The sequence below is a fragment of the Dendrobates tinctorius genome, unplaced genomic scaffold, assembly GCF_039654945.1.
Source record: "Dendrobates tinctorius isolate UK_male_01 unplaced genomic scaffold, ASM3965494v1 ptg000019l, whole genome shotgun sequence".
In the NCBI taxonomy this organism is placed as follows: Eukaryota; Metazoa; Chordata; class Amphibia; order Anura; family Dendrobatidae; genus Dendrobates; species Dendrobates tinctorius.
This window is the reverse complement of record NW_027361687.1, coordinates 13754791-13826879: the sequence shown is the minus strand read 5'-3', so window position 1 is coordinate 13826879 and position 72089 is coordinate 13754791.

The following is a 72089-nucleotide window of genomic DNA, read 5'->3' as shown; positions in this document are numbered from 1 at the left end:
ATAATCATTTGATGATGTCATAATCATTTGTTGTCATAATCATTGGATGATGTCATAATCATTTTGTTGATGTCATAATGATTTGATGATGTCATAATCATTTGATGTCATAATCATTGGGTGATGTCATAATCATTTTGTTGATGTCATAATCATTTGATGATGTCATAATCATTTGATGTCATAATCATTGGATGATGTCATAATCATTTTGTTGATGTCATAATCATTTGATTATGTCATAATCATTTTGTTGATGTCATAATCATTTGATGATGTCATAATCATTAGATGATGTCATAATCATTTTGTTGATGTCATAATCATTTGATGTCATAATCATTGGATGATGTCATAATCATTTTGTTGATGTCATAATCATTTGATGATGTCATAATCATTAGATGATGTCATAATCATTTTGTTGATGTCATAATCATTTTGTTGATGTCATATTGATTTGATGATGTCATAATCATTTGATGTCATAATCATTGGATGATGTCATAATCATTTTGTTGATGTCATAATCATTTGATGATGTCAATCATTTTGTTGATGTCATAATCATTTTGTTGATGTCATAATCATTTGATGATGTCATAATCATTGGATGATGTCATAATCATTGGATGATGTCATAATAATTTTGTTGATGTCATAATCATTTGATGATGCCATAATCATTTTGTTGATGTCATAATCATTGGATGATGTCATAATCATTTTGTTGATGTCATAATCATTTGATGATGTCATAATCATTGGATGATGTCATATTCATTTTGTTGATGTCATAATCATTTGATGATGTCATAATCATTAGATGATGTCATAATCATTTGATGTCATAATCATTTTGTTGATGTCATGATCATTTGATGATGTCATAATCATTAGATGATGTCATAATCATTTGATGTCATAATCATTGGATGATGTCATAACCATTTTGTTGATGTCATAAACATTTGATGATGTCATAATCATTGGATGATGTCATAATCATTTTGTTGATGTCATAATCATTTTGTTGATGTCATAATCATTTGATGTCATAATCATTGGATGATGTCATAATCATTTTGTTGATGTCATAATCATTTGATGATGTCATAATCATTTGATGTCATAATCATTGGATGATGTCATAATCATGTTGTTGATGTCATAATCATTAGATGATGTCATAATCATTAGATGATGTCATGATCATTTTGTTGATGTCATAATCATTTGATGATGTCATAATCATTTTGTTGATGTCATAATCATTGGATGATGTCATAATCATTTTGTTGATGTCATAATCATTTGATGATGCCATAATCATTTTGTTGATGGCATAATCATTTGATGATGTCATAATCATTTGATGTCATAATCATTGGATGATGTCATAATCATTTTGTTGATGTCATAATCATTTGATGATGTCATAATCATTTGATGTCATAATCTTTGGATGATGTCATAATCATTTGATGATGTCATAATCATTTTGTTGATGTCATAATGATTTGATGATGTCATAATCATTGGATGATGTCATAATCATTGGATGATGTCATAATCATTTTGTTGATGTCATAATCATTTGATGATGCCATAATCATTTTGTTGATGTCATAATCATTTTATGATGTCATAATCATTTTGTTGATGTCATAATGATTTGATGATGTCATAATCATTGGATGATGTCATCATCATTGGATGATGTCATCATCATTTTGTTGATGTCATAATCATTTGATGATGTCATAATCATTTGTTGTCATAATCATTGGATGATGTCATAATCATTTTGTTGATGTCATAATGATTTGATGATGTCATAATCATTTGATGTCATAATCATTGGGTGATGTCATAATCATTTTGTTGATGTCATAATCATTTGATGATGTCATAATCATTTGATGTCATAATCATTGGATGATGTCATAATCATTTTGTTGATGTCATAATCATTTGATTATGTCATAATCATTTTGTTGATGTCATAATCATTTGATGATGTCATAATCATTAGATGATGTCATAATCATTTTGTTGATGTCATAATCATTTGATGTCATAATCATTGGATGATGTCATAATCATTTTGTTGATGTCATAATCATTTGATGATGTCATAATCATTAGATGATGTCATAATCATTTTGTTGATGTCATAATCATTTTGTTGATGTCATATTGATTTGATGATGTCATAATCATTTGATGTCATAATCATTGGATGATGTCATAATCATTTTGTTGATGTCATAATCATTTGATGATGTCAATCATTTTGTTGATGTCATAATCATTTTGTTGATGTCATAATCATTTGATGATGTCATAATCATTTTGTTGATGTCATAATGATTTGATGATGTCATAATCATTGGATGATGTCATAATCATTGGATGATGTCATAATCATTTTGTTGATGTCATAATCATTTGATGATGCCATAATCATTTTGTTGATGTCATAATCATTTTATGATGTCATAATCATTTTGTTGATGTCATAATGATTTGATGATGTCATAATCATTGGATGATGTCATCATCATTGGATGATGTCATCATCATTTTGTTGATGTCATAATCATTTGATGATGTCATAATCATTTGTTGTCATAATCATTGGATGATGTCATAATCATTTTGTTGATGTCATAATGATTTGATGATGTCATAATCATTTGATGTCATAATCATTGGGTGATGTCATAATCATTTTGTTGATGTCATAATCATTTGATGATGTCATAATCATTTGATTTCATAATCATTGGATGATGTCATAATCATTTTGTTGATGTCATAATCATTTGATGTCATAATCATTGGATGATGTCATAATCATTTTGTTGATGTCATAATCATTTGATGATGCCATAATCATTTTGTTGATGGCATAATCATTTGATGATGTCATAATCATTTGATGTCATAATCATTGGATGATGTCATAATCATTTTGTTGATGTCATAATCATTTTGTTGATGTCATAATCATTTGATGTCATAATCATTGGATGATGTCATAATCATTTTGTTGATGTCATAATCATTTGATGATGTCATAATCATTTGATGTCATAATCATTGGATGATGTCATAATCATTTTGTTGATGTCATAATCATTAGATGATGTCATAATCATTAGATGATATCATAATCATTTTGTTGATGTCATAATCATTTGATGATGTCATAATCATTTTGTTGATGTCATAATCATTGGATGATGTCATAATCATTTTGTTGATGTCATAATCATTTGATGATGCCATAATCATTTTGTTGATGGCATAATCATTTGATGATGTCATAATCATTTGATGTCATAATCATTGGATGATGTCATAATCATTTTGTTGATGTCATAATCATTTGATGATGTCATAATCATTTGATGTCATAATCTTTGGATGATGTCATAATCATTTGATGATGTCATAATCATTTTGTTGATGTCATAATGATTTGATGATGTCATAATCATTGGATGATGTCATAATCATTGGATGATGTCATAATCATTTTGTTGATGTCATAATCATTTGATGATGCCATAATCATTTTGTTGATGTCATAATCATTTTATGATGTCATAATCATTTTGTTGATGTCATAATGATTTGATGATGTCATAATCATTGGATGATGTCATAATCATTGGATGATGTCATCATCATTTTGTTGATGTCATAATCATTTGATGATGTCATAATCATTTGTTGTCATAATCATTGGATGATGTCAAAATAATTTTGTTGATGTCATAATCATTTGATGATGTCATAATCATTAGATGATGACATAATTATTTTGTTGATGTCATAATCATTTTGTTGATGTCATAATGATTTTGATGATGTCATAATCATTTGATGTCATAATCATTGGGTGATGTCATAATCATTTTGTTGATGTCATAATCATTTGATGATGTCATAATCATTTGATGTCATAATCATGGGATGATGTCATAATCATTTTGTTGATGTCATAATCATTTGATGTCATGATTATGACATCAAATGATTATGACATCATCAAAATGATTATGACATCATCAAATGATTATGACATCAACAAAATGTTTATGACATCATCCAATGATTATGACATCAAATGATTATGACATCATCAAATGATTATGACATCAACAAAATGATTATGACATCATCTAATGATTATGACATCATCAAATGATTATGACATCAACAAAATGATTATGACATCATCTAATGATTATGACATCATCAAATGATTATGACATCAACAAAATGATTATGACATCATCTAATGATTATGACATCATCAAATGATTATGACATCAACAAAATGATTATGACATCATCCAATGATTATGACATCAAATGATTATGACATCATCAAATGATTATGACTTCAACAAAATGATTATGACATCATCTAATGATTATGACATCAACAAAATGATTATGACATCATCTAATGATTATTAGATGATGTCATAATCATTTATTTGATGTCATAATCATTAGATGATGTCATAATCATTTTGTTGAAGTCATAATCATTTGATGATGTCATAATCATTTGATGTCATAATCATTGGATGATGTCATAATCATTTTGTTGATGTCATAATCATTTGATGATGTCATAATCATTAGATGATGTCATAATCATTTTGTTGATGTCATAATCATTTGATAATGTCATAATCATTAGATGATGTCATAATCATTTTGTTGATGTCATAATCATTTGATGATGTCATAATCATTAGATGATGTCATAATCATTTTGTTGATGTCATAATCATTTGATGATGTCATAATCATTTGATGTCATAATCATTGGATGATGTCATAAACATTTTGTTGATGTCATAATCATTTGATGATGTCATAATCATTTTGTTGATGTCATAATCATTTGATGAGGTCATAATCATTAGATGATGTCATAATCATTTTGTTGATGTCATAATCATTTGATGATGTCATAATCATTTTGTTGATGTCATAATCATTTGATGATGTCATAATCATTTGATGTCATAATCATGGGATGATGTCATAATCATTTTGTTGATGTCATAATCATTTGATGATGTCATAATCATTAGATGATGTCATAATCATTTTGTTGATGTCATAATCATTTGATGATGTCATAATCATTAGATGATGTCATAATCATTTTGTTGATGTCATAATCATTTGATGATGTCATAATCATTAGATGATGTCATAATCATTTTGTTGATGTCATAATCATTTGATGATGTCATAATCATTTGATGTCATAATCATTGGATGATGTCATAAACATTTTGTTGATGTCATAATCATTTGATTATGTCATAATCATTTTGTTGATGTCATAATCATTTGATGATGTCATAATCATTAGATGATGTCATAATCATTTTGTTGATGTCATAATCATTTGATGTCATAATCATTGGATGATGTCATAATCATTTTGTTGATGTCATAATCATTTGATGATGTCATAATCATTAGATGATGTCATAATCATTTTGTTGATGTCATAATCATTTTGTTGATGTCATATTGATTTGATGATGTCATAATCATTTGATGTCATAATCATTGGATGATGTCATAATCATTTTGTTGATGTCATAATCATTTGATGATGTCAATCATTTTGTTGATGTCATAATCATTTTGTTGATGTCATAATCATTTGATGATGTCATAATCATTGGATGATGTCATAATCATTGGATGATGTCATAATAATTTTGTTGATGTCATAATCATTTGATGATGCCATAATCATTTTGTTGATGTCATAATCATTGGATGATGTCATAATCATTTTGTTGATGTCATAATCATTTGATGATGTCATAATCATTGGATGATGTCATATTCATTTTGTTGATGTCATAATCATTTGATGATGTCATAATCATTAGATGATGTCATAATCATTTGATGTCATAATCATTTTGTTGATGTCATGATCATTTGATGATGTCATAATCATTAGATGATGTCATAATCATTTGATGTCATAATCATTGGATGATGTCATAACCATTTTGTTGATGTCATAAACATTTGATGATGTCATAATCATTGGATGATGTCATAATCATTTTGTTGATGTCATAATCATTTTGTTGATGTCATAATCATTTGATGTCATAATCATTGGATGATGTCATAATCATTTTGTTGATGTCATAATCATTTGATGATGTCATAATCATTTGATGTCATAATCATTGGATGATGTCATAATCATGTTGTTGATGTCATAATCATTAGATGATGTCATAATCATTAGATGATGTCATGATCATTTTGTTGATGTCATAATCATTTGATGATGTCATAATCATTTTGTTGATGTCATAATCATTGGATGATGTCATAATCATTTTGTTGATGTCATAATCATTTGATGATGCCATAATCATTTTGTTGATGGCATAATCATTTGATGATGTCATAATCATTTGATGTCATAATCATTGGATGATGTCATAATCATTTTGTTGATGTCATAATCATTTGATGATGTCATAATCATTTGATGTCATAATCTTTGGATGATGTCATAATCATTTGATGATGTCATAATCATTTTGTTGATGTCATAATGATTTGATGATGTCATAATCATTGGATGATGTCATAATCATTGGATGATGTCATAATCATTTTGTTGATGTCATAATCATTTGATGATGCCATAATCATTTTGTTGATGTCATAATCATTTTATGATGTCATAATCATTTTGTTGATGTCATAATGATTTGATGATGTCATAATCATTGGATGATGTCATCATCATTGGATGATGTCATCATCATTTTGTTGATGTCATAATCATTTGATGATGTCATAATCATTTGTTGTCATAATCATTGGATGATGTCATAATCATTTTGTTGATGTCATAATGATTTGATGATGTCATAATCATTTGATGTCATAATCATTGGGTGATGTCATAATCATTTTGTTGATGTCATAATCATTTGATGATGTCATAATCATTTGATGTCATAATCATTGGATGATGTCATAATCATTTTGTTGATGTCATAATCATTTGATTATGTCATAATCATTTTGTTGATGTCATAATCATTTGATGATGTCATAATCATTAGATGATGTCATAATCATTTTGTTGATGTCATAATCATTTGATGTCATAATCATTGGATGATGTCATAATCATTTTGTTGATGTCATAATCATTTGATGATGTCATAATCATTAGATGATGTCATAATCATTTTGTTGATGTCATAATCATTTTGTTGATGTCATATTGATTTGATGATGTCATAATCATTTGATGTCATAATCATTGGATGATGTCATAATCATTTTGTTGATGTCATAATCATTTGATGATGTCAATCATTTTGTTGATGTCATAATCATTTTGTTGATGTCATAATCATTTGATGATGTCATAATCATTTTGTTGATGTCATAATGATTTGATGATGTCATAATCATTGGATGATGTCATAATCATTGGATGATGTCATAATCATTTTGTTGATGTCATAATCATTTGATGATGCCATAATCATTTTGTTGATGTCATAATCATTTTATGATGTCATAATCATTTTGTTGATGTCATAATGATTTGATGATGTCATAATCATTGGATGATGTCATCATCATTGGATGATGTCATCATCATTTTGTTGATGTCATAATCATTTGATGATGTCATAATCATTTGTTGTCATAATCATTGGATGATGTCATAATCATTTTGTTGATGTCATAATGATTTGATGATGTCATAATCATTTGATGTCATAATCATTGGGTGATGTCATAATCATTTTGTTGATGTCATAATCATTTGATGATGTCATAATCATTTGATGTCATAATCATTGGATGATGTCATAATCATTTTGTTGATGTCATAATCATTTGATTATGTCATAATCATTTTGTTGATGTCATAATCATTTGATGATGTCATAATCATTAGATGATGTCATAATCATTTTGTTGATGTCATAATCATTTGATGTCATAATCATTGGATGATGTCATAATCATTTTGTTGATGTCATAATCATTTGATGATGTCATAATCATTAGATGATGTCATAATCATTTTGTTGATGTCATAATCATTTTGTTGATGTCATATTGATTTGATGATGTCATAATCATTTGATGTCATAATCATTGGATGATGTCATAATCATTTTGTTGATGTCATAATCATTTGATGATGTCAATCATTTTGTTGATGTCATAATCATTTTGTTGATGTCATAATCATTTGATGATGTCATAATCATTGGATGATGTCATAATCATTGGATGATGTCATAATAATTTTGTTGATGTCATAATCATTTGATGATGCCATAATCATTTTGTTGATGTCATAATCATTGGATGATGTCATAATCATTTTGTTGATGTCATAATCATTTGATGATGTCATAATCATTGGATGATGTCATATTCATTTTGTTGATGTCATAATCATTTGATGATGTCATAATCATTAGATGATGTCATAATCATTTGATGTCATAATCATTTTGTTGATGTCATGATCATTTGATGATGTCATAATCATTAGATGATGTCATAATCATTTGATGTCATAATCATTGGATGATGTCATAACCATTTTGTTGATGTCATAAACATTTGATGATGTCATAATCATTGGATGATGTCATAATCATTTTGTTGATGTCATAATCATTTTGTTGATGTCATAATCATTTGATGTCATAATCATTGGATGATGTCATAATCATTTTGTTGATGTCATAATCATTTTGTTGATGTCATAATCATTTGATGTCATAATCATTGGATGATGTCATAATCATTTTGTTGATGTCATAATCATTTGATGATGTCATAATCATTTGATGTCATAATCATTAGATGATGTCATAATCATTAGATGATGTCATGATCATTTTGTTGATGTCATAATCATTTGATGATGTCATAATCATTTTGTTGAAGTCATAATCATTGGATGATGTCATAATCATTTTGTTGATGTCATAATCATTTGATGATGCCATAATCATTTTGTTGATGGCATAATCATTTGATGATGTCATAATCATTTGATGTCATAATCATTGGATGATGTCATAATCATTTTGTTGATGTCATAATCATTTGATGATGTCATAATCATTTGATGTCATAATCTTTGGATGATGTCATAATCATTTGATGATGTCATAATCATTTTGTTGATGTCATAATGATTTGATGATGTCATAATCATTGGATGATGTCATAATCATTTTGTTGATGTCATAATCATTTGATGATGCCATAATCATTTTGTTGATGTCATAATCATTTTATGATGTCATAATCATTTTGTTGATGTCATAATGATTTGATGATGTCATAATCATTGGATGATGTCATCATCATTGGATGATGTCATCATCATTTTGTTGATGTCATAATCATTTGATGATGTCATAATCATTTTGTTGATGTCATAATAATTTGATGATGTCATAATCATTGGGTGATGTCATAATCATTTTGTTGATGTCATAATCATTTGATGATGTCATAATCATTTGATGTCATAATCATTGGATGATGTCATAATCATTTTGTTGATGTCATAATCATTTGATGTCATAATCATTAGATGATGTCATAATCATTTTGTTGATGTCATAATCATTAGATGATGTCATAATCATTTTGTTGATGTCATAATCATTTGATGATGTCATAATCATTTGATGTCATAATCAATGGATGATGTCATAATCATTTTGTTGATGTCATAATCATTTGATGATGTCATAATCATTAGATGATGTCATAATCATTTTGTTGATGTCATAATCATTTGATGATGTCATAATCATTAGATGATGTCATAATCATTTTGTTGATGTCATAATCATTTGATGATGTCATAATCATTAGATGATGTCTTAATCATTTTGTTGATGTCATAATCATTAGATGATGTCATAATCATTTTGTTGATGACATAATCATTTGATGATGTCATAATCATTTGATGTCATAATCATTGGATGATGTCATAAACATTTTGTTGATGTCATAATCATTTGATGATGTCATAATCATTAGATGATGTCATAATCATTTTGTTGATGTCATAATCATTTGATGATGTCATAATCATTAGATGATGTCATAATCATTTTGTTGATGTCATAATCATTTGATGATGTCATAATCATTTGATGTCATAATCATTGGATGATGTCATAAACATTTTGTTGATGTCATAATCATTTGATTATGTCATAATCATTTTGTTGATGTCATAATCATTTGATGATGTCATAATCATTAGATGATGTCATAATCATTTTGTTGATGTCTTAATCATTTGATGATGTCATAATCATTTTGTTGATGTCATAATCATTTGATGATGTCATAATCATTTGATGTCATAATCATTGGATGATGTCATAATCATTGGATGATGTCATAATCATTTTGTTGATGTCATAATCATTTGATGATGTCATAATCATTAGATGATGTCATAATCATTTTGTTGATGTCATAATCATTTTGTTGATGTCATAATCATTTGATGATGCTATAATCATTTTGTTGATGTCATAATCATTTTATGATGTCATAATCATTTTGTTGATGTCATAATCATTTTGTTGATGTCATAATGATTTGATGATGTCATAATCATTTGATGTCATAATCATTGGATGATGTCATAATCATTTTGTTGATGTCATAATCATTTGATGATGTCATAATGATTTTGTTGATGTCATAATCATTTGATGATGACATAATCATTTTGTTGATGTCATAATCATTTTATGATGTCATAATCACTTTGTTGATGTCATAATCATTTTGTTGATGTCATAATGATTTGATGATGTCATAATCATTTGATGTCATAATCATTGGATGATGTCATAATCATTTGATGATGTCATAATCATTAGATGATGTCATAATCATTTTGTTGATGTCATAATCATTTTGTTGATGTCATATTGATTTGATGATGTCATAATCATTTGATGTCATAATCATTGGATGATGCCATAATCATTTTGTTGATGTCATAATCATTTGATGATGTCAATCATTTTGTTGATGTCATAATCATTTTGTTGATGTCATAATGATTTGATGATGTCATAATCATTGGATGATGTCATAATCATTGGATGATGTCATAATCATTTTGTTGATGTCATAATCATTTGATGATGTCAAAATCATTGGATGATGTCATATTCATTTTGTTGATGTCATAATCATTTGATGATGTCATAATCATTAGATGATGTCATAATCATTTGATGTCATAATCATTTTGTTGATGTCATGATCATTTGATGATGTCATAATCATTAGATGATGTCATAATCATTTGATGTCATAATCATTGGATGATGTCATAACCATTTGGTTGATGTCATAAACATGTGATGATGTCATAATCATTGGATGATGTCATAATCATTTTGTTGATGTCATAATCATTTGATGATGTCATAATCATTTGATGTCATAATCATTGGATGATGTCATAATCATTTTGTTGATGTCATAATCATTTGATGATGTCATAATCATTTGATGTCATAATCATTGGATGATGTCATAATCATTTTGTTGATGTCATAATCATTAGATGATGTCATAATCATTAGATGATGTCATAATCATTTTGTTGATGTCATAATCATTTGATGATGTCATAATCATTTGATGTCATAATCATTGGATGATGTCATAATCATTTTGTTGATGTCATAATCATTTGATGATGTCATAATCATTTGATGTCATAATCTTTGGATGATGTCATAATCATTTGATGATGTCATAATCATTTTGTTGATGTCATAATCATTTGATGATGTCATAATCATTTTGTTGATGTCATAATCATTTGATGATGTCATAATCATTTTGTTGATGTCATAATCATTTTGTTGATGTCATAATGATTTGATGATGTTATAATCATTGGATGATGTCATAATCATTTTGTTGATGTCATAATCATTTGATGATGTCATAATCTTTAGATGATGTCATAATCATTTTGTTGATGTCATAATCATTTGATGATGTCATAATCATTAGATGATGTCATAATCATTTTGTTGATGTCATAATCATTTGATGTCATAATCATCGGATGATGTCATAATCATTTTGTTGATGTCATAATCATTTGATAATGTCATAATCATTTGATGATGCCATAATCATTTTGTTAATGGCATAATCATTTGATGATGTCATAATCATTTGATGTCATAATCATTGGATGATGTCATAAACATTTTGTTGATGTCATAATCATTTGATGATGTCATAATCATTTGATGTCATAATCATTTGATGATGTCATAATCATTTTGTTGATGTCATAATCATTTTGTTGATGTGATAATGATTTGATGATGTCATAATCATTGGATGATGTCATAATCATTTTGTTGATGTCATAATCATTTGATGATGTCATAATGATTTGATGATGTCATAATCATTGGATGATGTCATAATCATTTTGTTGATGTCATAATGATTTGATGATGTCATAATCATTGGATGATGTCATAATCATTGGATGATGTCATAATCATTTTGTTGATGTCATAATCATTTGATGATGCCATAATCATTTTGTTGATGTCATAATCATTTTATGATGTCATAATCATTTTGTTGATGTCATAATGATTTGATGATGTCATAATCATTTGATGTCATAATCATTGGGTGATGTCATAATCATTTTGTTGATGTCATAATCATTTGATGATGCCATAATCATTTTGTTGATGTCATAATCATTTGATGATGCCATAATCATTTTGTTGATGGCATAATCATTTGATGATGTCATAATCATTTGATGTCATAATCATTGGATGATATCATAATCATTTTGTTGATGTCATAATCATTTGATGATGTCATAATCATTTTGTTGATGTCATAATCATTTTGTTGATGTCATAATGATTTGTTGATGTCATAATCATTGGATGATGTCATAATCATTGGATGATGTCATAATCATTTTGTTGATGTCATAATCATTTGATGATGTCATAATCATTTGATGTCATAATCATTGGATGATGTCATAATCATTTTTTTGATGTCATAATCATTTGATGATGTCATAATCATTGGATGATGCCATAATCATTTTGTTGATGTCATAATCATTTTATGATGTCATAATCATTTTGTTGATGTCATAATGATTTGATGATGTCATAATCATTGGATGATGTCATAATCATTTTGTTGATGTCATAATCATTTGATGATGTCATAATCATTTGATGTCATAATCAATGGATGATGTCATAATCATTTTGTTGATGTCATAATCATTTGATGATGTCATAATCATTTGATGTCATAATCATTGGGTGATGTCATAATCATTTTGTTGATGTCATAATGATTTGATGATGTCATAATCATTGGATGATGTCATAATCATTGGATGATGTCATAATCATTTTGTTGATGTCATAATCATTTGATGATGCCATAATCATTTTGTTGATGTCATAATCATTTTATGATGTCATAATCATTTTGTTGATGTCATAATGATTTGATGATGTCATAATCATTTGATGTCATAATCATTGGGTGATGTCATAATCATTTTGTTGATGTCATAATCATTTGATGATGCCATAATCATTTTGTTGATGTCATAATCATTTGATGATGCCATAATCATTTTGTTGATGGCATAATCATTTGATGATGTCATAATCATTTGATGTCATAATCATTGGATGATATCATAATCATTTTGTTGATGTCATAATCATTTGATGATGTCATAATCATTTTGTTGATGTCATAATCATTTTGTTGATGTCATAATGATTTGTTGATGTCATAATCATTGGATGATGTCATAATCATTGGATGATGTCATAATCATTTTGTTGATGTCATAATCATTTGATGATGTCATAATCATTTGATGTCATAATCATTGGATGATGTCATAATCATTTTTTTGATGTCATAATCATTTGATGATGTCATAATCATTGGATGATGCCATAATCATTTTGTTGATGTCATAATCATTTTATGATGTCATAATCATTTTGTTGATGTCATAATGATTTGATGATGTCATAATCATTGGATGATGTCATAATCATTTTGTTGATGTCATAATCATTTGATGATGTCATAATCATTTGATGTCATAATCAATGGATGATGTCATAATCATTTTGTTGATGTCATAATCATTTGATGATGTCATAATCATTAGATGATGTCATAATCATTTTGTTGATGTCATAATCATTTGATGATGTCATAATCATTAGATGATGTCATAATCATTTTGTTGATGTCATAATCATTTGATGATGTCATAATCATTAGATGATGTCTTAATCATTTTGTTGATGTCATAATCATTAGATGATGTCATAATCATTTTGTTGATGTCATAATCATTTGATGATGTCATAATCATTTGATGTCATAATCATTGGATGATGTCATAAACATTTTGTTGATGTCATAATCATTTGATGATGTCATAATCATTAGATGATGTCATAATCATTTTGTTGATGTCATAATCATTTGATGATGTCATAATCATTAGATGATGTCATAATCATTTTGTTGATGTCATAATCATTTGGTGATGTCATAATCATTTGATGTCATAATCATTGGATGATGTCATGAACATTTTGTTGATGTCATAATCATTTGATTATGTCATAATCATTTTGTTGATGTCATAATCATTTGATGATGTCATAATCATTAGATGATGTCATAATCATTTTGTTGATGTCTTAATCATTTGATGATGTCATAATCATTTTGTTGATGTCATAATCATTTGATGATGTCATAATCATTTGATGTCATAATCATTGGATGATGTCATAATCATTGGATGATGTCATAATCATTTTGTTGATGTCATAATCATTTGATGATGTCATAATCATTAGATGATGTCATAATCATTTTGTTGATGTCATAATCATTTTGTTGATGTCATAATCATTTGATGATGCTATAATCATTTTGTTGATGTCATAATCATTTTATGATGTCATAATCATTTTGTTGATGTCATAATGATTTGATGATGTCATAATCATTTGATGTCATAATCATTGGATGATGTCATAATCATTTTGTTGATGTCATAATCATTTGATGATGTCATAATGATTTTGTTGATGTCATAATCATTTGATGATGACATAATCATTTTGTTGATGTCATAATCATTTTATGATGTCATAATCATTTTGTTGATGTCATAATCATTTTGTTGATGTCATAATGATTTGATGATGTCATAATCATTTGATGTCATAATCATTGGATGATGTCATAATCATTTGATGATGTCATAATCATTAGATGATGTCATAATCATTTTGTTGATGTCATAATCATTTTGTTGATGTCATATTGATTTGATGATGTCATAATCATTTGATGTCATAATCATTGGATGATGCCATAATCATTTTGTTGATGTCATAATCATTTGATGATGTCAATCATTTTGTTGATGTCATAATCATTTTGTTGATGTCATAATGATTTGATGATGTCATAATCATTGGATGATGTCATAATCATTGGATGATGTCATAATCATTTTGTTGATGTCATAATCATTTGATGATGTCAAAATCATTGGATGATGTCATATTCATTTTGTTGATGTCATAATCATTTGATGATGTCATAATCATTAGATGATGTCATAATCATTTGATGTCATAATCATTTTGTTGATGTCATGATCATTTGATGATGTCATAATCATTAGATGATGTCATAATCATTTGATGTCATAATCATTGGATGATGTCATAACCATTTGGTTGATGTCATAAACATGTGATGATGTCATAATCATTGGATGATGTCATAATCATTTTGTTGATGTCATAATCATTTGATGATGTCATAATCATTTGATGTCATAATCATTGGATGATGTCATAATCATTTTGTTGATGTCATAATCATTTGATGATGTCATAATCATTTGATGTCATAATCATTGGATGATGTCATAATCATTTTGTTGATGTCATAATCATTAGATGATGTCATAATCATTAGATGATGTCATAATCATTTTGTTGATGTCATAATCATTTGATGATGTCATAATCATTTGATGTCATAATCATTGGATGATGTCATAATCATTTTGTTGATGTCATAATCATTTGATGATGTCATAATCATTTGATGTCATAATCTTTGGATGATGTCATAATCATTTGATGATGTCATAATCATTTTGTTGATGTCATAATCATTTGATGATGTCATAATCATTTTGTTGATGTCATAATCATTTGATGATGTCATAATCATTTTGTTGATGTCATAATCATTTTGTTGATGTCATAATGATTTGATGATGTCATAATCATTTTGTTGATGTCATAATCATTTGATGATGTCATAATCGTTAGATGATGTCATAATCATTTTGTTGATGTCATAATCATTTGATGATGTCATAATCATTAGATGATGTCATAATCATTTTGTTGATGTCATAATCATTTGATGTCATAATCATCGGATGATGTCATAATCATTTTGTTGATGTCATAATCATTTGATAATGTCATAATCATTTGATGATGCCATAATCATTTTGTTAATGGCATAATCATTTGATGATGTCATAATCATTTGATGTCATAATCATTGGATGATGTCATAAACATTTTGTTGATGTCATAATCATTTGATGATGTCATAATCATTTGATGTCATAATCATTTGATGATGTCATAATCATTTTGTTGATGTCATAATCATTTTGTTGATGTCATAATGATTTGATGATGTCATAATCATTGGATGATGTCATAATCATTTTGTTGATGTCATAATCATTTGATGATGTCATAATGATTTGATGATGCCATAATCATTTTGTTGATGTCATAATCATTTTATGATGTCATAATCATTTTGTTGATGTCATAATGATTTGATGATGTCATAATCATTTGATGTCATAATCATTGGGTGATGTCATAATCATTTTGTTGATGTCATAATCATTTGATGATGCCATAATCATTTTGTTGATGTCATAATCATTTGATGATGCCATAATCATTTTGTTGATGGCATAATCATTTGATGATGTCATAATCATTTGATGTCATAATCATTGGATGATATCATAATCATTTTGTTGATGTCATAATCATTTGATGATGTCATAATCATTTTGTTGATGTCATAATCATTTTGTTGATGTCATAATGATTTGTTGATGTCATAATCATTGGATGATGTCATAATCATTGGATGATGTCATAATCATTTTGTTGATGTCATAATCATTTGATGATGTCATAATCATTTGATGTCATAATCATTGGATGATGTCATAATCATTTTTTTGATGTCATAATCATTTGATGATGTCATAATCATTGGATGATGCCATAATCATTTTGTTGATGTCATAATCATTTTATGATGTCATAATCATTTTGTTGATGTCATAATGATTTGATGATGTCATAATCATTGGATGATGTCATCATCATTGGATGATGTCATCATCATTTTGTTGATGTCATAATCATTTGATGATGTCATAATCATTTTGTTGATGTCATAATGATTTGATGATGTCATAATCATTGGGTGATGTCATAATCATTTTGTTGATGTCATAATCATTTGATGATGTCATAATCATTTGATGTCATAATCATTGGATGATGTCATAATCATTTTGTTGATGTCATAATCATTTGATGTCATAATCATTAGATGATGTCATAATCATTTTGTTGATGTCATAATCATTAGATGATGTCATAATCATTTTGTTGATGTCATAATCATTTGATGATGTCATAATCATTTGATGTCATAATCAATGGATGATGTCATAATCATTTTGTTGATGTCATAATCATTTGATGATGTCATAATCATTAGATGATGTCATAATCATTTTGTTGATGTCATAATCATTTGATGATGTCATAATCATTAGATGATGTCATAATCATTTTGTTGATGTCATAATCATTTGATGATGTCATAATCATTAGATGATGTCTTAATCATTTTGTTGATGTCATAATCATTAGATGATGTCATAATCATTTTGTTGATGTCATAATCATTTGATGATGTCATAATCATTTGATGTCATAATCATTGGATGATGTCATAAACATTTTGTTGATGTCATAATCATTTGATGATGTCATAATCATTAGATGATGTCATAATCATTTTGTTGATGTCATAATCATTTGATGATGTCATAATCATTAGATGATGTCATAATCATTTTGTTGATGTCATAATCATTTGATGATGTCATAATCATTTGATGTCATAATCATTGGATGATGTCATAAACATTTTGTTGATGTCATAATCATTTGATTATGTCATAATCATTTTGTTGATGTCATAATCATTTGATGATGTCATAATCATTAGATGATGTCATAATCATTTTGTTGATGTCATAATCATTTGATGATGTCATAATCATTTTGTTGATGTCATAATCATTTGATGATGTCATAATCATTTGATGTCATAATCATTGGATGATGTCATAATCATTGGATGATGTCATAATCATTTTGTTGATGTCATAATCATTTGATGATGTCATAATCATTAGATGATGTCATAATCATTTTGTTGATGTCATAATCATTTTGTTGATGTCATAATCATTTGATGATGCTATAATCATTTAGTTGATGTCATAATCATTTTATGATGTCATAATCATTTTGTTGATGTCATAATCATTTTGTTGATGTCATAATGATTTGATGATGTCATAATCATTTGATGTCATAATCATTGGATGATGTCATAATCATTTTGTTGATGTCATAATCATTTGATGATGTCATAATGATTTTGTTGATGTCATAATCATTTGATGATGACATAATCATTTTGTTGATGTCATAATCATTTTATGATGTCATAATCATTTTGTTGATGTCATAATCATTTTGTTGATGTCATATTGATTTGATGATGTCATAATCATTTGATGTCATAATCATTGGATGATGCCATAATCATTTTGTTGATGTCATAATCATTTGATGATGTCAATCATTTTGTTGATGTCATAATCATTTTGTTGATGTCATAATGATTTGATGATGTCATAATCATTGGATGATGTCATAATCATTGGATGATGTCATAATCATTTTGTTGATGTCATAATCATTTGATGATGTCAAAATCATTGGATGATGTCATATTCATTTTGTTGATGTCATAATCATGTGATGATGTCATAATCATTAGATGATGTCATAATCATTTGATGTCATAATCATTTTGTTGATGTCATGATCATTTGATGATGTCATAATCATTAGATGATGTCATAATCATTTGATGTCATAATCATTGGATGATGTCATAACCATTTTGTTGATGTCATAAACATGTGATGATGTCATAATCATTGGATGATGTCATAATCATTTTGTTGATGTCATAATCATTTGATGATGTCATAATCATTTGATGTCATAATCATTGGATGATGTCATAATCATTTTGTTGATGTCATAATCATTTGATGATGTCATAATCATTTGATGTCATAATCATTGGATGATGTCATAATCATTTTGTTGATGTCATAATCATTAGATGATGTCATAATCATTAGATGATGTCATAATCATTTTGTTGATGTCATAATCATTTGATGATGTCATAATCATTTGATGTCATAATCATTGGATGATGTCATAATCATTTTGTTGATGTCATAATCATTTGATGATGTCATAATCATTTGATGTCATAATCTTTGGATGATGTCATAATCATTTGATGATGTCATAATCATTTTGTTGATGTCATAATCATTTGATGATGTCATAATCATTTTGTTGATGTCATAATCATTTGATGATGTCATAATCATTTTGTTGATGTCATAATCATTTTGTTGATGTCATAATGATTTGATGATGTCATAATCATTGGATGATGTCATAATCATTTTGTTGATGTCATAATCATTTGATGATGTCATAATCGTTAGATGATGTCATAATCATTTTGTTGATGTCATAATCATTTGATGATGTCATAATCATTAGATGATGTCATAATCATTTTGTTGATGTCATAATCATTTGATGTCATAATCATCGGATGATGTCATAATCATTTTGTTGATGTCATAATCATTTGATAATGTCATAATCATTTGATGATGCCATAATCATTTTGTTAATGGCATAATCATTTGATGATGTCATAATCATTTGATGTCATAATCATTGGATGATGTCATAAACATTTTGTTGATGTCATAATCATTTGATGATGTCATAATCATTTGATGTCATAATCATTTGATGATGTCATAATCATTTTGTTGATGTCATAATCATTTTGTTGATGTCATAATGATTTGATGATGTCATAATCATTGGATGATGTCATAATCATTTTGTTGATGTCATAATCATTTGATGATGTCATAATGATTTGATGATGTCATAATCATTGGATGATGTCATAATCATTGGATGATGTCATAATCATTTTGTTGATGTCATAATGATTTGATGATGTCATAATCATTGGATGATGTCATAATCATTGGATGATGTCATAATCATTTTGTTGATGTCATAATCATTTGATGATGCCATAATCATTTTGTTGATGTCATAATCATTTTATGATGTCATAATCATTTTGTTGATGTCATAATGATTTGATGATGTCATAATCATTTGATGTCATAATCATTGGGTGATGTCATAATCATTTTGTTGATGTCATAATCATTTGATGATGCCATAATCATTTTGTTGATGTCATAATCATTTGATGATGCCATAATCATTTTGTTGATGGCATAATCATTTGATGATGTCATAATCATTTTGTTGATGTCATAATCATTTTGTTGATGTCATAATGATTTGTTGATGTCATAATCATTTTGTTGATGTCATAATGATTTGTTGATGTCATAATCATTTTGTTGATGTCATAACCATTGGATGATGTCATAATCATTTTGTTGATGTCATAATCATTTGATGATGTCATAATCATTAGATGATGTCATAATCATTTGATGTCATAATCATTTTGTTGATGTCATAATCATTTGATGATGTCATAATCATTAGATGATGTCATAATCATTTGATGTCATAACCATTTTGTTGATGTCATAATCATTTGATGATGTCATAATCATTAGATGATGTCATAATCATTTGATGATGTCATAATCAATAGATGATGTCATAATCATTTTGTTGATGTCATAATCATTTGATGATGTCATAATCATTTGATGTCATAATCATTGGATGATGTCATAATCATTTTGTTGATGTCATAATCATTTGATGATGTCATAATCATTTGATGTCATAATCATTGGATGATGTCATAATCATTTTGTTGATGTCATAATCATTTGATGATGTCATAATCATTAGATGATGTCATAATCATTTTGTTGATGTCATAATCATTTGATGATGTCATAATCATTTTGTTGATGTCATAATGATTTGATGATGTCATAATCATTGGATGATGTCATAGTCATTGGATGATGTCATAATCATTTTGTTGATGTCATAATCATTTGATGATGCAATAATCATTTGATGTCATAATCATTGGATGATGTCATAATCATTTGATGATGTCATAATCATTTTGTTGATGTCATAATCATTTGATGATGTCATAATCATTTTGTTGATGTCATAATCATTTGATGATGTCATAATCATTTTGTTGATGTCATAATCATTTGATGATGTCATAATCATTTTGTTGATGTCATAATCATTTTGTTGATGTCATAATCATTGGATGATGTCATAATCATTGGATGATGTCATAATCATTTTGTTGATGTCATAATCATTTGATGATGTCAAAATCATTTGATGTCATAATCATTGGATGATGTAATAATCATTTTGTTGATGTCATAATCATTTGATGATGTCATAATCATTTTGTTGATTTCATAATGATTTGATGATGTCATAATCATTGGATGATGTCATAATCATTGGATAATGTCATAAACATTTTGTTGATGTCATAATCATTTGATGATGTCAAAATCATTTGATGTCATAATCATTGGATGATGTAATAATCATTTTGTTGATGTCATAATCATTTTGTTGATGTCATAACCATTGGATGATGTCATAATCATTTTGTTGATGTCATAATCATTTGATGATGTCATAATCATTAGATGATGTCATAATCATTTGATGTCATAATCATTTTGTTGATGTCATAATCATTTGATGATGTCATAATCATTAGATGATGTCATAATCATTTGATGTCATAACCATTTTGTTGATGTCATAATCATTTGATGATGTCATAATCATTAGATGATGTCATAATCATTTGATGATGTCATAATCAATAGATGATGTCATAATCATTTTGTTGATGTCATAATCATTTGATGATGTCATAATCATTTGATGTCATAATCATTGGATGATGTCATAATCATTTTGTTGATGTCATAATCATTTGATGATGTCATAATCATTTGATGTCATAATCATTGGATGATGTCATAATCATTTTGTTGATGTCATAATCATTTGATGATGTCATAATCATTAGATGATGTCATAATCATTTTGTTGATGTCATAATCATTTGATGATGTCATAATCATTAGATGATGTCATAATCATTTTGTTCATGTCATAATCATTTGATGATGTCATAATCATTAGATGATGTCATAATCATTTTGTTGATGTCATAATCATTTGATGATGTCATAATCATTTGATGTCATAATCATTGGATGATGTCATAATCATTTTGTTGATGTCATAATCATTTGATGATGTCATAATCATTAGATGATGTCATAATCATTTTGTTGATGTCATAATCATTTGATGATGTCATAATCATTAGATGATGTCATAATCATTTTGTTGATGTCATAATCATTTGATGATGTCATAATCATTTTGTTGATGTCATAATCATTTGATCATGTCAAAATCATTTGATGTCATAATCATGGGATGATGTCATAATCATTTTGTTGATGTCATAATCATTTGATGATGTGATAATCATTAGATGATGTCATAATCATTTTGTTGATGTCATAATGATTTGATGATGTCATAATCATTGGATGATGTCATAATCATTGGATGATGTCATCATCATTTTGTTGATGTCATAATCATTTGATGATGTCATAATCATTTGATGTCATAATCATTGGATGATGTCATAATCATTGGATGATGTCATAATCATTTTGTTGATGTCATAATCATTTGATGATGTCAAAATCATTTGATGTCATAATCATTGGATGATGTAATAATCATTTTGTTGATGTCATAATCATTTGATGATGTCATAATCATTTTGTTGATGTCATAATGATTTGATGATGTCATAAACATTGGATGATGTCATAATCATTGGATGATGTCATAATCATTTTGTTGATGTCATAATCATTTGGTGATGTCAAAATTATTTGATGTCATAATCATTGGATGATGTCATAATCATTTTGTTGATGTCATAATCATTTGATGATGTCATAATCATTTTGTTGATGTCATAATCATTTTGTTGATGTCATAATGATTTCATGATGTCATAATCATTGGATGATGTCATAATCATTGGATGATGTCATAATCATTTGATGTCATAATCATTGGATGATGTCATAATCATTTTGTTGATATCATAATCATTTTATGATGTCATAATCATTTTGTTGATGTCATAATCATTTGATGATGCCATAATCATTTTGTTGATGTCATAATCATTTGATGATGCCATAATCATTTTGTTGATGTCATAATCATTGGATGATGTCATAATCATTTGATGATGTCATAATCATTGGATGATGTCATAATCATTTTGTTGATGTCATAATCATTTTGTTGATGTCATAATCATTGGATGATGTCATAATCATTGGATGATGTCATAATCATTTTGTTGATGTCATAATCATTTGATGATGTCAAAATCATTTGATGTCATAATCATTGGATGATGTAATAATCATTTTGTTGATGTCATAATCATTTGATGATGTCATAATCATTTTGTTGATGTCATAATGATTTGATGAAGTCATAATCATTGGATGATGTCATAATCATTGGATGATGTCATAATCATTTTGTTGATGTCATAATCATTTGATGATGTCAAAATCATTTGATGTCATAATCATTGGATGATGTAATAATCATTTTGTTGATGTCATAATCATTTGATGATGTCATAATCATTTTGTTGATGTCATAATGATTTGATGATGTCATAATCATTGGATGATGTCATAATCATTGGATGATGTCATAATCATTGGATGATGTCATAATCATTTTGTTGATGTCATAATCATTTGATGATGCAATAATCATTTGATGTCATAATCATTGGATGATGTCATAATCATTTGATGATGTCATAATCATTTTGTTGATGTCATAATCATTTGATGATGTCATAATCATTTTGTTGATGTCATAATCATTTTGTTGATGTCATAATCATTGGATGATGTCATAATCATTAGATGATGTCATAATCATTTGATGATGTCATAATCATTAGATGATGTCATAATCATTTTGTTGATGTCATAATCATTTGATGATGTCATAATCATTTGATGTCATAATCATTGGATGATGTCATAATCATTTTGTTGATGTCATAATCATTTGATGATGTCAAAATCATTAGATGATGTCATAATCATTTTGTTGATGTCATAATCATTTGATGATGTCATAATCATTTGATGTCATAATCATTGGATGATGTCATAATCATTTTGTTGATGTCATAATCATTTGATGATGTCATAATCATTAGATGATTCATAATCATTTTGTTGATGTCATAATCATTAGATGATGTCATAATCATTTTGTTGATGTCATAATCATTTGATGATGTCATAATCATTTTGTTGATGTCATAATCATTTGATGATGTCATAATCATTTGATGTCATAATCATGGGATGATGTCATAATCATTTTGTTGATGTCATAATCATTTGATGATGTCATAATCATTAGATGATGTCATAATCATTTTGTTGATGTCATAATGATTTGATGATGTCATAATCATTGGATGATGTCATCATCATTTTGTTGATGTCATAATCATTTGATGATGTCATAATCATATGATGTCATAATCATTGGATGATGTCATAATCATTGGATGATGTCATAATCATTTTGTTGATGTCATAATCATTTGATGATGTCAAAATCATTTGATGTCATAATCATTGGATGATGTAATAATCATTTTGTTGATGTCATAATCATTTGATGATGTCATAATCATTTTGTTGATGTCATAATGATTTGATGATGTCATAATCATTGGATTATGTCATAACCATTGGATGATGTCATAATCATTTTGTTGATGTCATAATCATTTGATGATGTCAAAATCATTTGATGTCATAATCATTGGATGATGTCGTAATCATTTTGTTGATGTCATAATCATTTGATGATGTCATAATCATTTTGTTGATGTCATAATGATTTGATGATGTCATAATCATTGGATGATGTCATAATCATTGGATGATGTCATAATCATTTTGTTGATGTCATAATCATTTTGTTGATGTCATAATCATTGGATGATGTCATAATCATTGGATGATGTCATAATCATTTTGTTGATGTCATAATCATTTGATGATGTCATAATCATTTGATGTCATAATCATTGGATGATGTAATAATCATTTTGTTGATGTCATAATCATTTGATGATGTCATAATGATTTGATGATGTCATAATCATTTTGTTGATGTCTTAATCATTTTGTTGATGTCATAATGATTTGATGATGTCATAATCATTGGATGATGTCATAATCATTAGATGATGTCATAATCATTTTGTTGATGTCATAATGATTTGATGATGTCATAATCATTGGATGATGTCATAATCATTAGATGATGTCATAATCATTGGATGATGTCATAATCATTTTGTTGATGTCATAATCATTTGATGATGTCATAATCATTGGATGATGTCATAATCATTTTTTTGATGTCATAATCATTTGATGATGTCATAATCATTAGATGTTGTCATAATCATTTTGTTGATGTCATAATCATTGGATGATGTCATAATCATTTTGTTGATGTCATAATCATTTGATGATGCCATAATCATTTTGTTGATGTCATAATCATTTGATGATGTCATAATCATTTGATGTCATAATCATTGGATGATGTCATAATCATTTTGTTGATGTCATAATCATTTGATGATGTCATAATCATTTGATGTCATAATCATTGGATGATGTCATAATCATTTGAAGATGTCATAATCATTTTGTTGATGTCATAATCATTTGATGATGTCATAATCATTTTGTTGATGTCATAATCATTTGATGATGTCATAATCATTTTGTTGATGTCATAATGATTTGATGATGTCATAATCATTGGATGATGTCATAATCATTGGATGATGTCATAATCATTTTGTTGATGTCATAATCATTTGATGATGTCATAATCATTAGATGATGTCATAATCATTTTGTTGATGTCATAATCATTTGATGATGTCATAATCATTAGATGATGTCATAATCATTTTGTTGATGTCATAATCATTTGATGATGTCATAATCATTAGATGATGTCATAATCATTTTGTTGATGTCATAATCATTTGATGATGTCATAATCATTTGATGTCATAATCATTGGATGATGTCATAATCATTTTGTTGATGTCATAATCATTTGATGATGTCATAATCATTAGATGATGTCATAATCATTTTGTTGATGTCATAATCATTTGATGATGTCATAATCATTAGATGATGTCATAATCATTTTGTTGATGTCATAATCATTTGATGATGTCATAATCATTTTGTTGATTTCATAATCATTTGATGATGTCATAATCATTTGATGTCATAATCATGGGATGATGTCATAATCATTTTGTTGATGTCATAATGATTTGATGATGTCATAATCATTAGATGATGTCATAATCATTTTGTTTATGTCATAATGATTTGATGATGTCATAATGATTGGATGATGTCATAATCATTGGATGATGTCATCATCATTTTGTTGATGTCATAATCATTTGATGATGTCATAATCATTTGATGTCATAATCATTGGATGATGTCATAATCATTGGATGATGTCATAATCATTTTGTTGATGTCATAATCATTTGATGATGTCAAAACCATTTGATGTCATAATCATTGGATGATGTAATAATCATTTTTTTGATGTCATAATCATTTCATGATGTCATAATCATTTTGTTGATGTCATAATGATTTGATGATGTCATAATCATTGGATGATGTCATAATCATTGGATGATGTCATAATCATTTTGTTGATGTCATAATCATTTGATGATGTCAAAATTATTTGATGTCATAATCATTGGATGATGTCATAATCATTTTGTTGATGTCATAATCATTTGATGATGTCATAATCATTTTGCTGATGTCATAATCATTTTGTTGATGTCATAATGATTTGATGATGTCATAATCATTGGATGATGTCATAATCATTGGATGATGTCATAATCATTTTGTTGATGTCATAATCATTTGATGTCATAATCATTGGATGATGTCATAATCATTTTGTTGATGTCATTATCATTTGATGATGTCATAATCATTTTGTTGATGTCATAATCATTTGATGATGTCATAATCATTTGATGCCATAATCATTGGATGATGTCATAATCATTTTGTTGATATAATTATTTGATGATGTCATAATCATTTTGTTGATGTCATAATCATTTGATGATGCCATAATCATTTTGTTGATGTCATAATCATTTGATGATGCCATAATCATTTTGTTGATGTCATAATCATTGGATGATGTCATAATCATTTTGTTGATGTCATAATCATTTGATGATGTCATAATCATTGGATGATGTCATAATCATTTTGTTGATGTCATAATCATTTGATGATGTCATAATCATTAGATGTTGTCATAATCATTTTGTTGATGTCATAATCATTGGATGATGTCATAATCATTGGATGATGTCATAATCATTTTGTTGATGTCATAATCATTTGATGATGTCAAAATCATTTGATGTCATAATCATTGGATGATGTAATAATCATTTTGTTGATGTCATAATCATTTGATGATGTCATAATCATTTTGTTGATGTCATAATGATTTGATGAAGTCATAATCATTGGATGATGTCATAATCATTGGATGATGTCATAATCATTTTGTTGATGTCATAATCATTTGATGATGTCAAAATCATTTGATGTCATAATCATTGGATGATGTAATAATCATTTTGTTGATGTCATAATCATTTGATGATGTCATAATCATTTTGTTGATGTCATAATGATTTGATGATGTCATAATCATTGGATGATGTCATAATCATTGGATGATGTCATAGTCATTGGATGATGTCATAATCATTTTGTTGATGTCATAATCATTTGATGATGCAATAATCATTTGATGTCATAATCATTGGATGATGTCATAATCATTTGATGATGTCATAATCATTTTGTTGATGTCATAATCATTTGATGATGTCATTATCATTTTGTTGATGTCATAATCATTTGATGATGTCATAATCATTTTGTTGATGTCATAATCATTTGATGATGTCATAATCATTTTGTTGATGTCATAATCATTTTGTTGATGTCATAATCATTGGATGATGTCATAATCATTTTGTTGATGTCATAATCATTTGATGATGTCAAAATCATTTGATGTCATAATCATTGGATGATGTAATAATCATTTTGTTGATGTCATAATCATTTGATGATGTCATAATCATTTTGTTGATTTCATAATGATTTGATGATGTCATAATCATTGGATGATGTCATAATCATTGGATAATGTCATAAACATTTTGTTGATGTCATAATCATTTGATGATGTCAAAATCATTTGATGTCATAATCATTGGATGATGTAATAATCATTTTGTTGATGTCATAATCATTTTGTTGATGTCATAATCATTGGATGATGTCATAATCATTTTGTTGATGTCATAATCATTTGATGATGTCATAATCATTTGATGTCATAATCATTTTGTTGATGTCATAATCATTTGATGATGTCATAATCATTAGATGATGTCATAATCATTTTGTTGATGTCATAATCATTTGATGATGTCATAATCATTTTGTTGATTTCATAATCATTTGATGATGTCATAATCATTTGATGTCATAATCATGGGATGATGTCATAATCATTTTGTTGATGTCATAATCATTTGATGATGTCATAATCATTAGATGATGTCATAATCATTTTGTTTATGTCATAATGATTTGATGATGTCATAATCATTGGATGATGTCATAATCATTGGATGATGTCATCATCATTTTGTTGATGTCATAATCATTTGATGATGTCATAATCATTTGATGTCATAATCATTGGATGATGTCATAATCATTGGATGATGTCATAATCATTTTGTTGATGTCATAATCATTTGATGATGTCAAAACCATTTGATGTCATAATCATTGGATGATGTAATAATCATTTTTTTGATGTCATAATCATTTCATGATGTCATAATCATTTTGTTGATGTCATAATGATTTGATGATGTCATAATCATTGGATGATGTCATAATCATTGGATGATGTCATAATCATTTTGTTGATGTCATAATCATTTGATGATGTCAAAATTATTTGATGTCATAATCATTGGATGATGTCATAATCATTTTGTTGATGTCATAATCATTTGATGATGTCATAATCATTTTGTTGATGTCATAATGATTTGATGATGTCATAATCATTGGATGATGTCATAATCATTGGATGATGTCATAATCATTTTGTTGATGTCATAATCATTTGATGTCATAATCATTGGATGATGTCATAATCATTTTGTTGATGTCATTATCATTTGATGATGTCATAATCATTTTGTTGATGTCATAATCATTTGATGATGTCATAATCATTTGATGTCATAATCATTGGATGATGTCATAATCATTTTGTTGATATCATAATCATTTGATGATGTCATAATCATTTTGTTGATGTCATAATCATTTGATGATGCCATAATCATTTTGTTGATGTCATAATCATTTGATGATGCCATAATCATTTTGTTGATGTCATAATCATTGGATGATGTCATAATCATTTTGTTGATGTCATAATCATTTGATGATGTCATAATCATTGGATGATGTCATAATCATTTTGTTGATGTCATAATCATTTGATGATGTCATAATCATTAGATGTTGTCATAATCATTTTGTTGATGTCATAATCATTGGATGATGTCATAATCATTGGATGATGTCATAATCATTTTGTTGATGTCATAATCATTTGATGATGTCAAAATCATTTGATGTCATAATTATTGGATGATGTAATAATCATTTTGTTGATGTCATAATCATTTGATGATGTCATAATCATTTTGTTGATGTCATAATGATTTGATGAAGTCATACTCATTGGATGATGTCATAATCATTGGATGATGTCATAATCATTTTGTTGATGTCATAATCATTTGATGATGTCAAAATCATTTGATGTCATAATCATTGGATGATGTAATAATCATTTTGTTGATGTCATAATCATTTGATGATGTCATAATCATTTTGTTGATGTCATAATGATTTGATGATGTCATAATCATTGGATGATGTCATAATCATTGGATGATGTCATAATCATTGGATGATGTCATAATCATTTGATGATGTCATAATCATTTTGTTGATGTCATAATCATTTGATGATGTCATAATCATTTTGTTGATGTCATAATCATTTGATGATGTCATAATCATTTTGTTGATGTCATAATCATTTGATGATGTCATAATCATTTTGTTGATGTCATAATCATTTTGTCGATGTCATAATCATTGGATGATGTCATAATCATTGGATGATGTCATAATCATTTTGTTGATGTCATAATCATTTGATGATGTCAAAATCATTTGATGTCATAATCATTGGATGATGTAATAATCATTTTGTTGATGTCATAATCATTTGATGATGTCATAATCATTTTGTTGATTTCATAATGATTTGATGATGTCATAATCATTGGATGATGTCATAATCATTGGATAATGTCATAAACATTTTGTTGATGTCATAATCATTTGATGATGTCAAAATCATTTGATGTCATAATCATTGGATGATGTAATAATCATTTTGTTGATGTCATAATCATTTGATGATGTCATAATCATTGGATGATGTCATAATCATTTTGTTGATGTCATAATCATTTGATGATGTCATAATCATTAGATGATGTCATAATCATTTGATGTCATAATCATTTTGTTGATGTCATAATCATTTGATGATGTCATTATCATTAGATGATGTCATAATCATTTGATGTCATAATCATTGGATGATGTCATAACAATTTTGTTGATGTCATAATCATTTGATGATGTCATAATCATTAGATGATGTCATAATCATTTGATGATGTCATAATCAATAGATGATGTCATAATCATTTTGTTGATGTCATAATCATTTGATGATGTCATAATCATTTGATGTCATAATCATTTGATGTCATAATCATTTGATGATGTCATAATCAATAGATGTTGTCATAATCATTTTGTTGATGTCATAATCATTTGATGATGTCATAATCATTTGATGTCATAATCATTGGATGATGTCATAATCATTTTGTTGATGTCATAATCATTTGATGATGTCATAATCATTAGATGATGTCATAATCATTTTGTTGATGTCATAATCATTTGATGATGTCATAATCATTAGATGATGTCATAATCATTTTGTTCATGTCATAATCATTTGATGATGTCATAATCATTAGTTGATGTCATAATCATTTTGTTGATGTCATAATCATTGGATGATGTCATAATCATTTGATGTCATAATCATTGGATGATGTCATAATCATTTTGTTGTTGTCATAATCATTTGATGATGTCATAATCATTAGATGATGTCATAATCATTTTGTTGATGTCATAATCATTTGTTGATGTCATAATCATTTTGTTGATGTCATAATCATTTGATCATGTCAAAATCATTTGATGTCATAATCATGGGGTGATGTCATAATCATTTTGTTGATGTCATAATCATTTGATGATGTCATAATCATTAGATGATGTCATAATCATTTTGTTGATGTCATAATGATTTGATGATGTCATAATCATTGGATGATGTCATAATCATTGGATGATGTCATCATCATTTTGTTGATGTCATAATCATTTGATGATGTCATAATCATTTGATGTCATAATCATTGGATGATGTCATAATCATTGGATGATGTCATAATCATTTTGTTGATGTCATAATCATTTGATGATGTCAAAATCATTTGATGTCATAATCATTGGATGATGTAATAATCATTTTGTTGATGTCATAATCATTTGATGATGTCATAATCATTTTGTTGATGTCATAATGATTTGATGATGTCATAATCATTTTGTTGATGTCATAATCATTGGATGATGTCATAATCATTTTGTTGATGTCATAATCATTTGATGATGTCATAATCATTGGATGATGTCATAATCATTTTGTTGATGTCATAATCATTTGATGATGCCATAATCATTTTGTTGATGTCATAATCATTGGATGATGTCATAATCATTTTGTTGATGTCATAATCATTTGATGATGTCATAATCATTGGATGATGTCATAATCATTTTGTTGATGTCATAATCATTTGATGATGTCATAATCATTAGATGTTGTCATAATCATTTTGTTGATGTCATAATCATTGGATGATGTCATAATCATTGGATGATGTCATAATCATTTTGTTGATGTCATAATCATTTGATGATGTCAAAATCATTTGATGTCATAATCATTGGATGATGTAATAATCATTTTGTTGATGTCATAATCATTTGATGATGTCATAATCATTTTGTTGATGTCATAATGATTTGATGAAGTCATAATCATTGGATGATGTCATAATCATTGGATGATGTCATAATCATTTTGTTGATGTCATAATCATTTGATGATGTCAAAATCATTTGATGTCATAATCATTGGATGATGTAATAATCATTTTGTTGATGTCATAATCATTTGATGATGTCATAATCATTTTGTTGATGTCATAATGATTTGATGATGTCATAATCATTGGATGATGTCATAATCATTGGATGATGTCATAGTCATTGGATGATGTCATAATCATTTTGTTGATGTCATAATCATTTGATGATGCAATAATCATTTGATGTCATAATCATTGGATGATGTCATAATCATTTGATGATGTCATAATCATTTTGTTGATGTCATAATCATTTGATGATGTCATTATCATTTTGTTGATGTCATAATCATTTGATGATGTCATAATCATTTTGTTGATGTCATAATCATTTTGTTGATGTCATAATCATTGGATGATGTCATAATCATTTTGTTGATGTCATAATCATTTGATGATGTCAAAATCATTTGATGTCATAATCATTGGATGATGTAATAATCATTTTGTTGATGTCATAATCATTTGATGATGTCATAATCATTTTGTTGATTTCATAATGATTTGATGATGTCATAATCATTGGATGATGTCATAATCATTGGATAATGTCATAAACATTTTGTTGATGTCATAATCATTTGATGATGTCAAAATCATTTGATGTCATAATCATTGGATGATGTAATAATCATTTTGTTGATGTCATAATCATTTTGTTGATGTCATAATCATTGGATGATGTCATAATCATTTTGTTGATGTCATAATCATTTGATGATGTCATAATCATTTGATGTCATAATCATTTTGTTGATGTCATAATCATTTGATGATGTCATAATCATTAGATGATGTCATAATCATTTTGTTGATGTCATAATCATTTGATGATGTCATAATCATTTTGTTGATTTCATAATCATTTGATGATGTCATAATCATTTGATGTCATAATCATGGGATGATGTCATAATCATTTTGTTGATGTCATAATCATTTGATGATGTCATAATCATTAGATGATGTCATAATCATTTTGTTTATGTCATAATGATTTGATGATGTCATAATCATTGGATGATGTCATAATCATTGGATGATGTCATCATCATTTTGTTGATGTCATAATCATTTGATGATGTCATAATCATTTGATGTCATAATCATTGGATGATGTCATAATCATTGGATGATGTCATAATCATTTTGTTGATGTCATAATCATTTGATGATGTCAAAACCATTTGATGTCATAATCATTGGATGATGTAATAATCATTTTTTTGATGTCATAATCATTTCATGATGTCATAATCATTTTGTTGATGTCATAATGATTTGATGATGTCATAATCATTGGATGATGTCATAATCATTGGATGATGTCATAATCATTTTGTTGATGTCATAATCATTTGATGATGTCAAAATTATTTGATGTCATAATCATTGGATGATGTCATAATCATTTTGTTGATGTCATAATCATTTGATGATGTCATAATCATTTTGTTGATGTCATAATGATTTGATGATGTCATAATCATTGGATGATGTCATAATCATTGGATGATGTCATAATCATTTTGTTGATGTCATAATCATTTGATGTCATAATCATTGGATGATGTCATAATCATTTTGTTGATGTCATTATCATTTGATGATGTCATAATCATTTTGTTGATGTCATAATCATTTGATGATGTCATAATCATTTGATGTCATAATCATTGGATGATGTCATAATCATTTTGTTGATATCATAATCATTTGATGATGTCATAATCATTTTGTTGATGTCATAATCATTTGATGATGCCATAATCATTTTGTTGATGTCATAATCATTTGATGATGCCATAATCATTTTGTTGATGTCATAATCATTGGATGATGTCATAATCATTTTGTTGATGTCATAATCATTTGATGATGTCATAATCATTGGATGATGTCATAATCATTTTGTTGATGTCATAATCATTTGATGATGTCATAATCATTAGATGTTGTCATAATCATTTTGTTGATGTCATAATCATTGGATGATGTCATAATCATTGGATGATGTCATAATCATTTTGTTGATGTCATAATCATTTGATGATGTCAAAATCATTTGATGTCATAATTATTGGATGATGTAATAATCATTTTGTTGATGTCATAATCATTTGATGATGTCATAATCATTTTGTTGATGTCATAATGATTTGATGAAGTCATACTCATTGGATGATGTCATAATCATTGGATGATGTCATAATCATTTTGTTGATGTCATAATCATTTGATGATGTCAAAATCATTTGATGTCATAATCATTGGATGATGTAATAATCATTTTGTTGATGTCATAATCATTTGATGATGTCATAATCATTTTGTTGATGTCATAATGATTTGATGATGTCATAATCATTGGATGATGTCATAATCATTGGATGATGTCATAATCATTGGATGATGTCATAAGCATTTTGTTGATGTCATAATCATTGGATGATGTCATAATCATTTGATGATGTCATAATCATTTTGTTGATGTCATAATCATTTGATGATGTCATAATCATTTTGTTGATGTCATAATCATTTGATGATGTCATAATCATTTTGTTGATGTCATAATCATTTTGTCGATGTCATAATCATTGGATGATGTCATAATCATTGGATGATGTCATAATCATTTTGTTGATGTCATAATCATTTGATGATGTCAAAATCATTTGATGTCATAATCATTGGATGATGTAATAATCATTTTGTTGATGTCATAATCATTTGATGATGTCATAATCATTTTGTTGATTTCATAATGATTTGATGATGTCATAATCATTGGATGATGTCATAATCATTGGATAATGTCATAAACATTTTGTTGATGTCATAATCATTTGATGATGTCAAAATCATTTGATGTCATAATCATTGGATGATGTAATAATCATTTTGTTGATGTCATAATCATTTGATGATGTCATAATCATTGGATGATGTCATAATCATTTTGTTGATGTCATAATCATTTGATGATGTCATAATCATTAGATGATGTCATAATCATTTGATGTCATAATCATTTTGTTGATGTCATAATCATTTGATGATGTCATTATCATTAGATGATGTCATAATCATTTGATGTCATAATCATTGGATGATGTCATAACAATTTTGTTGATGTCATAATCATTTGATGATGTCATAATCATTAGATGATGTCATAATCATTTGATGATGTCATAATCAATAGATGATGTCATAATCATTTTGTTGATGTCATAATCATTTGATGATGTCATAATCATTTGATGTCATAATCATTTGATGTCATAATCATTTGATGATGTCATAATCAATAGATGTTGTCATAATCATTTTGTTGATGTCATAATCATTTGATGATGTCATAATCATTTGATGTCATAATCATTGGATGATGTCATAATCATTTTGTTGATGTCATAATCATTTGATGATGTCATAATCATTAGATGATGTCATAATCATTTTGTTGATGTCATAATCATTTGATGATGTCATAATCATTAGATGATGTCATAATCATTTTGTTCATGTCATAATCATTTGATGATGTCATAATCATTAGTTGATGTCATAATCATTTTGTTGATGTCATAATCATTGGATGATGTCATAATCATTTGATGTCATAATCATTGGATGATGTCATAATCATTTTGTTGTTGTCATAATCATTTGATGATGTCATAATCATTAGATGATGTCATAATCATTTTGTTGATGTCATAATCATTTGTTGATGTCATAATCATTTTGTTGATGTCATAATCATTTGATCATGTCAAAATCATTTGATGTCATAATCATGGGGTGATGTCATAATCATTTTGTTGATGTCATAATCATTTGATGATGTCATAATCATTAGATGATGTCATAATCATTTTGTTGATGTCATAATGATTTGATGATGTCATAATCATTGGATGATGTCATAATCATTGGATGATGTCATCATCATTTTGTTGATGTCATAATCATTTGATGATGTCATAATCATTTGATGTCATAATCATTGGATGATGTCATAATCATTGGATGATGTCATAATCATTTTGTTGATGTCATAATCATTTGATGATGTCAAAATCATTTGATGTCATAATCATTGGATGATGTAATAATCATTTTGTTGATGTCATAATCATTTGATGATGTCATAATCATTTTGTTGATGTCATAATGATTTGATGATGTCATAAACATTGGATGATGTCATAATCATTGGATGATGTCATAATCATTTTGTTGATGTCAAAATCATTTGGTGATGTCAAAATTATTTGATGTCATAATCATTGGATGATGTCATAATCATTTTGTTGATGTCATAATCATTTGATGATGTCATAATCATTTTGTTGATGTCATAATCATTTTGTTGATGTCATAATGATTTGATGATGTCATAATCATTGGATGATGTCATAATCATTGGATGATGTCATAATCATTTTGTTGATGTCATAATCATTTGATGTCATAATCATTTTGTTAATGTCATAATCATTTTGTTAATGTCATAATCATTTGATGATGTCATAATCATTTTGTTGATGTCATAATCATTGGATGATGTCATAATCATTTGATGTCATAATCATTGGATGATGTCATAATCATTTTGTTGATATCATAATCATTTTATGATGTCATAATCGTTTTGTTGATGTCATAATCATTTGATGATGCCATAATCATTTTGTTGATGTCATAATCATTTGATGATGCCATAATCATTTTGTTGATGTCATAATCATTGGATGATGTCATAATCATTTTGTTGATGTCATAATCATTTGATGATGTCATAATCATTGGATGATGTCATAATAATTTTGTTGATGTCATAATCATTTGATGATGTCATAATCATTAGATGTTGTCATAATCATTTTGTTGATGTCATAATCATTGGATGATGTCATAATCATTTTGTTGATGTCATAATCATTTGATGATGCCATAATCATTTTTTTGATGTCATAATCATTTGATGATGTCTTAATCATTTGATGTCATAATCATTGGATGATGTCATAATCATTTTGTTGATGTCATAATCATTTGATGATGTCATAATCATTTGATGTCATAATCATTGGATGATGTCATAATCATTTGAAGATGTCATAATCATTTTGTTGATGTCATAATCATTTGATGATGTCATAATCATTTTGTTGATGTCATAATCATTTGATGATGTCATAATCATTTTGTTGATGTCATAATGATTTGATGATGTCATAATCATTGGATGATGTCATAATCATTGGATGATGTCATAATCATTTTGTTGATGTCATAATCATTTGATGATGTCATAATCATTTTGTTGATGTCATAATCATTTGATGATGTCATAATCATTAGATGATGTCATAATCATTTTGTTGATGTCATAATCATTTGATGATGTCATAATCATTAGATGATGTCATAATCATTTTGTTGAAGTCATAATCATTTGATGATGTCATAATCATTTTGTTGATGTCATAATCATTTGATGATGTCATAATCATTAGATGATGTCATAATCATTTTGTTGATGTCATAATCATTTGATGATGTCATAATCATTAGATGATGTCATAATCATTTTGTTGATGTCATAATCATTTGATGATGTCATAATCATTTTGTTGATTTCATAATCATTTGATGATGTCATAATCATTTGATGTCATAATCATTGGATGATGTCATAATCATTTTGTTGATGTCATAATCATTTGATGATGTCATAATCATTTGATGTCATAATCATTGGATGATGTAATAATCATTTTGTTGATGTCATAATCATTTGATGATGTCATAATGATTTGATGATGTCATAATCATTTTGTTGATGTCTTAATCATTTTGTTGATGTCATAATGATTTGATGATGTCATAATCATTGGATGATGTCATAATCATTAGATGATGTCATAATCATTTTGTTGCTGTCATAATCATTTGATGATGTCATAATCATTGGATGATGTCATAATCATTTTGTTGATGTCATAATCATTTGATGATGTCATAATCATTAGATGATGTCATAATCATTTGATGTCATAATCATTTTGTTGATGTCATAATCATTTTGTTGATGTCATAATCATTGGATGATGTCATAATCATTTTGTTGATGTCATAATCATTTGATGATGTCATAATCATTAGATGATGTCATAATCATTTGATGTCATAATCATTTTGTTGATGTCATAATCATTTGATGATGTCATTATCATTAGGTGATGTCATAATCATTTGATGTCATAATCATTGGATGATGTCATAACCATTTTGTTGATGTCATAATCATTTGATGATGTCATAATCATTAGATGATGTCATAATCATTTGATGATGTCATAATCAATAGATGATGTCATAATCATTTTGTTGATGTCATAATCATTTGATGATGTCATAATCATTTGATGTCATAATCATTGGATGATGTCATAATCATTTTGTTGATGTCATAATCATTTGATGATGTCATAATCATTTGATGTCATAATCATTGGATGATGTCATAATCATTTTGTTGATGTCATAATCATTTGATGATGTCATAATCATTAGATGATGTCATAATCATTTTGTTGATGTCATAATCATTTGATGATGTCATAATCATTAGATGATGTCATAATCATTTTGTTCATGTCATAATCATTTGATGATGTCATAATCATTAGATGATGTCATAATCATTTTGTTGATGTCATAATCATTTGATGATGTCATAATCATTTGATGTCATAATCATTGGATGATTTCATAATCATTTTGTTGATGTCATAATCATTTGATGATGTCATAATCATTAGATGATGTCATAATCATTTTGTTGATGTCATAATCATTTGATGATGTCATAATCATTAGATGATGTCATAATCATTTTGTTGATGTCATAATCATTTGTTGATGTCATAATCATTTTGTTGATGTCATAATCATTTGATCATGTCAAAATCATTTGATGTCATAATCATGGGGTGATGTCATAATCATTTTGTTGATGTCATAATCATTTGATGATGTCATAATCATTAGATGATGTCATAATCATTTTGTTGTTGTCATAATGATTTGATGATGTCATAATCATTGGATGATGTCATAATCATTGGATGATGTCATCATCATTTTGTTGATGTCATAATCATTTGATGATGTCATAATCATTTGATGTCATAATCATTGGATGATGTCATAATCATTGGATGATGTCATAATCATTTTGTTGATGTCATAATCATTTGATGATGTCAAAATCATTTGATGTCATAATCATTGGATGATGTAATAATCATTTTGTTGATGTCATAATCATTTGATGATGTCATAATCATTTTGTTGATGTCATAATGATTTGATGATGTCATAAACATTGGATGATGTCATAATCATTGGATGATGTCATAATCATTTTGTTGATGTCATAATCATTTGGTGATGTCAAAATTATTTGATGTCATAATCTTTGGATGATGTCATAATCATTTTGTTGATGTCATAATCATTTGATGATGTCATAATCATTTTGTTGATGTCATAATCATTTTGTTGATGTCATAATGATTTGATGTCATAATCACTGGATGATGTCATAATCATTTTGTTGATGTCATAATCATTTGATGATGTCATAATCATTTTGTTGATGTCATAATCATTGGATGATGTCATAATCATTTGATGTCATAATCATTGGATGATGTCATAATCATTTTGTTGATATCATAATCATTTTATGATGTCATAATCATTTTGTTGATGTCATAATCATTTGATGATGCCATAATCATTTTGTTGATGTCATAATAATTTGATGATGCCATAATCATTTTGTTGATGTCATAATCATTGGATGATGTCATAATCATTTTGTTGATGTCATAATCATTTGATGATGTCATAATCATTGGATGATGTCATAATCATTTTTTTGATGTCATAATCATTTGATGATGTCATAATCATTAGATGTTGTCATAATCATTTTGTTGATGTCATAATCATTGGATGATGTCATAATCATTTTGTTGATGTCATAATCATTTGATGATGCCATAATCATTTTGTTGATGTCATAATCATTTGATGATGTCATAATCATTTGATGTCATAATCATTGGATGATGTCATAATCATTTTGTTGATGTCATAATCATTTGATGATGTCATAATCATTTGATGTCATAATCATTGGATGATGTCATAATCATTTGAAGATGTCATAATCATTTTGTTGATGTCATAATCATTTGATGATGTCATAATCATTTTGTTGATGTCATAATCATTTGATGATGTCATAATCATTTTGTTGATGTCATAATGATTTGATGATGTCATAATCATTGGATGATGTCATAATCATTGGATGATGTCACAATCATTTTGTTGATGTCATAATCATTTGATGATGTCATAATCATTAGATGATGTCATAATCATTTTGTTGATGTCATAATGATTTGATGATGTCATAATCATTGGATGATGTCATAATCATTGGATGATGTCACAATCATTTTGTTGATGTCATAATCATTTGATGATGTCATAATCATTAGATGATGTCATAATCATTTTGTTGATGTCATAATCATTTGATGATGTCATAATCATTAGATGATGTCATAATCATTTTGTTGATGTCATAATCATTTGATGATGTCATAATCATTAGATGATGTCATAATCATTTTGTTGATGTCATAATCATTTGATGATGTCATAATCATTTGATGTCATAATCATTGGATGATGTCATAATCATTTTGTTGATGTCATAATCATTTGATGATGTCATAATCATTAGATGATGTCATAATCATTTTGTTGATGTCATAATCATTTGATGATGTCATAATCATTAGATGATGTCATAATCATTTTGTTGATGTCATAATCATTTGATGATGTCATAATCATTTTGTTGATTTCATAATCATTTGATGATGTCATAATCATTTGATGTCATAATCATGGGATGATGTCATAATCATTTTGTTGATGTCATAATGATTTGATGATGTCATAATCATTAGATGATGTCATAATCATTTTGTTTATGTCATAATGATTTGATGATGTCATAATGATTGGATGATGTCATAATCATTGGATGATGTCATCTTCATTTTGTTGATGTCATAATCATTTGATGATGTCATAATCATTTGATGTCATAATCATTGGATGATGTCATAATCATTTTGTTGATGTCATAATCATTTTGTTGATGTCATAATCATTTGATGATGTCATAATCATTTTGTTGATGTCATAATCATTTGATGATGTCATAATCATTTTGTTGATGTCATAATCATTTGATGATGTCATAATCATTTTGTTGATGTCATAATCATTTTGTTGATGTCATAATCATTGGATGATGTCATAATCATTGGATGATGTCATAATCATTTTGTTGATGTCATAATCATTTGATGATGTCAAAATCATTTGATGTCATAATCATTGGATGATGTAATAATCATTTTGTTGATGTCATAATCATTTGATGATGTCATAATCATTTTGTTGATTTCATAATGATTTGATGATGTCATAATCATTGGATGATGTCATAATCATTGGATAATGTCATAAACATTTTGTTGATGTCATAATCATTTGATGATGTCAAAATCATTTGATGTCATAATCATTGGATGATGTAATAATCATTTTGTTGATGTCATAATCATTTGATGATGTCATAATCATTGGATGATGTCATAATCATTTTGTTGATGTCATAATCATTTGATGATGTCATAATCATTAGATGATGTCATAATCATTTGATGTCATAATCATTTTGTTGATGTCATAATCATTTGATGATGTCATAATCATTAGATGATGTCATAATCATTTGATGTCATAATCATTGGATGATGTCATAACAATTTTGTTGATGTCATAATCATTTGATGATGTCATAATCATTAGATGATGTCATAATCATTTGATGATGTCATAATCAATAGATGATGTCATAATCATTTTGTTGATGTCATAATAATTTGATGATGTCATAATCATTTGATGTCATAATCATTGGATGTTGTCATAATCATTTTGTTGATGTCATAATCATTTGATGATGTCATAATAATTTGATGTCATAATCATTGGATGATGTCATAATCATTTTGTTAATGTCATAATCATTTGATGATGTCATAATCATTAGATGATGTCATAATCAATTTGTTGATGTCATAATCATTTGATGATGTCATAATCATTAGATGATGTCATAATCATTTTGTTCATGTCATAATCATTTGATGATGTCATAATCATTAGATGATGTCATAATCATTTTGTTGATGTCATAATCATTGGATGATGTCATAATCATTTGATGTCATAATCATTGGATGATGTCATAATCATTTTGTTGATGTCATAATCATTTGATGATGTCATAATCATTAGATGATGTCATAATCATTTTGTTGATGTCATAATCATTTGATGATGTCATAATCATTAGATGATGTCATAATCATTTTGTTGATGTCATAATCATTTGTTGATGTCATAATCATTTTGTTGATGTCATAATCATTTGATCATGTCAAAATCATTTGATGTCATAATCATGGGGTGATGTCATAATCATTTTGTTGATGTCATAATCATTTGATGATGTCATAATCATTTTGTTGATGTCATAATGATTTGATGATGTCATAATCATTGGATGATGTCATAATCATTGGATGATGTCATCATCATTTTGTTGATGTCATAATCATTTGATGATGTCATAATCATTTGATGTCATAATCATTGGATGATGTCATAATCATTGGATGATGTCATAATCATTTTGTTGATGTCATAATCATTTGATGATGTCAAAATCATTTGATGTCATAATCATTGGATGATGTAATAATCATTTTGTTGATGTCATAATCATTTGATGATGTCATAATCATTTTGTTGATGTCATAATGATTTGATGATGTCATAAACATTGGATGATGTCATAATCATTGGATGATGTCATAATCATTTTGTTGATGTCAAAATCATTTGGTGATGTCAAAATTATTTGATGTCATAATCATTGGATGATGTCATAATCATTTTGTTGATGTCATAATCATTTGATGATGTCATAATCATTTTGTTGATGTCATAATCATTTTGTTGATGTCATAATGATTTGATGATGTCATAATCATTGGATGATGTCATAATCATTGGATGATGTCATAATCATTTTGTTGATGTCATAATCATTTGATGTCATAATCATTTTGTTAATGTCATAATCATTTTGTTAATGTCATAATCATTTGATGATGTCATAATCATTTTGTTGATGTCATAATCATTGGATGATGTCATAATCATTTGATGTCATAATCATTGGATGATGTCATAATCATTTTGTTGATATCATAATCATTTTATGATGTCATAATCGTTTTGTTGATGTCATAATCATTTGATGATGCCATAATCATTTTGTTGATGTCATAATCATTTGATGATGCCATAATCATTTTGTTGATGTCATAATCATTGGATGATGTCATAATCATTTTGTTGATGTCATAATCATTTGATGATGTCATAATCATTGGATGATGTCATAATAATTTTGTTGATGTCATAATCATTTGATGATGTCATAATCATTAGATGTTGTCATAATCATTTTGTTGATGTCATAATCATTGGATGATGTCATAATCATTTTGTTGATGTCATAATCATTTGATGATGCCATAATCATTTTTTTGATGTCATAATCATTTGATGATGTCTTAATCATTTGATGTCATAATCATTGGATGATGTCATAATCATTTTGTTGATGTCATAATCATTTGATGATGTCATAATCATTTGATGTCATAATCATTGGATGATGTCATAATCATTTGAAGATGTCATAATCATTTTGTTGATGTCATAATCATTTGATGATGTCATAATCATTTTGTTGATGTCATAATCATTTGATGATGTCATAATCATTTTGTTGATGTCATAATGATTTGATGATGTCATAATCATTGGATGATGTCATAATCATTGGATGATGTCATAATCATTTTGTTGATGTCATAATCATTTGATGATGTCATAATCATTTTGTTGATGTCATAATCATTTGATGATGTCATAATCATTAGATGATGTCATAATCATTTTGTTGATGTCATAATCATTTGATGATGTCATAATCATTAGATGATGTCATAATCATTTTGTTGAAGTCATAATCATTTGATGATGTCATAATCATTTTGTTGATGTCATAATCATTTGATGATGTCATAATCATTAGATGATGTCATAATCATTTTGTTGATGTCATAATCATTTGATGATGTCATAATCATTAGATGATGTCATAATCATTTTGTTGATGTCATAATCATTTGATGATGTCATAATCATTTTGTTGATTTCATAATCATTTGATGATGTCATAATCATTTGATGTCATAATCATTGGATGATGTCATAATCATTTTGTTGATGTCATAATCATTTGATGATGTCATAATCATTTGATGTCATAATCATTGGATGATGTAATAATCATTTTGTTGATGTCATAATCATTTGATGATGTCATAATGATTTGATGATGTCATAATCATTTTGTTGATGTCTTAATCATTTTGTTGATGTCATAATGATTTGATGATGTCATAATCATTGGATGATGTCATAATCATTAGATGATGTCATAATCATTTTGTTGCTGTCATAATCATTTGATGATGTCATAATCATTGGATGATGTCATAATCATTTTGTTGATGTCATAATCATTTGATGATGTCATAATCATTAGATGATGTCATAATCATTTGATGTCATAATCATTTTGTTGATGTCATAATCATTTTGTTGATGTCATAATCATTGGATGATGTCATAATCATTTTGTTGATGTCATAATCATTTGATGATGTCATAATCATTAGATGATGTCATAATCATTTGATGTCATAATCATTTTGTTGATGTCATAATCATTTGATGATGTCATTATCATTAGGTGATGTCATAATCATTTGATGTCATAATCATTGGATGATGTCATAACCATTTTGTTGATGTCATAATCATTTGATGATGTCATAATCATTAGATGATGTCATAATCATTTGATGATGTCATAATCAATAGATGATGTCATAATCATTTTGTTGATGTCATAATCATTTGATGATGTCATAATCATTTGAAGTCATAATCATTGGATGATGTCAAAATCATTTTGTTGATGTCATAATCATTTGATGATGTCATAATCATTTGATGTCATAATCATTGGATGATGTCATAATCATTTTGTTGATGTCATAATCATTTGATGATGTCATAATCATTAGATGATGTCATAATCATTTTGTTGATGTCATAATCATTTGATGATGTCATAATCATTAGATGATGTCATAATCATTTTGTTCATGTCATAATCATTTGATGATGTCATAATCATTAGATGATGTCATAATCATTTTGTTGATGTCATAATCATTTGATGATGTCATAATCATTTGATGTCATAATCATTGGATGATTTCATAATCATTTTGTTGATGTCATAATCATTTGATGATGTCATAATCATTAGATGATGTCATAATCATTTTGTTGATGTCATAATCATTTGATGATGTCATAATCATTAGATGATGTCATAATCATTTTGTTGATGTCATAATCATTTGTTGATGTCATAATCATTTTGTTGATGTCATAATCATTTGATCATGTCAAAATCATTTGATGTCATAATCATGGGGTGATGTCATAATCATTTTGTTGATGTCATAATCATTTGATGATGTCATAATCATTAGATGATGTCATAATCATTTTGTTGATGTCATAATGATTTGATGATGTCATAATCATTGGATGATGTCATAATCATTGGATGATGTCATCATCATTTTGTTGATGTCATAATCATTTGATGATGTCATAATCATTTGATGTCATAATCATTGGTTGATGTCATAATCATTGGATGATGTCATAATCATTTTGTTGATGTCATAATCATTTGATGATGTCAAAATCATTTGATGTCATAATCATTGGATGATGTAATAATCATTTTGTTGATGTCATAATCATTTGATGATGTCATAATCATTTTGTTGATGTCATAATGATTTGATGATGTCATAAACATTGGATGATGTCATAATCATTGGATGATGTCATAATCATTTTGTTGATGTCATAATCATTTGGTGATGTCAAAATTATTTGATGTCATAATCATTGGATGATGTCATAATCATTTTGTTGATGTCATAATCATTTGATGATGTCATAATCATTTTGTTGATGTCATAATCATTTTGTTGATGTCATAATGATTTGATGTCATAATCACTGGATGATGTCATAATCATTTTGTTGATGTCATAATCATTTGATGATGTCATAATCATTTTGTTGATGTCATAATCATTGGATGATGTCATAATCATTTGATGTCATAATCATTGGATGATGTCATAATCATTTTGTTGATATCATAATCATTTTATGATGTCATAATCATTTTGTTGATGTCATAATCATTTGATGATGCCATAATCATTTTGTTGATGTCATAATCATTTGATGATGCCATAATCATTTTGTTGATGTCATAATCATTGGATGATGTCATAATCATTTTGTTGATGTCATAATCATTTGATGATGTCATAATCATTGGATGATGTCATAATCATTTTTTTGATGTCATAATCATTTGATGATGTCATAATCATTAGATGTTGTCATAATCATTTTGTTGATGTCATAATCATTGGATGATGTCATAATCATTTTGTTGATGTCATAATCATTTGATGATGCCATAATCATTTTGTTGATGTCATAATCATTTGATGATGTCATAATCATTTGATGTCATAATCATTGGATGATGTCATAATCATTTTGTTGATGTCATAATCATTTGATGATGTCATAATCATTTGATGTCATAATCATTGGATGATGTCATAATCATTTGAAGATGTCATAATCATTTTGTTGATGTCATAATCATTTGATGATGTCATAATCATTTTGTTGATGTCATAATCATTTGATGATGTCATAATCATTTTGTTGATGTCATAATGATTTGATGATGTCATAATCATTGGATGATGTCATAATCATTGGATGATGTCACAATCATTTTGTTGATGTCATAATCATTTGATGATGTCATAATCATTAGATGATGTCATAATCATTTTGTTGATGTCATAATGATTTGATGATGTCATAATCATTGGATGATGTCATAATCATTGGATGATGTCACAATCATTTTGTTGATGTCATAATCATTTGATGATGTCATAATCATTAGATGATGTCATAATCATTTTGTTGATGTCATAATCATTTGATGATGTCATAATCATTAGATGATGTCATAATCATTTTGTTGATGTCATAATCATTTGATGATGTCATAATCATTAGATGATGTCATAATCATTTTGTTGATGTCATAATCATTTGATGATGTCATAATCATTTGATGTCATAATCATTGGATGATGTCATAATCATTTTGTTGATGTCATAATCATTTGATGATGTCATAATCATTAGATGATGTCATAATCATTTTGTTGATGTCATAATCATTTGATGATGTCATAATCATTAGATGATGTCATAATCATTTTGTTGATGTCATAATCATTTGATGATGTCATAATCATTTTGTTGATTTCATAATCATTTGATGATGTCATAATCATTTGATGTCATAATCATGGGATGATGTCATAATCATTTTGTTGATGTCATAATGATTTGATGATGTCATAATCATTAGATGATGTCATAATCATTTTGTTTATGTCATAATGATTTGATGATGTCATAATGATTGGATGATGTCATAATCATTGGATGATGTCATCTTCATTTTGTTGATGTCATAATCATTTGATGATGTCATAATCATTTGATGTCATAATCATTGGATGATGTCATAATCATTGGATGATGTCATAATCATTTTGTTGATGTCATAATCATTTGATGATGTCAAAACCATTTGATGTCATAATCATTGGATGATGTAATAATCATTTTTTTGATGTCATAATCATTTCATGATGTCATAATCATTTTGTTGATGTCATAATGATTTGATGATGTCATAATCATTGGATGATGTCATAATCATTGGATGATGTCATAATCATTTTGTTGATGTCATAATCATTTGATGATGTCAAAATTATTTGATGTCATAATCATTGGATGATGTCATAATCATTTTGTTGATGTCATAATCATTTGATGATGTCATAATCATTTTGCTGATGTCATAATCATTTTGTTGATGTCATAATGATTTGATGATGTCATAATCATTGGATGATGTCATAATCATTGGATGATACATAATCATTTTGTTGATGTCATAATCATTTGATGTCATAATCATTGGATGATGTCATAATCATTTTGTTGATGTCATTATCATTTGATGATGTCATAATCATTTTGTTGATGTCATAATCATTTGATGATGTCATAATCATTTGATGTCATAATCATTGGATGATGTCATAATCATTTTGTTGATATCATAATTATTTGATGATGTCATAATCATTTTGTTGATGTCATAATCATTTGATGATGCCATAATCATTTTGTTGATGTCATAATCATTTGATGATGCCATAATCATTTTGTTGATGTCATAATCATTGGATGATGTCATAATCATTTTGTTGATGTCATAATCATTTGATGATGTCATAATCATTGGATGATGTCATAATCATTTTGTTGATGTCATAATCATTTGATGATGTCATAATCATTAGATGTTGTCATAATCATTTTGTTGATGTCATAATCATTGGATGATGTCATAATCATTGGATGATGTCATAATCATTTTGTTGATGTCATAATCATTTGATGATGTCAAAATCATTTGATGTCATAATCATTGGATGATGTAATAATCATTTTGTTGATGTCATAATCATTTGATGATGTCATAATCATTTTGTTGATGTCATAATGATTTGATGAAGTCATAATCATTGGATGATGTCATAATCATTGGATGATGTCATAATAATTTTGTTGATGTCATAATCATTTGATGATGTCAAAATCATTTGATGTCATAATCATTGGATGATGTAATAATCATTTTGTTGATGTCATAATCATTTGATGATGTCATAATCATTTTGTTGATGTCATAATGATTTGATGATGTCATAATCATTGGATGATGTCATAATCATTGGATGATGTCATAGTCATTGGATGATGTCATAATCATTTTGTTGATGTCATAATCATTTGATGATGCAATAATCATTTGATGTCATAATCATTGGATGATGTCATAATCATTTGATGATGTCATAATCATTTTGTTGATGTCATAATCATTTGATGATGTCATAATCATTTTGTTGATGTCATAATCATTTGATGATGTCATAATCATTTGATGTCATAATCATTGGATGATGTCATAATCATTGGATGATGTCATAATCATTTTGTTGATGTCATAATCATTTGATGATGTCAAAATCATTTGATGTCATAATCATTGGATGATGTAATAATCATTTTGTTGATGTCATAATCATTTGATGATGTCATAATCATTTTGTTGATGTCATAATGATTTGATGATGTCATAAACATTGGATGATGTCATAATCATTGGATGATGTCATAATCATTTTGTTGATGTCATAATCATTTGGTGATGTCAAAATTATTTGATGTCATAATCATTGGATGATGTCGTAATCATTTTGTTGATGTCATAATCATTTGATGATGTCATAATCATTTTGTTGATGTCATAATCATTTTGTTGATGTCATAATGATTTGATGTCATAATCACTGGATGATGTCATAATCATTTTGTTGATGTCATAATCATTTGATGATGTCATAATCATTTTGTTGATGTCATAATCATTGGATGATGTCATAATCATTTGATGTCATAATCATTGGATGATGTCATAATCATTTTGTTGATATCATAATCATTTTATGATGTCATAATCATTTTGTTGATGTCATAATCATTTGATGATGCCATAATCATTTTGTTGATGTCATAATCATTTGATGATGCCATAATCATTTTGTTGATGTCATAATCATTGGATGATGTCATAATCATTTTGTTGATGTCATAATCATTTGATGATGTCATAATCATTGGATGATGTCATAATCATTTTTTTGATGTCATAATCATTTGATGATGTCATAATCATTAGATGTTGTCATAATCATTTTGTTGATGTCATAATCATTGGATGATGTCATAATCATTTTGTTGATGTCATAATCATTTGATGATGCCATAATCATTTTGTTGATGTCATAATCATTTGATGATGTCATAATCATTGGATGATGTCACAATCATTTTGTTGATGTCATAATCATTTGATGATGTCATAATCATTAGATGATGTCATAATCATTTTGTTGATGTCATAATCATTTGATGATGTCATAATCATTAGATGATGTCATAATCATTTTGTTGATGTCATAATCATTTGATGATGTCATAATCATTAGATGATGTCATAATCATTTTGTTGATGTCATAATCATTTGATGATGTCATAATTATTTGATGTCATAATCATTGGATGATGTCATAATCATTTTGTTGATGTCATAATCATTTGATGATGTCATAATCATTAGATGATGTCATAATCATTTTGTTGATGTCATAATCATTTGATGATGTCATAATCATTAGATGATGTCATAATCATTTTGTTGATGTCATAATCATTTGATGATGTCATAATCATTTTGTTGATTTCATAATCATTTGATGATGTCATAATCATTTGATGTCATAATCATGGGATGATGTCATAATCATTTTGTTGATGTCATAATGATTTGATGATGTCATAATCATTAGATGATGTCATAATCATTTTGTTTATGTCATAATGATTTGATGATGTCATAATGATTGGATGATGTCATAATCATTGGATGATGTCATCTTCATTTTGTTGATGTCATAATCATTTGATGATGTCATAATCATTTTGTTGATATCATAATTATTTGATGATGTCATAATCATTTTGCTGATGTCATAATCATTTTGTTGATGTCATAATCATTTGATGATGTCATAATCATTTTGCTGATGTCATAATCATTTTGTTGATGTCATAATGATTTGATGATGTCATAATCATTGGATGATGTCATAATCATTGGATGATACATAATCATTTTGTTGATGTCATAATCATTTGATGTCATAATCATTGGATGATGTCATAATCATTTTGTTGATGTCATTATCATTTGATGATGTCATAATCATTTTGTTGATGTCATAATCATTTGATGATGTCATAATCATTTGATGTCATAATCATTGGATGATGTCATAATCATTTTGTTGATATCATAATTATTTGATGATGTCATAATCATTTTGTTGATGTCATAATCATTTGATGATGCCATAATCATTTTGTTGATGTCATAATCATTTGATGATGCCATAATCATTTTGTTGATGTCATAATCATTGGATGATGTCATAATCATTTTGTTGATGTCATAATCATTTGATGATGTCATAATCATTGGATGATGTCATAATCATTTTGTTGATGTCATAATCATTTGATGATGTCATAATTATTAGATGTTGTCATAATCATTTTGTTGATGTCATAATCATTGGATGATGTCATAATCATTGGATGATGTCATAATCATTTTGTTGATGTCATAATCATTTGATGATGTCAAAATCATTTGATGTCATAATCATTGGATGATGTAATAATCATTTTGTTGATGTCATAATCATTTGATGATGTCATAATCATTTTGTTGATGTCATAATGATTTGATGAAGTCATAATCATTGGATGATGTCATAATCATTGGATGATGTCATAATAATTTTGTTGATGTCATAATCATTTGATGATGTCAAAATCATTTGATGTCATAATCATTGGATGATGTAATAATCATTTTGTTGATGTCATAATCATTTGATGATGTCATAATCATTTTGTTGATGTCATAATGATTTGATGATGTCATAATCATTGGATGATGTCATAATCATTGGATGATGTCATAGTCATTGGATGATGTCATAATCATTTTGTTGATGTCATAATCATTTGATGATGCAATAATCATTTGATGTCATAATCATTGGATGATGTAATAATCATTTTGTTGATGTCATAATCATTTGATGATGTCATAATCATTGGATGATGTCATAATCATTTGATGATGTCATAATCATTAGATGATGTCATAATCATTTGATGTCATAATCATTTTGTTGATGTCATAATCATTTGATGATGTCATTATCATTAGATGATGTCATAATCATTTGATGTCATAATCATTGGATGATGTCATAACCATTTTGTTGATGTCATAATCATTTGATGATGTCATAATCATTAGATGATGTCATAATCATTTGATGATGTCATAATCAATAGATGATGTCATAATCATTTTGTTGATGTCATAATCATTTGATGATGTCATAATCATTTGATGTCATAATCATTGGATGATGTCATAATCATTTTGTTGATGTCATAATCATTTGATGATGTCATAATCATTTGATGTCATAATCATTGGATGATGTCATAATCATTTTGTTGATGTCATAATCATTTGATGATGTCATAATCATTAGATGATGTCATAATCATTTTGTTGATGTCATAATCATTTGATGATGTCATAATCATTAGATGATGTCATAATCATTTTGTTCATGTCATAATCATTTGATGATGTCATAATCATTAGATGATGTCATAATCATTTTGTTGATGTCATAATCATTTGATGATGTCATAATCATTTGATGTCATAATCATTGGATGATGTCATAATCATTTTGTTGATGTCATAATCATTTGATGATGTCATAATCATTAGATGATGTCATAATCATTTTGTTGATGTCATAATCATTTGATGATGTCATAATCATTAGATGATGTCATAATCATTTTGTTGATGTCATAATCATTTGTTGATGTCATAATCATTTTGTTGATGTCATAATCATTTGATCATGTCAAAATCATTTGATGTCATAATCATGGGGTGATGTCATAATCATTTTGTTGATGTCATAATCATTTGATGATGTCATAATCATTAGATGATGTCATAATCATTTTGTTGATGTCATAATGATTTGATGATGTCATAATCATTGGATGATGTCATAATCATTGGATGATGTCATCATCATTTTGTTGATGTCATAATCATTTGATGATGTCATAATCATTTGATGTCATAATCATTGGATGATGTCATAATCATTGGATGATGTCATAATCATTTTGTTGATGTCATAATCATTTGATGATGTCAAAATCATTTGATGTCATAATCATTGGATGATGTAATAATCATTTTGTTGATGTCATAATCATTTGATGATGTCATAATCATTTTGTTGATGTCATAATGATTTGATGATGTCATAAACATTGGATGATGTCATAATCATTGGATGATGTCATAATCATTTTGTTGATGTCATAATCATTTGGTGATGTCAAAATTATTTGATGTCATAATCATTGGATGATGTCATAATCATTTTGTTGATGTCATAATCATTTGATGATGTCATAATCATTTTGTTGATGTCATAATCATTTTGTTGATGTCATAATGATTTGATGATGTCATAATCATTTTGTTGATGCCATAATCATTGGATGATGTCATAATCATTTGATGTCATAATCATTGGATGATGTCATAATCATTTTGTTGATATCATAATCATTTTATGATGTCATAATCGTTTTGTTGATGTCATAATCATTTGATGATGCCATAATCATTTTGTTGATGTCATAATCATTTGATGATGCCATAATCATTTTGTTGATGTCATAATCATTGGATGATGTCATAATCATTTTGTTGATGTCATAATCATTTGATGATGTCATAATCATTGGATGATGTCATAATCATTTTGTTGATGTCATAATCATTTGATGATGTCATAATCATTAGATGTTGTCATAATCATTTTGTTGATGTCATAATCATTGGATGATGTCATAATCATTTTGTTGATGTCATAATCATTTGATGATGCCATAATCATTTTTTTGATGTCATAATCATTTGATGATGTCATAATCATTTGATGTCATAATCATTGGATGATGTCATAATCATTTTGTTGATGTCATAATCATTTGATGAAGTCATAATCATTTGATGTCATAATCATTGGATGATGTCATAATCATTTGAAGATGTCATAATCATTTTGTTGATGTCATAATCATTTGATGATGTCATAATCATTTTGTTGATGTCATAATCATTTGATGATGTCATAATCATTTTGTTGATGTCATAATGATTTGATGATGTCATAATCATTTGATGATGTCATAATCATTGGATGATGTCATAATCATTTTGTTGATGTCATAATCATTTGATGATGTCATAATCATTAGATGATGTCATAATCATTTTGTTGATGTCATAATCATTTGATGATGTCATAATCATTAGATGATGTCATAATCATTTTGTTGATGTCATAATCATTTGATGATGTCATAATCATTAGATGATGTCATAATCATTTTGTTGATGTCATAATCATTTGATGATGTCATAATCATTTTGTTGATGTCATAATCATTTGATGATGTCATAATCATTAGATGATGTCATAATCATTTTGTTGATGTCATAATCATTTGATGATGTCATAATCATTAGATGATGTCATAATCATTTTGTTGATGTCATAATCATTTGATGATGTCATAATAATTTTGTTGATTTCATAATCATTTGATGATGTCATAATCATTTGATGTCATAATCATGGGATGATGTCATAATCATTTTGTTGATGTCATAATGATTTGATGATGTCATAATCATTAGATGATGTCATAATCATTTTGTTTATGTCATAATGATTTGATGATGTCATAATGATTGGATGATGTCATAATCATTGGATGATGTCATCATCATTTTGTTGATGTCATAATCATTTGATGATGTCATAATCATTTGATGTCATAATCATTGGATTATGTCATAATCATTGGATGATGTCATAATCATTTTGTTGATGTCATAATCATTTGATGATGTCAAAACCATTTGATGTCATAATCATTGGATGATGTAATTATCATTTTTTTGATGTCATAATCATTTCATGATGTCATAATCATTTTGTTGATGTCATAATCATTGGATGATGTCATAATCATTGGATGATGTCATAATCATTTTGTTGATGTCATAATCATTTGATGATGTGAAAACCATTTGATGTCATAATCATTGGATGAAGTAATAATCATTTTTTTGATGTCATAATCATTTCATGATGTCATAATCATTTTGTTGATGTCATAATGATTTGATGATGTCATAATCATTGGATGATGTCATAATCATTTTGTTGATGTCATAATCATTTGATGATGTCAAAATTATTTGATGTCATAATCATTGGATGATGTCATAATCATTTTGTTGATGTCATAATCATTTGATGATGTCATAATCATTTTGCTGATGTCATAATCATTTTGTTGATGTCATAATGATTTGATGATGTCATAATCATTGGATGATGTCATAATCATTGGATGATGTCATAATCATTTTGTTGATGTCATAATCATTTGATGTCATAATCATTGGATGATGTCATAATCATTTTGTTGATGTCATAATCATTTGATGTCATAATCATTGGATGATGTCATAATCATTTTGTTGATATCATAATTATTTGATGATGTCATAATCATTTTGTTGATGTCATAATCATTTGATGATGCCATAATCATTTTGTTGATGTCATAATCATTTGATGATGCCATAATCATTTTGTTGATGTCATAATCATTGGATGATGTCATAATCATTTTGTTGATGTCATAATCATTTGATGATGTCATAATCATTTTGTTGATGTCATAATCATTTGATGATGTCATAATCATTAGATGTTGTCATAATCATTTTGTTGATGTCATAATCATTGGATGATGTCATAATCATTGGATGATGTCATAATCATTTTGTTGATGTCATAATCATTTGATGATGTCAAAATCATTTGATGTCATAATCATTGGATGATGTAATAATCATTTTGTTGATGTCATAATCATTTGATGATGTCATAATCATTTTGTTGATGTCATAATGATTTGATGATGTCATAATCATTGGATGATGTCATAGTCATTGGATGATGTCATAATCATTTTGTTGATGTCATAATCATTTGATGATGCAATAATCATTTGATGTCATAATCATTGGATGATGTCATAATCATTTGATGATGTCATAATCATTTTGTTGATGTCATAATCATTTGATGATGTCATAATCATTTTGTTGATGTCATAATCATTTGATGATGTCATAATCATTTTGTTGATGTCATAATCATTTGATGATGTCATAATCATTTTGTTGATGTCATAATCATTTTGTTGATGTCATAATCATTGGATGATGTCATAATCATTGGATGATGTCATAATCATTTTGTTGATGTCATAATCATTTGATGATGTCAAAATCATTTGATGTCATAATCATTGGATGATGTAATAATCATTTTGTTGATGTCATAATCATTTGATGATGTCATAATCATTTTGTTGATTTCATAATGATTTGATGATGTCATAATCATTGGATGATGTCATAATCATTGAATAATGTCATAAACATTTTGTTGATGTCATAATCATTTGATGATGTCAAAATCATTTGATGTCATAATCATTGGATGATGTAATAATCATTTTGTTGATATCATAATCATTTTGTTGATGTCATAATCATTGGATGATGTCATAATCATTTTGTTGATGTCATAATCATTTGATGATGTCATAATCATAAGATGATGTCATAATCATTTGATGTCATAATCATTTTGTTGATGTCATAATCATTTGATGATGTCATAATCATTAGATGATGTCATAATCATTTGATGTCATAATCATTGGATGATGTCATAACCATTTTGTTGATGTCATAATCATTTGATGATGTCATAATCATTAGATGATGTCATAATCATTTGATGATGTCATAATCAATAGATGATGTCATAATCATTTTGTTGATGTCATAATCATTTGATGATGTCATAATCATTTGATGTCATAATCATTGGATGATGTCATAATCATTTTGTTGATGTCATAATCATTTGATGATGTCATAATCATTAGATGATGTCATAATCATTTGATGATGTCATAATCATTAGATGATATCATAATCATTTTGTTCATGTCATAATCATTTGATGATGTCATAATCATTAGATGATGTCATAATCATTTTGTTGATGTCATAATCATTTGATGATGTCATAATCATTTGATGTCATAATCATTGGATGATGTCATAATCTCATTTTGTTGATGTCATAATCATTTGATGATGTCATAATCAATAGATGATGTCATAATCATTTTGTTGATGTCATAATCATTTGATGATGTCATAATCATTAGATGATGTCATAATCATTTTGTTGATGTCATAATCATTTGATCATGTCAAAATCATTTGATGTCATAATCATGGGATGATGTCATAATCATTTTGTTGATGTCATAATCATTTGATGATGTCATAATCATTAGATGATGTCATAATCATTTTGTTGATGTCATAATGATTTGATGATGTCATAATCATTGGATGATGTCATAATCATTGGATGATGTCATCATCATTTTGTTGATGTCATAATCATTTGATGATGTCATAATCATTTGATGTCATAATCATTGGATGATGTCATAATCATTGGATGATGTCATAATCATTTTGTTGATGTCATAATCATTTGATGATGTCAAAATCATTTGATGTCATAATCATTGGATGATGTAATAATCATTTTGTTGATGTCATAATCATTTGATGATGTCATAATCATTTTGTTGATGTCATAATGATTTGATGATGTCATAAACATTGGATGATGTCATAATCATTGGATGATGTCATAATCATTTTGTTGATGTCATAATCATTTGATGATGTCATAATCATTTTGTTGATGTCATAATCATTTTGTTGATGTCATAATGATTTGATGATGTCATAATCATTGGATGATGTCATAATCATTGGATGATGTCATAATCATTTGATGTCATAATCATTGGATGATGTCATAATCATTTTGTTGATATCATAATCATTTTATGATGTCATAATCATTTTGTTGATGTCATAATCATTTGATGATGCCATAATCATTTTGTTGATGTCATAATCATTTGATGATGCCATAATCATTTTGTTGATGTCATAATCATTGGATGATGTCATAATCATTTGATGATGTCATAATCATTGGATGATGTCATAATCATTTTGTTGATGTCATAATCATTTTGTTGATGTCATAATCATTGGATGATGTCATAATCATTGGATGATGTCATAATCATTGGATGATGTCATAATCATTTTGTTGATGTCATAATCATTTGATGATGTCAAAATCATTTGATGTCATAATCATTGGATGATGTAATAATCATTTTGTTGATGTCATAATCATTTGATGATGTCATAATCATTTTGTTGATGTCATAATGATTTGATGATGTCATAATCATTGGATGATGTCATAATCATTGGATGATGTCATAATCATTTTGTTGATGTCATAATCATTTGATGATGTCAAAATCATTTGATGTCATAATCATTGGATGATGTAATAATCATTTTGTTGATGTCATAATCATTTGATGATGTCATAATCATTTTGTTGATGTCATAATGATTTGATGATGTCATAATCATTGGATGATGTCATAATCATTGGATGATGTCATAATCATTTTGTTGATGTCAAAATCATTTGATGATGCAATAATCATTTGATGTCATAATCATTGGATGATGTCATAATCATTTGATGTCATAATCATTGGATGATGTCATAATCATTGGATGATGTCATAATCATTTTGTTGATGTCATAATCATTTGATGATGTCAAAACCATTTGATGTCATAATCATTGGATGATGTAATTCTCATTTTTTTGATGTCATAATCATTTCATGATGTCATAATCATTTTGTTGATGTCATAATCATTGGATGATGTCATAATCATTGGATGATGTCATAATCATTTTGTTGATGTCATAATCATTTGATGATGTGAAAACCATTTGATGTCATAATCATTGGATGAAGTAATAATCATTTTTTTGATGTCATAATCATTTCATGATGTCATAATCATTTTGTTGATGTCATAATGATTTGATGATGTCATAATCATTGGATGATGTCATAATCATTTTGTTGATGTCATAATCATTTGATGATGTCAAAATTATTTGATGTCATAATCATTGGATGATGTCATAATCATTTTGTTGATGTCATAATCATTTGATGATGTCATAATCATTTTGCTGATGTCATAATCATTTTGTTGATGTCATAATGAATTGATGATGCCATAATCATTGGATGATGTCATAATCATTGGATGATGTCATAATCATTTTGTTGATGTCATAATCATTTGATGTCATAATCATTGGATGATGTCATAATCATTTTGTTGATGTCATAATCATTTGATGTCATAATCATTGGATGATGTCATAATCATTTTGTTGATATCATAATTATTTGATGATGTCATAATCATTTTGTTGATGTCATAATCATTTGATGATGCCATAATCATTTTGTTGATGTCATAATCATTTGATGATGCCATAATCATTTTGTTGATGTCATAATCATTGGATGATGTCATAATCATTTTGTTGATGTCATAATCATTTGATGATGTCATAATCATTGGATGATGTCATAATCATTTTGTTGATGTCATAATCATTTGATGATGTCATAATCATTAGATGTTGTCATAATCATTTTGTTGATGTCATAATCATTGGATGATGTCATAATCATTGGATGATGTCATAATCATTTTGTTCATGTCATAATCATTTGATGATGTCAAAATCATTTGATGTCATAATCATTGGATGATGTAATAATCATTTTGTTGATGTCATAATCATTTGATGATGTCATAATCATTTTGTTGATGTCATAATGATTTGATGAAGTCATAATCATTGGATGATGTCATAATCATTGGATGATGTCATAATCATTTTGTTGATGTCATAATCATTTGATGATGTCAAAATCATTTGATGTCATAATCATTGGATGATGTAATAATCATTTTGTTGATGTCATAATCATTTGATGATGTCATAATCATTTTGTTGATGTCATAATGATTTGATGATGTCATAATCATTGGATGATGTCATAATCATTGGATGATGTCATAGTCATTGGATGATGTCATAATCATTTTGTTGATGTCATAATCATTTGATGATGCAATAATCATTTGATGTCATAATCATTGGATGATGTCATAATCATTTGATGATGTCATAATCATTTTGTTGATGTCATAATCATTTGATGATGTCATAATCATTTTGTTGATGTCATAATCATTTGATGATGTCATAATCATTTTGTTGATGCCATAATCATTTGATGATGTCATAATCATTTTGTTGATGTCATAATCATTTTGTTGATGTCATAATCATTGGATGATGTCATAATCATTGGATGATGTCATAATCATTTTGTTGATGTCATAATCATTTGATGATGTCAAAATCATTTGATGTCATAATCATTGGATGATGTAATAATCATTTTGTTGATATCATAATCATTTTGTTGATGTCATAATCATTGAATGATGTCATAATCATTTTGTTGATGTCATAATCATTTGATGATGTCATAATCATTAGATGATGTCATAATCATTTGATGTCATAATCATTTTGTTGATGTCATAATCATTTGATGATGTCATAATCATTTGATGATGTCATAATCATTTTGTTGATGTCATAATCATTTGATGATGTCATAATCATTTTGTTGATTTCATAATGATTTGATGATGTCATAATCATTGGATGATGTCATAATCATTGGATAATGTCATAAACATTTTGTTGATGTCATAATCATTTGATGATGTCAAAATCATTTGATGTCATAATCATTGGATGATGTAATAATCATTTTGTTGATATCATAATCATTTTGTTGATGTCATAATCATTGGATGATGTCATAATCATTTTGTTGATGTCATAATCATTTGATGATGTCATAATCATTAGATGATGTCATAATCATTTGATGTCATAATCATTTTGTTGATGTCATAATCATTTGATGATGTCATAATCATTAGATGATGTCATAATCATTTGATGTCATAATCATTGGATGATGTCATAACCATTTTGTTGATGTCATAATCATTTGATGATGTCATAATCATTAGATGATGTCATAATCATTTGATGATGTCAGAATCAATAGATGATGTCATAATCATTTTGTTGATGTCATAATCATTTGATGATGTCATAATCATTTGATGTCATAATCATTGGATGATGTCATAATCATTTTGTTGATGTCATAATCATTTGATGATGTCATAATCATTAGATGATGTCATAATCATTTGATGATGTCATAATCATTACATGATGTCATAATCATTTTGTTCATGTCATAATCATTTGATGATGTCATAATCATTAGATGATGTCATAATCATTTTGTTGATGTCATAATCATTTGATGATGTCATAATCATTTGATGTCATAATCATTGGATGATGTCATAATCTCATTTTGTTGATGTCATAATCATTTGATGATGTCATAATCATTAGATGATGTCATAATCATTTTGTTGATGTCATAATCATTTGATGATGTCATAATCATTAGATGATGTCATAATCATTTTGTTGATGTCATAATCATTTGATCATGTCAAAATCATTTGATGTCATAATCATGGGATGATGTCATAATCATTTTGTTGATGTCATAATCATTTGATGATGTCATAATCATTAGATGATGTCATAATCATTTTGTTGATGTCATAATGATTTGATGATGTCATAATGATTTGATGATGTCATAATCATTGGATGATGTCATCATCATTTTGTTGATGTCATAATCATTTGATGATGTCATAATCATTTGATGTCATAATCATTGGATGATGTCATAATCATTGGATGATGTCATAATCATTTTGTTGATGTCATAATCATTTGATGATGTCAAAATCATTTGATGTCATAATCATTGGATGATGTAATAATCATTTTGTTGATGTCATAATCATTTGATGATGTCATAATCATTTTGTTGATGTCATAATGATTTGATGATGTCATAAACATTGGATGATGTCATAATCATTGGATGATGTCATAATCATTTTGTTGATGTCATAATCATTTGGTGATGTCAAAATTATTTGATGTCATAATCATTGGATGATGTCATAATCATTTTGTTGATGTCATAATCATTTGATGATGTCATAATCATTTTGTTGATGTCATAATCATTTTGTTGATGTCATAATGATTTGATGATGTCATAATCATTGGATGATGTCATAATCATTGGATGATGTCATAATCATTTGATGTCATAATCATTGGATGATGTCATAATCATTTTGTTGATATCATAATCATTTTATGATGTCATAATCATTTTGTTGATGTCATAATCATTTGATGATGCCATAATCATTTTGTTGATGTCATAATCATTTGATGATGCCATAATCATTTTGTTGATGTCATAATCATTGGATGATGTCATAATCATTTGATGATGTCATAATCATTGGATGATGTCATAATCATTTTGTTGATGTCATAATCATTTTGTTGATGTCATAATCATTGGATGATGTCATAATCATTGGATGATGTCATAATCATTTTGTTGATGTCATAATCATTTGATGATGTCAAAATCATTTGATGTCATAATCATTGGATGATGTAATAATCATTTTGTTGATGTCATAATCATTTGATGATGTCATAATCATTTTGTTGATGTCATAATGATTTGATGAAGTCATAATCATTGGATGATGTCATAATCATTGGATGATGTCATAATCATTTTGTTGATGTCATAATCATTTGATGATGTCAAAATCATTTGATGTCATAATCATTGGATGATGTAATAATCATTTTGTTGATGTCATAATCATTTGATGATGTCATAATCATTTTGTTGATGTCATAATGATTTGATGATGTCATAATCATTGGATGATGTCATAATCATTGGATGATGTCATAATCATTTTGTTGATGTCATAATCATTTGATGATGCAATAATCATTTGATGTCATAATCATTGGATGATGTCATAATCATTTGATGATGTCATAATCATTTTGTTGATGTCATAATCATTTGATGATGTCATAATCATTTGATGTCATAATCATTGGATGATGTCATAATCATTTTGTTGATGTCATAATCATTTGATGATGTCATAATCATTAGATGATTCATAATCATTTTGTTGATGTCATAATCATTTGATGATGTCATAATCATTAGATGATGTCATAATCATTTTGTTGATGTCATAATCATTTGATGATGTCATAATCATTTTGTTGATGTCATAATCATTTGATGATGTCATAATCATTTGATGTCATAATCATGGGATGATGTCATAATCATTTTGTTGATGTCATAATCATTTGATGATGTCATAATCATTAGATGATGTCATAATCATTTTGTTGATGTCATAATGATTTGATGATGTCATAATCATTGGATGATGTCATAATCATTGGATGATGTCATCATCATTTTGTTGATGTCATAATCATTTGATGATGTCAAAATCATTTGATGTCATAATCATTGGATGATGTAATAATCATTTTGTTGATGTCATAATCATTTGATGATGTCATAATCATTTTGTTGATGTCATAATGATTTGATGATGTCATAATCATTGGATGATGTCATAACCATTGGATGATGTCATAATCATTTTGTTGATGTCATAATCATTTGATGATGTCAAAATCATTTGATGTCATAATCATTGGATGATGTCATAATCATTTTGTTGATGTCATAATCATTTGATGATGTCATAATCATTTTGTTGATGTCATAATCTTTTTGTTGATGTCATAATGATTTGATGATGTCATAATCATTGGATGATGTCATAATCATTGGATGATGTCATAATCATTGGATGATGTCATAATCATTTTGTTGATGTCATAATCATTGGATGATGTCATAATCATTGGATGATGTCATAATCATTTTGTTGATGTCATAATCATTTGATGATGTCATAATCATTTGATGTCATAATCATTGGATGATGTAATAATCATTTTGTTGATGTCATAATCATTTGATGATGTCATAATGATTTGATGATGTCATAATCATTTTGTTGATGTCTTAATCATTTTGTTGATGTCATAATGATTTGATGATGTCATAATCATTGGATGATGTCATAATCATTAGATGATGTCATAATCATTTTGTTGATGTCATAATGATTTGATGATGTCATAATCATTGGATGATGTCATAATCATTAGATGATGTCATAATCATTTTGTTGCTGTCATAATCATTTGATGATGTCATAATCATTGGATGATGTCATAATCATTTTGTTGATGTCATAATCATTTGATGATGTCATAATCATTAGATGATGTCATAATCATTTGATGTCATAATCATTTTGTTGATGTCATAATCATTTTGTTGATGTCATAATCATTGGATGATGTCATAATCATTGGATGATGTCATAATCATTTGATGATGTCATAATCATTAGGTGATGTCATAATCATTGGATGATGTCATAATCATTAGATGATGTCATAATCATTTGATGATGTCATAATCATTAGATGTTGTCATAATCATTTTGTTGATGTCATAATCATTGGATGATGTCATAATCATTTTGTTGATGTCATAATCATTTGATGATGCCATAATCATTTTGTTGATGTCATAATCATTTGATGATGTCATAATCATTTGATGTCATAATCATTGGATGATGTCATAATCATTTTGTTGATGTCATAATCATTTGATGATGTCATAATCATTTGATGTCATAATCATTGGATGATGTCATAATCACTTGAAGATGTCATAATCATTTTGTTGATGTCATAATCATTTGATGATGTCATAATCATTTTGTTGATGTCATAATCATTTGATGATGTCATAATCATTTTGTTGATGTCATAATCATTTGCTGATGTCATAATCATTTGATGTCATAATCACTGGATGATGTCATAATCATTTGATGTCATAATCATTTGATGATGTCATAATCATTAGATGATGTCATAATCATTTTGTTGATGTCATAATCATTTGATGATGTCATAATCATTAGATGATGTCATAATCATTTTGTTGATGTCATAATCATTTGATGATGTCATAATCATTAGATGATGTCATAATCATTTTGTTGATGTCATAATCATTTGATGATGTCATAATCATTTGATGTCATAATCATTGGATGATGTCATAATCATTTTGTTGATGTCATAATCATTTGATGATGTCATAATCATTAGATGATGTCATAATCATTTTGTTGATGTCATAATCATTTGATGATGTCATAATCATTAGATGATGTCATAATCATTTTGTTGATGTCATAATCATTTGATGATGTCATAATCATTTTGTTGATTTCATAATCATTTGATGATGTCATAATCATTTGATGTCATAATCATGGGATGATGTCATAATCATTTTGTTGATGTCATAATGATTTGATGATGTCATAATCATTAGATGATGTCATAATCATTTTGTTTATGTCATAATGATTTGATGATGTCATAATGATTGGATGATGTCATAATCATTGGATGATGTCATCTTCATTTTGTTGATGTCATAATCATTTGATGATGTCATAATCATTTGATGTCATAATCATTGGATGATGTCATAATCATTGGATGATGTCATAATCATTTTGTTGATGTCATAATCATTTGATGATGTCAAAACCATTTGATGTCATAATCATTGGATGATGTAATAATCATTTTTTTGATGTCATAATCATTTCATGATGTCATAATCATTTTGTTGATGTCATAATGATTTGATGATGTCATAATCATTGGATGATGTCATAATCATTGGATGATGTCATAATCATTTTGTTGATGTCATAATCATTTGATGATGTCAAAATTATTTGATGTCATAATCATTGGATGATGTCATAATCATTTTGTTGATGTCATAATCATTTGATGATGTCATAATCATTTTGCTGATGTCATAATCATTTTGTTGATGTCATAATGATTTGATGATGTCATAATCATTGGATGATGTCATAATCATTGGATGATACATAATCATTTTGTTGATGTCATAATCATTTGATGTCATAATCATTGGATGATGTCATAATCATTTTGTTGATGTCATTATCATTTGATGATGTCATAATCATTTTGTTGATGTCATAATCATTTGATGATGTCATAATCATTTGATGTCATAATCATTGGATGATGTCATAATCATTTTGTTGATATCATAATCATTTGATGATGTCATAATCATTTTGTTGATGTCATAATCATTTGATGATGCCGTAATCATTTTGTTGATGTCATAATCATTTGATGATGCCATAATCATTTTGTTGATGTCATAATCATTGGATGATGTCATAATCATTTTGTTGATGTCATAATCATTTGATGATGTCATAATCATTGGATGATGTCATAATAATTTTGTTGATGTCATAATCATTTGATGATGTCATAATCATTAGATGTTGTCATAATCATTTTGTTGATGTCATAATCATTGGATGATGTCATAATCATTGGATGATGTCATAATCATTTTGTTGATGTCATAATCATTTGATGATGTCAAAATCATTTGATGTCATAATCATTGGATGATGTAATAATCATTTTGTTGATGTCATAATCATTTGATGATGTCATAATCATTTTGTTGATGTCATAATGATTTGATGAAGTCATAATCATTGGATGATGTCATAATCATTGGATGATGTCATAATAATTTTGTTGATGTCATAATCATTTGATGATGTCAAAATCATTTGATGTCATAATCATTGGATGATGTAATAATCATTTTGTTGATGTCATAATCATTTGATGATGTCATAATCATTTTGTTGATGTCATAATCATTTGATGATGTCATAATCATTTTGTTGATGTCATAATCATTTGATGATGTCATAATCATTTTGTTGATGTCATAATCATTTTGTTGATGTCATAATCATTGGATGATGTCATAATCATTGGATGATGTCATAATCATTTTGTTGATGTCATAATCATTTGATGATGTCAAAATCATTTGATGTCATAATCATTGGATGATGTAATAATCATTTTGTTGATGTCATAATCATTTGATGATGTCATAATCATTTTGTTGATTTCATAATGATTTGATGATGTCATAATCATTGGATGATGTCATAATCATTGGATAATGTCATAAACATTTTGTTGATGTCATAATCATTTGATGATGTCAAAATCATTTGATGTCATAATCATTGGATGATGTAATAATCATTTTGTTGATGTCATAATCATTTGATGATGTCATAATCATTGGATGATGTCATAATCATTTTGTTGATGTCATAATCATTAGATGATGTCATAATCATTTGATGTCATAATCATTTTGTTGATGTCATAATCATTTGATGATGTCATTATCATTAGATGATGTCATAATCATTTGATGTCATAATCATTGGATGATGTCATAACCATTTTGTTGATGTCATAATCATTTGATGATGTCATAATCATTAGATGATGTCATAATCATTTGATGATGTCATAATCAATAGATGATGTCATAATCATTTTGTTGATGTCATAATCATTTGATGATGTCATAATCATTTGATGTCATAATCATTGGATGATGTCATAATCATTTTGTTGATGTCATAATCATTTGATGATGTCATAATCATTTGATGTCATAATCATTGGATGATGTCATAATCATTTTGTTGATGTCATAATCATTTGATGATGTCATAATCATTAGATGATGTCATAATCATTTTGTTGATGTCATAATCATTTGATGATGTCATAATCATTAGATGATGTCATAATCATTTTGTTCATGTCATAATCATTTGATGATGTCATAATCATTAGATGATGTCATAATCATTTTGTTGATGTCATAATCATTTGATGATGTCATAATCATTTGATGTCATAATCATTGGATGATGTCATAATCATTTTGTTGATGTCATAATCATTTGATGATGTCATAATCATTAGATGATGTCATAATCATTTTGTTGATGTCATAATCATTTGATGATGTCATAATCATTAGATGATGTCATAATCATTTTGTTGATGTCATAATCATTTGTTGATGTCATAATCATTTTGTTGATGTCATAATCATTTGATCATGTCAAAATCATTTGATGTCATAATCATGGGGTGATGTCATAATCATTTTGTTGATGTCATAATCATTTGATGATGTCATAATCATTAGATGATGTCATAATCATTTTGTTGATGTCATAATGATTTGATGATGTCATAATCATTGGATGATGTCATAATCATTGGATGATGTCATCATCATTTTGTTGATGTCATAATCATTTGATGATGTCATAATCATTTGATGTCATAATCATTGGATGATGTCATAATCATTGGATGATGTCATAATCATTTTGTTGATGTCATAATCATTTGATGATGTCAAAATCATTTGATGTCATAATCATTGGATGATGTAATAATCATTTTGTTGATGTCATAATCATTTGATGATGTCATAATCATTTTGTTGATGTCATAATGATTTGATGATGTCATAAACATTGGATGATGTCATAATCATTGGATGATGTCATAATCATTTTGTTGATGTCATAATCATTTGGTGATGTCAAAATTATTTGATGTCATAATCATTGGATGATGTCATAATCATTTTGTTGATGTCATAATCATTTGATGATGTCATAATCATTTTGTTGATGTCATAATCATTTTGTTGATGTCATAATGATTTGATGATGTCATAATCATTTTGTTGATGCCATAATCATTGGATGATGTCATAATCATTTGATGTCATAATCATTGGATGATGTCATAATCATTTTGTTGATATCATAATCATTTTATGATGTCATAATCGTTTTGTTGATGTCATAATCATTTGATGATGCCATAATCATTTTGTTGATGTCATAATCATTTGATGATGCCATAATCATTTTGTTGATGTCATAATCATTGGATGATGTCATAATCATTTTGTTGATGTCATAATCATTTGATGATGTCATAATCATTGGATGATGTCATAATCATTTTGTTGATGTCATAATCATTTGATGATGTCATAATCATTAGATGTTGTCATAATCATTTTGTTGATGTCATAATCATTGGATGATGTCATAATCATTTTGTTGATGTCATAATCATTTGATGATGCCATAATCATTTTTTTGATGTCATAATCATTTGATGATGTCATAATCATTTGATGTCATAATCATTGGATGATGTCATAATCATTTTGTTGATGTCATAATCATTTGATGAAGTCATAATCATTTGATGTCATAATCATTGGATGATGTCATAATCATTTGAAGATGTCATAATCATTTTGTTGATGTCATAATCATTTGATGATGTCATAATCATTTTGTTGATGTCATAATCATTTGATGATGTCATAATCATTTTGTTGATGTCATAATGATTTGATGATGTCATAATCATTTGATGATGTCATAATCATTGGATGATGTCATAATCATTTTGTTGATGTCATAATCATTTGATGATGTCATAATCATTAGATGATGTCATAATCATTTTGTTGATGTCATAATCATTTGATGATGTCATAATCATTAGATGATGTCATAATCATTTTGTTGATGTCATAATCATTTGATGATGTCATAATCATTAGATGATGTCATAATCATTTTGTTGATGTCATAATCATTTGATGATGTCATAATCATTTTGTTGATGTCATAATCATTTGATGATGTCATAATCATTAGATGATGTCATAATCATTTTGTTGATGTCATAATCATTTGATGATGTCATAATCATTAGATGATGTCATAATCATTTTGTTGATGTCATAATCATTTGATGATGTCATAATAATTTTGTTGATTTCATAATCATTTGATGATGTCATAATCATTTGATGTCATAATCATGGGATGATGTCATAATCATTTTGTTGATGTCATAATGATTTGATGATGTCATAATCATTAGATGATGTCATAATCATTTTGTTTATGTCATAATGATTTGATGATGTCATAATGATTGGATGATGTCATAATCATTGGATGATGTCATCATCATTTTGTTGATGTCATAATCATTTGATGATGTCATAATCATTTGATGTCATAATCATT